At 44.5% G+C, this 66268-nt stretch overlaps 3 protein-coding genes, 1 long non-coding RNA gene and 2 pseudogenes across 8 annotated transcripts in view; 5 read left to right on the forward strand and 1 right to left on the reverse strand.

Annotated features, from left to right (window-relative positions):
- LOC128779304 (uncharacterized) overlaps nt 1-3330 on the forward strand; it is a 19979-nt gene extending 16649 nt beyond the window's left edge. For both annotated transcript variants that reach the window (XR_008425205.1, XR_008425204.1), the window contains exon 3: nt 1160-3330. This is a non-coding gene — a long non-coding RNA (uncharacterized lncRNA). The remainder of the gene's footprint in view (nt 1-1159) is intronic.
- Nucleotides 3331-12984: 9654 nt separating this feature from the next.
- Nucleotides 12985-28196, forward strand: LOC112308636 (asialoglycoprotein receptor 2). Of its 2 annotated transcripts, none has more exons than XM_045199356.2 (9): nt 12985-13139; nt 13385-13610; nt 17939-18058; nt 18299-18394; nt 19052-19123; nt 19411-19497; nt 19584-19729; nt 27452-27558; nt 27795-28196. In XM_045199356.2, exons 2-9 carry the CDS (start codon nt 13487-13489, stop codon nt 27949-27951), a joined length of 909 nt encoding a protein of 302 aa, XP_045055291.2. In that variant the 5' UTR covers nt 12985-13139; nt 13385-13486; the 3' UTR covers nt 27952-28196. The 2 variants fall into 2 exon arrangements, with proteins under 2 accessions (XP_045055291.2, XP_045055292.2); XM_045199357.2 differs by having other exon boundaries at nt 13424-13610.
- Nucleotides 28197-28319: 123 nt separating this feature from the next.
- Nucleotides 28320-40235, forward strand: LOC112308741 (asialoglycoprotein receptor 1-like). Of its 3 annotated transcripts, none has more exons than XM_053912013.1 (10): nt 28320-28538; nt 35598-35757; nt 36499-36571; nt 37469-37647; nt 38675-38770; nt 38861-38932; nt 39192-39278; nt 39368-39519; nt 39599-39705; nt 39842-40235. In XM_053912013.1, exons 2-10 carry the CDS (start codon nt 35676-35678, stop codon nt 39996-39998), a joined length of 1005 nt encoding a protein of 334 aa, XP_053767988.1. In that variant the 5' UTR covers nt 28320-28538; nt 35598-35675; the 3' UTR covers nt 39999-40235. The 3 variants fall into 3 exon arrangements, with proteins under 3 accessions (XP_053767988.1, XP_053767989.1, XP_053767990.1); XM_053912014.1 differs by having other exon boundaries at nt 37553-37647; XM_053912015.1 differs by having other exon boundaries at nt 39599-39711; nt 39842-39974.
- A 3296-nt stretch (nt 40236-43531) lies between these two features.
- Nucleotides 43532-43643, forward strand: LOC112309009 (U2 spliceosomal RNA; annotated as a pseudogene).
- A 1548-nt stretch (nt 43644-45191) lies between these two features.
- LOC112308740 (small ribosomal subunit protein mS35 pseudogene) lies at nt 45192-49990 on the forward strand (annotated as a pseudogene).
- Nucleotides 49991-63423: 13433 nt separating this feature from the next.
- LOC112308635 (asialoglycoprotein receptor 1-like) overlaps nt 63424-66268 on the reverse strand; it is a 3578-nt gene continuing 733 nt past the window's right edge. The window contains exons 2-9 of the mRNA XM_045199126.2: nt 65977-66071; nt 65282-65398; nt 64903-64998; nt 64741-64812; nt 64395-64481; nt 64154-64305; nt 63968-64074; nt 63424-63831 (exon numbers count right to left, since the gene is read on the reverse strand). Coding sequence (XP_045055061.2) covers nt 63675-63831; nt 63968-64074; nt 64154-64305; nt 64395-64481; nt 64741-64812; nt 64903-64998; nt 65282-65398; nt 65977-66043 — 855 coding nt within the window. The 5' untranslated portion in view covers nt 66044-66071 and the 3' untranslated portion in view covers nt 63424-63674. The remainder of the gene's footprint in view (nt 63832-63967; nt 64075-64153; nt 64306-64394; nt 64482-64740; nt 64813-64902; nt 64999-65281; nt 65399-65976; nt 66072-66268) is intronic.

Below are 66268 nucleotides of genomic sequence, written 5' to 3' on the forward strand. Positions count from 1 at the left end.
CTGAGTAGGATCCACTCTAGCAGGCATCCTGCATGATATCCCAGCGACTTCTAGTGAGGCGGGCTCCATGGGGGACAGCGGCTCCATTCTCCTCCTCCGCCTTGTGTGTGTGGAAGGAAATGCCATTTTGTTTTAAAAAGTATTTATTTTTAATTAAAAAATTTCCCATTACAGTTGACATCCAATATTACATTAGTTTCAGGTGCACAGCATAGTCACCAGGCATTTATCTAACTTATGGAGTGATCCCCCTGATAATCGAGTACCCACTTGGCACCACACATAGTTGTTACAGCATTATTCACTGCATTCCCTGTGCTCTACTTAACATCCTGGCGACTACTTTTGACCACCAGTTTGTACTTCTTAAGACCCTCACCTTTTCACCATACTGCACCTCTTCTTGGCCCCCACAGTAGTCCACATTGTGTCCCCTCCTGGGAGGTTTCTTTTTACTAGGCCAGATGGCTTCTGCTCACTGACTCTCCCCCTGGGATCCTTTGCCTTCACACTGCGGGGTTATAGAAAATACTGAAGGTCTTGTTCAGTCTTCCAAGAGTTGTGGGGTTGCTGAGAGGGGACGCCTCTCAACCTAGCTAAGGATGGTTCTTTCAGACTTTGAGCAAAGTAATTCTGGGGTCCCTGGCCCTCAGAAGCAGTATTCCTACTATGCTATCTGTGAAACCATCCCCAAACTTCTGAGGGAGTTCTTCTACGTGGTGGGGAGCCATGTGAGCTCCTCCTTCCCACAAAAGGGGTGGGGAGGAGGGAGGATAAGACACCTCTCACCTGCAGGAACTCTGTCCTCCAAATACCTCCCCCTCTCCCTTCCAGCCCACTCTTTGTATTTGTTTCAAAAGCTCATCCTCTGTTGTAGAGGACATCTGCTATGGCTCACAAAACTCACTTGTTTCCATTTCACCTGACCTTCACCGAACGTGGCATTTTGTCGTCTAGTCTTTTGTTGTGCATGTGTGTTTGGGGGTGGTAGGATGGATGGGAGGTAGGTGGCACAAAAGGAAAGTGAATAAAAGTATTTTTCCAGGCAGTACCCTCAGTGGTCCCCTGGATCTGTCGCTTGCTTCAACAGTGTTTGGATGGGACAGACCCAGGGTCGCCGCTTCTTCCATCGTCAGATGACTCCCAACCTCTTTTCCAGCCACTACTGGAACCACCGTGGCCATCCTCAGCCTGCGAGACCAGCCGACACTTGTTTTGATCTTAACTCCTCACTGCTGAGCAACCTTGAGCTCCCAGATTTGCCAGAATTATTCCACCCGGGAAGCTGCTGTCTACCACCTGGTCACCCTGCATCTGTGGGCCTCCCGCACCTACCTCTCTCTCGGCTTCTATTTAGATCACAGAGAAGTGGCTCTGGAGGACGTGGGCCACTTCTTCCGAGAGTTGGCTGAAATGAAACACGAGGGCACCCAGGATCTCTTAAAGCTGCAAACCAACACGGCCCCCACACCATCTTCCAGGACATGCAGACTCCTCCCAAGGTGAGTGGGGTGACCCACAGGACACCATGGAACCGGCTGTGGTCCTGGAGAAGAACCTGGACCAGGCCCTTTTGGATCTGCAGCTCTGTGACTTCCTAGACGAGGAGGTGAAACTCATCAAGAAGCTGGGGGACCACCTGACTCACCTCCACAGGTCCCCTGTGGCTGGTCCCCTGGCTGGGTTGGGTGAGTATCTCTTTGAAAGGCTCACCTTCAAGCATGATTTGGAGCCTTTGGAGCCCTGAAGCCTTTGAGGGGCCCCTTTGCATCCTCCTGGTGTCTACCTTTTGCCTGAGCCTCTCCCTGAAACCACTAAGCACCCTTTTAACCACCCTGGGGCCCTCTCCCATGCATTGGACCAAGTGGAAACAAAAAAAGTTTGCAGGAAAAAAATTATTTTTCCATGTTTCAAGTTATTGCTCAAAGTAAACACTACATCCCTTGTTCAAATAAAATTTCTGCTGTGAAGCAGAAAGAAGGCTTGAGAGGCTATTTAAATTCAGTTGTGGGAAAATAAAGTGACAGTTTTGGATCTTGAGCTGCCATTGCTGTAGGAGGCTATATGGGTGGGGTGTGCATTCACCCGTGTGGCAGGAGAGAAGGGTCAGGCTGGTCCAGGGGCTTTCCATGGACGGCGCAGCAGGAGCAGGTTGGCTGCTGGGGGTGCTGGGGGTACATACGTTCCAGAAGTATGTGAAGGATTTACAATAAAAACACATAATAGAGACAGGGTAAAATATATCTGAAAACAAAGAATATGGACCAGGGGAAGTGGAAATAAGAGTAGAAAGTCAAGATAGAGAGAAAAAGATAATAGAAGTAATGCAGGCTCTAAGGACCCACAAAGTAGTTAATGCTTAATCTCTCGGTTCGCGCTGAGATTCCTGGAAGTGAAAGTGAACAGGAGGCCCAGCTACGTGGTGCTCACGGTCAGAGAGCACGAAACCCATCGGCTTTGCCTGGGGCACTAACAGACTCTGAAGTGCAAGTGCTGGAGTTGTCGGTAATGCCGAAAGCATGCTACGCTCCGGATGTTTGGTGATCAAGTACATGCGCAAATGGATAAACAAACAGGGTTGCATTTGCTTCAGAAACTAGGGACCAGCTTCTTGATGAACCCATTGGAACAGGAGACAAAGGCTTTACACAGCTTGGGGAAATTTTTCTATTTTTTCTTAGGTGATTTCTTCTACCTTGTTTTCTACTCCTTTTCTATAATCCTTATATGTATTTTGGATGTAGTGGTTCTACCTTACATGCCTCTGATAATTTTTCTTACACTGCATTGTCATCATTTCTAGGACATCCAATTTTCTATGTTAACATTTCTGAAGTCAGGGCATCTTACAATCAATGGCGTCTCACAGCTGCTTCAATAAAGGCGGTTGTTGTGACATAAACGTCCTTGCCTGTGTTTCCCGAACTTGGCTGTCATTCCTGAAGGCTCGATGGATCACGGCGATGCCTTGCCATTTCAGACAACTGTTTAAGGGCTGTTTATGAAAGGACAGGAGTCCTGAGTCTGGTCTGAGAACCCTCCATTCACATCTTCTGGAAAGAGGGAGGAAGCTCGCAGATTGGGTGTCAGCTGCTGGGAAGAAAATCCTGAAGATAACAGCGGAGCATCCTTTTAGAAAAGGCTGCATCCACAGCACTGTGTGGGAAAGCATGGATTCTGAGTCCCAAATGATTCAGTAGAATGGGACTCTTCAGATAAAAAAAATTTGGGGAATATTTTAACCAATTAATTTTAGTTATTTTTATGTATACACATGAATGATACTGGATAAAATGTGTGTCTAAGTAAGTGTAAAAAAGCTCTTTTAGTAAGTGTACAATAGAAATTCTAAGTGACAAATAACTTTTATTTCTTCTTTTTAAAATATATTTATTGATTATGCTATTACAGTTGTCCCATTTCCCCCCCTCACTCCACTCCATCCTGCCCACCCCCTCCCTCCCACATTCCCCCCCCTATAGTTCATGTCCATGGGTCATACTTATAAGTTCTTTGGCTTCTACATTTCCTACACTATTCTTACCCTCCCCCTGTCTATTTTCCACCTATCATCTATGCTACTTATTCTCTGTACCTTTCCCCCCCTCTCCCCCTCCCACTCCCCTATTGGCAACCCTCCATGTGATCTCCATCTCTATGGTTCTGTTTCTGTTCTAGTTGTTTGCCTAGTTTGCTCTTGTTTTTGTTTTAGTTGTGGTTGTTAATAACTGTGAGTTTGCTGTCATTTTTACTGTTCCTATTTTTGATCTTCTTTTTCTTAGGTAAGTCCCTTTAACATTTCATATAATAAGGGCTTGGTGATGATGAACTTCTTTAACTTGACCTTATCTGAGAAGCACTTTATCTTCCCTTCCATTCTAAATGATAGCTTTGCTGGATAGAGTCATCTTGGATGTAGGTCCTTGCCTTTCATGACTTGGAATACTTCTTGCCAGACCCTTCTTGCCTGTAAGGTCTCTTCGGAGAAATTAGCTGACAGTCTTATGGGAAGTCCTTTGTAGGTAACTGTCTCCTTTTCTCTTGCTGCTTCTAAGATTCTCTCCTTCTCTTTAATCTTGCCTAATGTAATTATGATGTGCATTGGTGTGTTCCTCCTTGGGTCCAGCTTCTTTGGGACTCTCTGAGCTTCCTGGGCTTCCTGGAAGTCTATTTCCTTTGCCAGACTGGGGAAGTTCTCCTTCATTATTTGTTCAAATAAGTTTTCAATTTTTTGTTCTTCTCCTTCTGTCACCCCTATAATTAGGATGTTGGAACGTTTCAAGATGTCCTGGAGGTTCCTAAGCCTCTCCTCATTTTTCCGAATTCTTGTTTCTTCATTCTTTTCTGGTTGGATGTTTCTTTCTTCCTTCTGGTCCTCACTGTTGATTTGAGTCCCAGTTTCCTTCGCATCACTATTGGTTCCCTGTACATTTTCCTTTGTTTCTCTTAGCATAGGCTTCATTTTTTCATCTAGTTTTTGAACAAATTCAACCAATTCTGTGAGCGTCTTAATAACCAGTGTTTTGAACTGTGCATTTGATAGGTTGGCTATCTCTTCCTCACTTAGTTGTATTTTTTCTGGAGCTTTGAAGTGTTCTGTCATTTGGGCCTTTTTTTTTTTTTTTTTTTTTTTTTTGGTCTTGGCGTGGCTGTTACTTAAAGGGGCGGAGCCTTAGGTGTTCACCTGGGCGGGGTAACGCTGGTGGCTGCGCTGTGACGCTGTACCTGGGGGAGGGGCCGAGAGGGAGCAATGGCACCTGCTCCCCTCTCCACCGGATTTCAGTCTTTCACTCTGCTACCCACAATGAAACTGGGCCTCTCTGGTGCTGGTTCCTGAGTGGGTGGGCTTGTGCACACTCTAGGCCCCTGTGGGTCTCTCCAACGACCTCTCCTGTGAGGCTGGGAGTCTCTCTCGCTGCCGCCCCAACCCCCACGGGCGTTTTCAATCAGAGGTTTGAGGCTTTATTTCCCCACGCTGGAGCCCTGGGTTACGAGGTTTGCTTTGCTCCCTGCCGTTTGTCCGGTTTATCTGTGCGCGAATGTGGGGCCGCGGGGTGCTACCCGCTGCTCTGCCTGCCCAGTTCTCCACCACTCTGAGTCCAGCCCTCTGGGTTTATCTGTGCGCTAATGTGGGTCTGCAGGGTCTGCTAGTGGTCAGACTGCCTGCCCCATTCGTCCCACACTCCGCCAGTCTCGGTCCCGCCACGGCAACTTGAGTCCTCTCCGCCCTGGCTGCCCGTCTCCACCCCTCCTACCGGTCTGGATGAATGTTTATTTTTTATTTCCTTGGTGCCGGACTTCCTTGCCGTTCGATTTTCTGTCAGTTCTGGTTGTGCGAGGAGGCGCAGTGTGTCTACCTACGCCGCCATCTTGGTTCTCCTCAGTGACAAATAACTTTGTCATTGTTTTTTCTTCATGGAACATAAGTAATGACATATCTGAACAATTGATGGCATCTTATATTTGATGAGATAAAAGGACTTAGATGTTTTTCTCTCCACTTCCTCCCCTTTTTTGTTGTGGTAAAATATGCACAATGTTAAGTTCACCATTTTAATTATTTTTAAGTGTACAGTTTGATGCCATTAAAGACATATTGTGCAATCATCACCACCACCCATCTCCAGGACTTTTCTATCTTACTAACTTGAGACTTTACGCCCATTAAATGATAAGTCCCCATAGCCACCACCCTGTGACTCCTACTTTCTCTCTGTGAATGTGACTACTCGAGGTCCCTCACATAAGTAGGATCACACAGTATTTGTCTTTTGGCGGTTGGCTTGTTTCACTCAGCATAGTGTCCTCAAGGTTTATCTGTATTGTAGCATGTGTCCTCTTTACGGTTGAATAATACTCCATTACATATACAGTGCGTTTTGCTCATCCACTCGTCCATCACTGGACACCTGGATTGCTCCCACCCTTTGGCTACTGTGAATGATGCTGCTCAGAGCATGGCTGCACAAGTCTCTCTCCTGCCTTTTAAAAAACTATTTCATTTATTTATTTTTAGAGAGAGGGGAGGGGAGGGAGAAGGAGAGGGAGAGAAACATCAATGTGTGAGAGAAACATCAATCAGTTGGCTTTCATATGCCCCCAGCCAGGGACCTGGCCCACAGCCCAGGCACAGGCCCTGCCTGGGAATCAAACCAGGTGACCTTTCACCCTGTGGGACGATGCCCGACCACCTGAGCCACAGTGGTCTGGGCACAAATCTCTTTTCTTACGCTTTGAGTTTGGGAAAAATTTAAATTTACCATTTCTGTCTTGTAAATTACTGACTTGGTTTCCTGCTATTACCAATTGGCTCTTCACGTTCTCACTTATGTTTTAAAACCATCTATCATCATGTTACAACCCAAAACTGTTTTTCTGTTATCAATTGTTCCTTTTTTGTGATTTCCTGCTCTTGTTTTGTAGAAGCAAGATTAATTCACTTGGGAAATAAACTATTCAGCATATTAAAAAAACTTTGCCCTGCTTATTGCTGTTAAGTCTGTCTCAAGAGGATCATTTCTCTGATTTACTTCCACCTTTTGCTGAATCTTTTCATATGTCCAATTTTAAAATTCTGTCTTCTTGCCAAGAGCATCAGTTTGCTTGGGCTGGGAGGCTTAAACAGCAGACATTTATTTTCTCATAGCTCTGGAGGTTGGAAATCCAAGTGTAAGGCACTGGCCCGGTTGGTTTCTGGTGAGAACGCTCTCTGGCTTGCAAACAGCTGTGTCCTCTGTGTGTGCGCTCCTCGTGTCTGCTCCTCCTCTTACAAGGTTACAATCCTACTGGATCAGGGCCCCACCCTTACCACCTCATTCAACCTTAATTATCCCCAAAGGTCTTATCTCCAAATACAGACACACTGGCAGTCAGGGCTTCAACAAATGAAAGGGCACAGTTCCGTCCATAACTCCCGCCCTGTAGAGGAATATCTGTATTTATGTAGCACTGGTATTGAGATGGATTTTTATGAGGGGAAGTGGGTATTTCTTTAAAACATAAACCTTGATGGAAAGAGAAAGTAAAAGTTTATTTTTATTTCCTTGGGGTAGTATATCTTAAGAGAGCTCGTAAAGGGTGGGGTGGACCTCCTGACAGTGACAGATGTTTTGAGGCTTTATTCATGTTTCAAAGAACTTGTTCTCTGGATTTGTGTGACCATATAGAAGTAGCTGGGCGCTGGCTGCTTCTCTGGGAGGTGCCGCTGTCCTGGTTAGCGGCAAGCTTACCAGAACTGCCTCCTAGGGCCCACCTGCCCTGCCAAGCAAATGCCTCTGTATTGTGGAGGGACTGGACTCATGAGGAAGTCTGGTACCCAGGGCACTTCTTACAGACCTCAGCAGCATTGAACTCGGCACCCTTAACTGCCTCAGCTGCCACCACCTGAGCAGGGCAGGGGCACCTGTGGCAATCCCTGATGTCCTTCCCCTTACTCCTCAATGGGAATTCTCTCTGTCAGCTTTCCCACATGAGTCCTGGGCTGCTCCAGCCTTTGCTTACCTCTATCTATGCCACATCTCACTGTGGAATTGGGAAGTGGTGTAGAGTGACATGCAGGGGCTCAGGTATTCATCTTGGACTAGATGTCTCGTTTCTTGTGCATCTTTACTTGGCTTCCCTGTGCGTTTTTCTGTCTCTTCTCTGGCCGCACCTTCTCAGTCTCCTTTCTGGGACCTCTTTCTCTGCCCTAGTGTTTTTCAGGCCTCTGTCCCAGACCCTCTTCTCTGCCTCCATGTCTTCAGCTACCATTGGTGATTCCCTGTCTCTAGCCCAGACCTCTCCTCTGAGCTTCAGGTTTATCTGTATCCACTGCCTCCTAGTTGTCTCCATCTACATGGATCACCAGTATGATAAACCCATGTTAAAAATGAAACTCAGCCTCCTCACCCTGCTGCTAAACCAGATTCCCCCAGGATCCTTGGCTGATGAGTGGCACCACCAGCCATCTGCTTATCTCAGCAAGAAACCTGGCTATGCTGAGTCCTTCTCACCTGCTCCCCCAGTGCAGTGGTTACAATGGTGACAGCCGCCTCCATGGCCTCCTATGGTTGTGGATTCTGGAGTTCTAGCTAACATATGTTAGAATACAGGGGGTAGAGGCTTGGCTTCACAAAGCATTAGAACAGAGTGTTCTCCAAATGGTTTTCTACCCGCGCACAAGTCATGCCAAATCCCAGGACCAACCTTTTCATAAAGCGAAAGGACAATTACACGTCAGGTTTCTCCCACTAGTCCCCCCTCCCTCCCACTGCAATGTGGCTGCTGGACAAAGTGGAGGAGGGGATTTATAAATGTTAGACCATTTATTTCTGGTTATGAGAGATGAGGTTTAGCTTTCTTATGCCACTGCATCTTCCAAATGTAGTTACAGCAGCACCTTTAGCTAAAAGAGTGAAGCATTGATGTCACATGCCTACATAAGTATCATGACCTATGGACCTATTACTGTAATGTGGTAACATTTTCTTTCTCGTATAGTTTCTTTTGCTTTTACTGGAGATGTACTGTTTCTTCTTTTTCATCTTGCAATGTTTTCTTCATAACAATTTTCTATTTCTTCAAATTAAAACTCCATACTCAGATTTGCTTTTCTCAGGAAGACTTCCTTTACGGTATTATTAGCCACTGTCTGAGTGTTTTCAGTGGTAACTTAGTTCAAATTATTTGCTAAGCATTAATTCAGCAGAACCATGGCTTTTGGTTATTCTGTCATGCCCACGAGAAGAGGAAAGGTCCAGTGAGTCACTTCTGATTGGAACAAGAATCAGAGCCTTGCTTGAAGACTCCAAGCACAGCACATTATCAAGAAAGACAACTGATCTGAATGAATCACAGGCATTTGGGGGAAATTATGTTTACCAGTGCTGACAACAATTCCTTATAATGTCTTGGGAGTCTTGAGCCTTCCAAAGAGACAGTTAATATTGTGAGAGCAGAATATGCCCTCAAGAATATGTTCTCCTAAGTCTCTGTGGTTCATAGGAGAACAAAGTAGGTAAGCTTGTGAACATTCTCACTGGAAGAGCCTATCGAATGAGAGTATCCATGTCTTCTTAGATTTCTTATGTTCATCATGATGATTTTCAATTTTTAAAAGATTTTATGTATTTATTTTTAGACAGAGGGGAAGGGAGGGAGAAAGAGAGGGAGAGAAACATCAGTATGTGGTTGCCTCCCGTGCACCCCCTACTGGAGACCTGGCCTGCAACCCAGGCATGTGCCCTGACTGGGAATCCAACCGGCGACCCTTTGGTTAGCAGGCCGGCGCTCAGTCCACTGACCCCCACCAGCCAGGGCTGATTTTCATTTTTAAGGCCAGGCTCTCAAATTTCACTAATTAACATTATAGGGAAAGAAAAGCTGACCTGCAGGCAGAAATACAGAAAGAGTTGAACAAGATTTTTACTTAATACTAGTGAAAAGGGCTCATATTGAGATATTCTACATACCTTGTTTTGGGATTATTTCCTCACTTTCCATGGTACTTACTAAAACAGTAGAAATGCGAGATAAATATTCTGAGCTCGGGCATGTCTGAAAGCTCTGTATTCTACTCTCTCATGCTGATGATTACTTGACTACAATTCTAGTTCAAAAACAATTCCCTTGGGTTTGAAGGCTTCATCCTGTTGTCCTAGCGTTGAGTTACCAGCTGGGAAGTGGAACCCATTCTCGTTTCTATTTCTTTGTAGGTGATTTTTTCCCTCTCCAGGAGTTTTAGAATATTCTCTTGATCTCTGGTGTTCTAAAATTTCACAATGATGTGCTTTGGATCATTTTTCAGTGAAAAGCTGTGTAATTAGTATCTTATTTAAATTTGGAGCTCTGTCCTTTTAAATCTAAGTAACATTCTTCTATTATTTCTTTGATAACGTCTTCCCTTTTACTTTCTGCTTTATCTTCCAGAACTCCTATTAGATGATGGTTCTCCAAGTTGATCTTTTATGTTACTTGTGGAGGTTTTACAGGGATATAAAAGAGAGCCCTTTTTCTACTCTGAAATTTGAAACCAGTTGAGAATTAAAATGCAATAGACAGATAAATGGATGCCAAGGTGTTAGCTTTATTGCTGATAATCAGTGAAGGAGGATTTAGTTTAACATCTTAAATCAAAAGCACTTGTTAATGTTTTATTCTAAAATTAGGCAGCATACCTACGGAGTCACAGGCAGAGCTGGCAAAGCCAGGTTCAGTCCACCTGGCAGAAAGTGGACAAGGTGGGCAGGGAGACAGCGAACAGAGCCCGTGGGGCTGAGCCAGGCCAACTAAGTAGTAAGCCATCTTCCTCCTCTGGGAAGGAGTGAGCGGGCTGGGGGAGAGTCTGGAGAGAGAGCTAGAAAGCTTCCCTTGTGGGAACTTGAGGCAGGGGAAAAAAACCCAAATTTAGTTATCGACTTTCCTATTAAATTTTTTTTGTTTTTATCTCTTTGTCCTTCTTATTTTCCTGGAAGATTTCCTAAATTTTATCTTCCAAAGCTTCTATTTTTTGGCTTTAACAATACTATTTTTATTTTCAAAAGACTGTTCTTGTTTTCTAAAAAAGCATCTAGAACATAAAAGAAATTCTGGCTAATCGACAGAGTGAATTCAGAAAACCCAGTAGAAACATGGACAAAGCATATGAAAAGGCGCTTCATACAAGGGGAAGCCAAATAGCTATTCAGTACATGAAGAAACATTCAGCCCCACTATTACCAAGAAGTGAAAAATGAAAAAGGTGAGATGGAATCAGGTTGGCAGCAATTGGGGAGCTGAATAATATCGAGTACTTAGAAGGGGAGATGAAAAGAAGGAGCCCTCCTATGCTGGGGGTGGGTGTCACCCGGCACGGCCACTCTGGAGAGTGGACAGTCTGGCGACACTCGGTAGAGTTGAGCAGGAGAATGCGTGAGACCTCACAGTCTCACTCCTGGATGTATTGCACGGGGGAACCCTTGCTCAGGTTCACATGGGGACGTGATGAGAACACGGTGTCGGCGTAGTTCGTGATGAGGAGACGGCGTAAATAAACCAAGACAGATACACATCATTTAATATGGTTCATAGCAACAGACCAGACGTGCAAATAGCACCATGGCAGATCTTAAACATCTCTTATTGTTGGGTAAAAAAAGTCAGCAACAAATGAGATTTGTAAAAGTTCCATTTATGTGTATGAAAAACAGATGGACATAAACTATACTGCCACATATTTTATAAGGATACATATTTAAGAATATATATTGTTTTAGTTAACTATTGATACATAACATAACAACCTAAAATTTCAGAGGCTTCAAACAAATAAGCATGTATTATTTCTCAAGATTTTCTGGGTCAGAAATTTGGGCAGGGCTAGGCCAGGTGGACCATGTGGTATTGGCTAGGTTACATGCCTGGATTCATTCAGCTATTGGCTGGGCTGCTCTGGAAGCTCCCAGAAGGCTTTGTGCACATGTTGGGGGCCTTATGCTTCTCTCTGTGGTCTCTCTCCCTCTCTCTTTCTCTTCATATTGTAACTTAACCTCCCTACCCTGAGAACCACCCACATCGGGTCGCTCCACGAGGTCGCTCTCTAGCAGGATAGCGGGCCTCCGCACAGTGTGGTGGCTGGCTTCCTGGGAGTGTTTTCAGACTTTGGTTTGCGACCCACAAATGGATCAGGAAACTCAGTTTAGTTGGTCATGAAGTAGAATACAACTAGTAAGGTAAGCATTGTTTTGTGAAACTTTCATGTGAATGGTATGTCTACAAATTCATTCATTCCTTCTTTCAATCACTTGTTCATTCACTAACACCTGTTGAGCTCCGCCGATGTGCCAGGCACTGGGCATTCAGGAGAAATAACACACACAAACATGCGTGTGTGTGCAGGTGCTGGCGGGCGTGTTCTGGATCACATTGTAGTATGTCTCTCTCACTGCGATTACAGTCAAACAGCAAGGCAGCCACCACTGCCTTGGGTGCTTCACAGGAAGGTCATGGTGTCAAATTCTGTGGCTGCTTCCCGTATATGTCAGAAAGTTACCACACACTTTCTCCTCTGAAAAAGAAACCAGAAAATGAAAAGCACAGGCCTCTGTTTCAACCCCTTTTCAGCACAAGGGGCAACATGGGCTGCTTTATGAGCAGACAGTGTGGCGAGGGTCTGAAAACCAGGGGCGAAAACTCTGCTTTCTTCCCCCAGCTATTGTTAGTGTGAGTGTGGACGGTTCCTCAGCTCGTGGAACCCACCTTCCTCATAGGACTGCGAAGGGCCCTCTCTCATATGACTTTTTTCCTCTTTATCCTGTTTTACTTCCCATTTCCCTCCCCTCTGACTCCTCCACCCAGGGCAAGTTGCTGAATCTCCCCGAGGTTCCATTTCTTCCCCTGTAAAATAGGAACAAGAAAAGCAGCCCCTTACTGGGGTGTTGTGTTGTGAGAATTACAGGAGAACCTGGTCGGGAGGGAGGACAAAGGCTTGTGCTGCCCAGGCCTGTCAGGGGCTTAGTGAGGTTGAACATCTCCTGCCCCAGGAGGGTGGCTTCTGCCACTGTCCCCCTCCTCCCCCTGCACTTCTGCTTTTCCGGGCCCTTAACTCCCCAGTAGGGTGAAGCTGTCAGTCCTGAGCTGGGAATCCTGGGGCTGAGCCCACAGGAAGAGGGGCCTAGGCTCAGATGGTGCAAGATTGGGCAAGAGCAGAGAATCGGCGGCCCCTCTGATCCTGATCGGAGGTGTTTAGCGACACCAACAACTCTGAGAAATTCAGAGGCAGAAAGTGCAAGGGGGAAAAAGTGAGGGAAACCCTGAACCATATCTCTGCTTTCCTGGCCTGGCCCCCCTTCCAAACTGTGTGATGAAGAGTAAGGTGACTGGCTTATGGGGACGAAGGGGACAGACCAGGAGACCCTTTCTCTGGGAAGAACAGAGACAGTCCTGTCCCAGCCCCCACTATGCTTTGCCCGAGTTCCAACTCCATTTCCATTCTGTTTACTGTCCAAAGTCCTGGGGTCAGGAGATGCCAGGTTAGAACCCCTTGGATGTTCAGACACATGGGCTCAGGGCCCTCACCTGGATCAGCCCCCTCCCCTCCTCTTCTGTCCTGTCCAATACTACCTGCCCCACTTCTCCCAGGCTGCTTGAGGGACCTGGGAGTCAGCCCTCAACACCTTTAACAGGTAATCAAGGTTGGGGACACAAGTGGGACTGGGGATGTTTGGGACTAAGGAGACCATAGGTCAGGGACAGTGGGGGCCGGCCGGAAAGATGAGAGTGTGGAGGGAAGGCACATCCCCAGCTTTGTCACAGCCTAAGGAATCACCTGAGAAGGGAGAGGACCTGGCTGTATTTCAGGCCCAAACTCACCTCCAACCCCAGACTCAACCCAAGCTGTCTCCTCCACCTGCCCTGACCCTGCCTCCAGTCCCATCCTCAGCCTCCACCTGAACTAGCATTTGGGCAGGAGCACCAGCCCTGAGAGCAGCCTTGACGGCAGCCCAGGCCCAGCTCCTGCCCTGGGCCCAGCATGGCGAAGGACTTTCAGGACATCCAGCAGCTGGACTCTGAGGAGAGCGACCACCAGCTCGGTCGGGTCGAGGGGCCAGGCGCTTGTAGGCACAATCCCATGAGAGAAGATGCATTTTGGAAAGGCAAGTATTTGGTCTCTGGGGCTGCGCTTTACCTCTCTCTCTCTCTCTCTCTCTCTCTCTCTCTCTCTCGCTCTCGCTCTCGCTCTCGCTCTCACTCCTGATGACCCTGTCTCCCTGAGGTCTCTGTCACATGCACTCTGTGAGCAGAGACCAGCCCCTCTAGGAGTGTGGTGCCAGCTCCTTTACTTGCCCCCTGATTCCACCTTCCTCTCCACTCTCAGGACCCCAGAAAGGGCGTGTGTCCAGAGGTGAGGGAGTAAGTGGAAGCTGGAGATGACTTCTTCCCCTCTTCCTCCCATCCCTCCTTCCGACAATGTGTGCTGTGTCCATGCATGTTTGTGTGTGCAAAGGAAGCACATTCAGCTAGGAGAGTGTACACGTACGTGGGAGGGTGTGGGGATGGGTGGGTGAGGCAATGGACCCAGAGATACAGAGATATCCCAGAAAATTCCAGCTCTCTCCAAGCCCCTCACCTGGATCTTTCTCTAGCAGATCTTGATGGAAGGCCCCTTGTCTGGGAAAAGGTTTTAAGGCAAGAAAGACCTGAGACCAGGGGTCGGGAGGGGGTGTGTCAGGTGTGTGGGTGCTGGTGATGGCGTGAGGCTCTGTGGAGACAGGAGGAACTGGGGCTTGGAGCTCAGGGAGAGGAATTGGTTAGCCTGGGCTGGGAGGTGAAACCCCCATTTCTGAGGCTGGCAGACTGTGGAGGCTGGTGTTGTCGCAGGTGAGGGTGGGAACCGGGCAGGGCAGGAGGAGCAAGAGGGATGGGCGATCCCACCAAAGGCTTCTCCTTCCCTGCGTGGGGTCTGGCAGGTCTCCCCACTGGGCAGTAGGCTGCAGGGGGCATATACCGCATCTTCTCACTCCTCTCTGCACCCTCAGTGCCCATGTATGTGAAGCCTGGTATGTAGTGAAATGTTTTTGAACCATTTCACTCACGCTCAGTCAAAAATGATTTTGGATATTGTTGAATCTTCGGAGGGTGAGAGGGTTGAGAGTTTTAGCAGGACGCTTGGAGAGAGGCCAGAGGTTTTGGGTTTCATGGGAGAAGGAGCTTGCCCAGAAGGCCTGACGGGTGTCACTGCAGGGCAGCTCTGAGAGGGCCGGTCCTCAGCGGGTTCCTCCCCTGCAGCCTCTGCTGCCCTCCAGTGAGCTGACACCTAGCACCTGCCCACCCTCAGCCAAGATGGAATGTCCTACAGTTTTCAGCAAATTTGGAAATATTTTGGCCATTGTTGGCCTCACCCTTCTCTCCTTTCTTTCAAGGACCCCAATTCTGCATCTATTAGTGGTCCCACAGTTTACTGCTATTTGCACGTTAAAAAAGTTATTTATTCTCCTAGTATTTCTTTTTATATAGCTATTGTTGCTATGCTTTTAAGTTTATAATCTTTCCTTATGCATTTCTAATCTTCCATTAATTCCCCTTAGTGTAATTTTTATTTCAGACATTGTAGTTTTTGTGTCTAAAAGTTCAACTTGGGACTTTTATATATCCTCCTTGATATTCTACTTAATTTTCTGAGCATATGGAGTACAGTTACAGTATCTGTTCTAATGTCCTGTCTGCTAATTCTAACCTCTATGTCAGTTCTAGATTTGTTTTGATAGATTTATTAACCTACTTGTTATAAAATGTGTTTTCCTGCTTCTTTGTCTGTCTGGTAATCTTTGATTGGATGCCAGATATTGTGAATTTTACCTTGTTGTTTGCTGGATATATTTGTATTCCTCTAAATTTTCTTGAGCTTTATTCTGGGATGTAGTTAAATAACTTGGAGTCACGTTGGTCCTTTCGGGCGTTGCTTTTATGACTTGTTAGGTGGGTCTGGAGGACGGCCGGCGCAAGGCCTTCTTGGGTCCTCTACCCAAAGCCTGGAGGGTTATGTTTTCCAGCCTGGCTGGTGGGGGTAGGCACTGCTCCTGGCCCTATAGGAGTGCCAGGCACTGCTCCCTAGTCCATTCAGGTGGTTTTCTCCTGGTCTTGGGTGATTTTCTTTACATACATGCAGTGATCAGCACTTAGCTGATTGCTTGAAGGGAACCCTCCACAGATCTCTGGGTGTCTCTGGGCCCTCTCCTCTGGTACTTTGTCCTGTGAAGTCTAATGACCTTAGTCACCTTAAACTCTTGGCTCCATCTCCTTAAGTGGGGGAGTCTGCTGGGCTCTGATTGGGTTGCCCCTCCCTGCCCTGTGGCCTGAAAACTTTCTCCCACCACTAGGCTGGGACAATCATAGGGCTCATCTAGTCTGTGTCCTGTCCCTCGGGGGCCATTGCCCCGTGTTGCCTGAAGTCCGGGGTCTTGAAAATGGTGGGTTCTTGTTCTGGTTGTCCCTGGGAGGAGGGCACATCTAGTCCTTGTTATTCCATGTTGGGCAGACCCTTTCTTTTATTTTCAAACTTGCCTACTCAGTATTTTACATGTTTTAACTCATTTCATTCTCAGTACAGCCCAATCAGGTAGCTACTATTCTTACTCATATTTTTTTTTTCTATTGTGGTAAGAACACAGAACATGGGATCTACCCTTTAACAAACTGTAAAGTGGACAACACTGCTTTGTTAACCATAGCACACTGTTGTACAGCAGATCTCTCGAACTTGCATAATTGTAACTTTACACCCATTGAAGAGCAACTCCCAATTTCCCCACCCCCAGGCCCTGGCAACCACCACTCTTCTCTCTGTTTCTATGAGTTTGACTACTTTAGGTTGTATAAGTGGACACAAGAAAACTGAGGCACCAAGGGGGTGAATGACTTGCCTATGACCTCAGAGCTAGTTGGTGGCACAGCTGGACTCAGCCATGGGTGGTCTTGTTTCAGGACACAGGTGCAGAGACAGATTGTTGAGGTGACTCAGAGTGGAGGGTTTATAGGTCATAGGTCAGGCTGGGAAGCGGGACAAGGGCCCAGTGAGGACAGTATTGGAGAGGGCAGTCAGGGGCTCAGCCATGGAGTTCCAGCTGGGTGGGGAAGACTGACTTGGGAGAGCTCTCTAGCAGGACAGAAACCCAGGGGATGAGGGAAGACACGCGGGGAGAGGCAAAGGGAAGGCAGCGGGAAATGGGCAGTGGAGGTGTCGGAGACATGGCCTTTCTGGGTGCAGACGGGGTCCTGCGTGTGGCTGAAGTGGAAGAAGGTGACAGACATCGGTGTGAGGAGGTCGAGCGGTCTGGGTGATCACTCATGGGGACAACTCAGGATGGTGGCAGTTGATGGACTGGGGAGGAAGATTCTGGACCTCTGGTGATCCCCGGCATGTGAGGCTCCCTGGGTGTGATGGGAGTGAGAAGGGAGGGGAGGTCAGGGTCTGCGGCAAAGAGGGGGAGGCATTTTCTTAGAGGTGGATGCTGCCAAAGCGGAAGGCAGGCCTGGAGAGCCATCAGGAGGGATGAAGTCAGTTTGGTGCATATGAGGATGTGGGTGCATGTCTGTATGTGTGTGGGAACACATGTGTCAGTGGGTGTATGTGTGTGAGAAGGTACATGAATGTGTGTTATAGTATGAGAGAGTGTGTATGAGAATTCGTGTGGTAATGTGTATGAGTGTGAGAATGTGTGTTAATGAAAGTGTTTGCTTGTCCTGGGCCTCAATGGCCTGCTGCTGGTGGCCATCTGTGTGATTGGGTCCCAAGGCGAGGATCGCAGGGGCCAGTGGGGATGGGGCCACAGTGGGAGGACGGTGGGCAGCACGGAGGGTGGTGAGTGTGTGTGCGGTAATGAGTGTGAGAGTAAAATGAAAAATGTGTGTGTGTGTGTGTGTGTGGCTGTGTTCTCAGGATTCAGCTTGATGAAGGGGAGGGAGAGGGTCTGTGAGATGACTGAGGGCTAAGGGGAGGGCGTTTGTAGTGGGGCAAGGGTTTCTGGGGTGGAGGGGCAGAGAGGCCTGGGAGAGGAGGCTCTGAGGGCTGGGGATGAGAGAGCTGGGGCTTGGAGGGCAGCCTTCAGGGAGTGGCCTGTGGTGGGTGGAACGACCTTGGACTTAAGCATCCCAGTGGTAGCGGGAGTGGTGGTGGTGGTGCTTCTAGTTTTGGGTTTGTCTGAGGGGCCCAGCTCTAAGAGTGGGGCTTCACCCACAGCTGATGTGAGTATCAGTGCCACGTGCAGGTGTGTTGCATGCCCGTGTAGGTGTGTGCATGTGTGCAAATGAGTGTGTATGCAACACTTAAATGCCGGGGTCAAAGCCCATGGACTCCCCCAAACAACACTCCCCAACTACTTTCCTCCCACCCACCTGGGCTGCACTTCCACAGACTTCTGTTCCCCTGGTGCTTCCATTAGGCCGGCTCTCGGCAGCCCTGCTCCTGACACCCCTTCTCTTGCAGGGACGCCTCTGCCCCAGCCCCTTCTGCTGCAGAGTCTCCACCACAGGCTCTGGCTCAATCTGCTGGTCCTGGGCTTCAACCTCCTGCTGCTGGTGGCCATCTGTGTGATTGGGTCCCAAAGTGAGGATCGCAGGGGCCAGCGGGGATGGGGTCCTGACGGGAAGGGGGATGTGCGCAGTGCAGGGGTGGGGGGTGATGAGAGCTATTCAGGGGAAGAGAGGGAGGCAGTATGGGCAGAGCTGGGGCACGTATGGGGGCAGCGAGGGGGTAGTGAGGGGACAGTGCTGTAGACAGTGATGAGGCTGTCCCATGGGGCACAGCCCCCTCCACTTTGTCCTGTGCCCTCTCTCTCCTGACAAGGAGCACAGATGCAAGTGGAGTTTTGGACCCTAAAACAAGCTTTCAGCAACTTCTCCTCCAGCACCCTGACAGAGATCCAGGCTCTCAGCTTCCATGGTGAGTGGTGTGCCCCGGAGGGGAGGGCCAGGGGGTTGGGCTGTTGAGGCACCAGTTTACCAGCACAGGTTTGCCGGACTCCAAGGTGGTGCCCAGTGTGGGGTCTGCAAAGGGGCGTGTTTGGGGTGCTGTGGGCAGATAACCCAGCCTGAGATGCGGGGCACAGGTTCCAGGGATGCTGCTCCCCAGGCCAAGGTACCCTGAAGGATGAATAGGCAGGTGAAGAGGGTGGGGGTTAGTGCCAGGTAGAGAGAATGGATCTGCGGTAACCGGGAGGTGAGGAAGACCACTGCATGTTTTGGGGTAGTAAACACTTTCAGTGTGGCAGGAGCTAAGTGGCAAGGGGTGGGCCAAGGAGGTGGGTAGGGGCCAGGCCATGGAAGCAAGCTGTGTAAATAATGTGAGGTTGTATTTTGAGAAAATGGGGACCTATGGAAGGGGTTTGCCCAGGGGAATGACTTGAGCAGGTTTGTTCCTCAGAAAGCCAGAGCAGCGGGGCGCAGGGAGACTGGGTGGAGCTGGGGGGTCTCAGGGCAGGGCCTGGAACCTCCCAGGGGAAGGTGACAGGTGGCTCCAACTGCTACTCCAGTGGCTGAGGACGCAGGGATGTGAAGGAGGCAGAATGGAGGGAAACGGTTTAGCTTTCTTCTTTTTCAGGAGGCAGCACCGGTGACAGAGTGACAGCTTTGGAAGCCAAGCTGGAGAAACAGAAGCAGGACCTGAAAGCAGGTCCGAGACCCTCCCTTGAGTGTGCGGTGAGAGTGTGTTTGTGTGTGAGAGAGAGTGATGTCTGTGGTGTGTGCGGTGAGGTGTGTATATGTGTGAGTATGCGGTGTGTGGTGTGAGTGATGTGTTTGTTGTGTGTCTATGAGTGTGTGTGGTGTGTGCTGTGTGTGATTGATGTGTGTGATGTATGTGTTGAGTTTTCCCAGCCACAGGCTGGGTTCCTGCGCAGGGCCCTGGCAGATGGGGCACTCACACTGCCCGCATCATTGTCTATCACTCTGCCCCCCTAGATCATGACACCTTGCTCTTTCATCTGAAGCACTTCCCGTTTGATCTGCGCGTTCTGGCTTGCCAGATGGCGTTCCTGCGGAGCAACGGTAGGGAGAAGGGGAGTCTCCAGTCCCTGGTGTGCCTGTGGCCTCCAGCTGGATCTCATCTCCCCCTGCCACTGCCATCCCCTCAGGCACAGAATGCTGCCCCATTAACTGGCTGGAGCATGACGGCAGCTGCTACTGGTTCTCTCGCTCTGGGCTGACCTGGCCTGAGGCTCAGAAGTTCTGCCAGCTGGAGAATGCGCACCTGGTCGTCATCAACTCCAGAGAGGAGCAGGTGAACCGTACCCTTCCCAAAGGCAGGAGGCAACCTCTGGAGTGCAAACTCTGGGAGGCTGGATCAGGCTTGCTTTATTATTTTTTTAACTTAGAGAAGAATCCGGAAGCAGAAGTCTGGCAGAACTCTGGGAGGCTCAGAGCAGAGCAGCCATGGATTCTAAGAGGTGGGAGGTGACAGCCAGGAGCTCGGGTAGAGGGGCAGGAGCCAGGTGAGCAGAGGATGAGGAATAGGTCAGGAGACAGAATGCAAGACAGGATGAACTAACTAAAGCCAAAACTTGGGTGGAGGGCACAGAGAGTCCCTTCCTGTTGCGTGCTGGCCTTGGGGTGTGGTGGCCGATTGGGTGAAAGGAACAGAGGGGGCAGGGTTCCCAGTGATGTGCCTGCCACAGGCGCTCCAGGTCTCACTTGCCCACCACGGCCACCAGACCTCAACCCCAAACACCAAAGTTCACAGGGAAAAACCAACCTGTTAGAATAGGTGGGGCATTTCTTTTTTGAAAAGGAGGATATTAGTGGTAACACTCGCTGAGTCCTTACTATGAGGCACTTTCATATGTATTCACTCCTTTAACCCTCACAACCCCAAAAGCAGGCGCTCTTATTCCCATTTTGAGGGAGCGAGAGGTGAGGGAAGGAAGCAACAGGGAAGCTAAGGGACTTGCCCTGCAGGTGGTTAGTCAGGATGGAGCCAGAATTCAAAGCCACTCTGCCTCAGCCAGTGTTCTCAACTACTACATGTTGCTAGAATATATTTGGTGTACATCATGCAATAATTACAGACATATTTTGCTTTACCCATCAGGTTGAAATTGCCAATTTCAATCAATCTTGACCTATAAAAGTATCAGTTTCACGTGGGCCAATGTAAGATTCCAGCGCTCTGCGAGCTGGCCCACAAGTTCTCCATGACTGTGGCTTCGTGGTGGGAGGGACTTCACTTTCGTCACTGTGCAGTGAACCTCAGCACCAGCTTCAATGTTTTTGCCTCAAATTCATCTTTACGTGACACAAATAGAATGGATCTTGATTTCTTTTCACTTGCATTTGCTGCATGTAGCTCTGTCCATCTTTTCGTTTCCAACCTTTTGAGTCTTTGCTTTTGATTAATGCTTCTCAGCCTTGGCTCTATACAATTAATATAAGCCTTTACACTTGAGGAGTTTAAAAATTCTGATTTAATTAGCCTTGGATTCATCTGTGGCATTGAGATTTTTATTTTAGTTTTTAAATTTTATTCTTGTTTATTCTATTACAGTTGTCCCGATTTCCCCCCTTTGCCCTCCTCCATGCCACCACATCCCCTGCTCTCACATCCATCCCCACCCTGTTGTCCTTGTCTGTGAGTCACTCATACATCTTCTTTTACTACTCCCTTCCCCTTCTTCCCACCATCCCCCGCCCCACTTTCCTCTGGCCCCTGTCAGTCTGTTCCCTGTTTCCATGTCTCTGGTTCTATTTTTCTTATTAGTTTATTTTGTTCATTAGATTCCTCTTATAAGTGATATCACATAGTATTTGTCTTTCACCAGCTGGCTTATTTCACTTAGCATAATGTTTTTAAGTTGCTCTGACTAATGCTACTGTGTGCACAGCTCAAGGCATTTCTCCTGTCGGTTGTGCATAGGTTTTGTTTTTGGTTTTAAAAATTGTGTGAGTCTTTTAACAGATGTGTGCAAGGGGGGACCCCAAAATTCCCAGAATTACTTCTGGAGGGTGGGGCTCTTGTAGTATAGGCTTCCCCTGCTTGGTGAGTGTTCTAGGAACCCATCTGTATCAATGTACCAGCTGGCATTGTTGTGAGAGGCTGCATTCGGCTTAAGTGAATTCTTTTGAAGATTCTTTCAATGCACTTGCCCATTTCATGATGGGTGATCTACGAGTGCACCTGCCCACACAGCGCTGAGTGTTCAGAAGTTTTTGACCCAAAATGGCATGGCTCCTGTGTTCCACCCTCCATAATCACCCGATCTCGATCTCTTCCCCAGCGACCTTTTTTTTTTGTTTGTTTCCCTGGATGAAAAAAGTCCTCAAAGGGAAACGTTTTGCTGATGTGGAAGAGGTGAAACAAAAAATGGCAGAAGCACTAAAAGGCATCAAAATTGATGAGTTCAAAAACTGTTTTGAGCAGTGGGGAAAATGTCTCAGTAGGTGTATTGCATCAAATGGAGAGTACTTTGAAGGTGACTGAAGCTTAAATATGTGAGAATATACACAATTTTTTATAAATAAATTCTGTTTTTTGGGGTCCCCCTCTTGTCTAATTTATTTTTAATAGATATGTTTAATCTTTTTTAAAATTTTTCATTTATTTATTTTTAGAGAGAGGGAAAGGGAAAGCGAAGGAGAGGGAGAGAAACACTAATGTGTGGTTGCCTCTCGCACGCCCCTTGTATGTGCCCTGACTGGGAATTGAACCACTACCCTTTGGTTCTCAGGCCTGAGCTCAATCCACTGAGCTACACCAGCCAGGGTGATATGTTTAATCTTAATTTGTCTTTTTTTTTCTGTTTATATTCTTGTTTTCTTACATTTGTTGTGTAAGATGTGTTTTTATTTTCTTCCCCTACAGTATTTGGTACTATTTTAGTTATACTAGTGATTCCTTTTATAACTTTAAATTATGGGCTGAATAAAATCAAGGAATTGCCCTGGTCTGGTGACTCAGTTGGTTGGAGCACCATCTCATATACCAAACGATTGCAGGTTCCATCCGCAGTCAAGGCACATACTTAGGCTGCGGGTTTGATCTCTAGTAGACAAACAACCAATTGTTTCTCTCTCCCTTCCTTTCTTTTTAAAATCAATAAACATATCCTTGGATGAGGATTTTTAAAAATCGAGGAGTTTATATAGCTTTTCATAAAAAATATGAGGAAACCAGGACACTTCTTTACACACCTCATTCTTTCTTTTTAAAAAATATATTTTATTGATTATGCTATTACAGTTGTCCCATTTTCCTTCCTTTATTCCCCTCTGCCCTGCACCCCCCCTCCCACCCACATTCCCTCCCTGCTTAGTTCATGTCCGTGGGTCGTATATATAAGTTCTTTGGCTTCTCCATTTCCCATACTATTCTTAACCTCCCCTATCGATTTTGTACCTACCATTTATGCTGCTTATTCCATGTACCTTTTCCCCCATTCTCCCCTTCCCCCTCCCCACTGATAGCCCTCCATGTGATTTCCATTTCTGTGATTCTCATCCTGTTCTAGTTGTTTGCTTAGTTTGTTTTTGTTTTTAGGTTTGGTTGTTGATAGTTGTGAGTTTACTGTCACTTTACTGTTCATATTTTCTTTAACATTTCATATAATAAGGGCTTGGTGATGATGAACCCCTTTAACTTGACCGTATTTGGGAAGCAGTTTATCTGCCCTTCCATTCTAGTGATAGCTTTGCTGGATAGAGTCATCTTGGATGTAGGTCCTTGCTTTTCATGACTTGGGATACTTCTTGCCAGCCCCTTCTTGCCTGCAAGGTTTCTTTTGAGAAATCAGCTGACAGTCTTATCGGCATTCCTTCGTAGGTAACTGTTGCCTTTCCTCTTGCTGCTTTTAAGATTCTCTCCTTATCTTTAACCTTGGGTAATGTAAATATGATGTGCCTTGGTGTGTGCTTCCTTGGATCCAACTTCTTTGGGACTCTCTGAGCTTCCTGGACTTCCTGGAAGTCTATTTCCTTTGCTAGATTCGGGAAGTTCTATTTCATTATTTGTTCAAGTAAGTTTTCCATTTCTTGCACTTCCTCTTCTCCTTCTGGCACCCCTATGATTTGGATGTTGGAATGTTTAAAGTTCTCCTGGGGGTTCCTAAGCCTCTCCTCATTTTTTTGAATTCTTGTTCCTTTATTCTTTCTGGTTGAATGTTTATTTCTTCCTTCTGCTCCAGATCATTGATTTGAATCCTGTTTCCCTTCCCTTCACTATTGGTTCCCTGTACATTTTCCTTTATTTCATTTTTCATAACCTTCACTTTTTCCTCTATTTTGTGACCATACTCACTCAACCAATTCTGTGAGCATCCTGATTACCAGTGCTTTGAACTCTACATCTGATAGGTTGGTTATCTCTTCATCACTTAGTTGTATTTTTTCTGGAGCTTTGATCTGTTCTTTCATTTGGGTCCTTTTTTTTTTTTTTTTGTCTCAGCATACCAGTTATGTAGTGAGGGGTTGAGCCTTAGGTATTCAGCAGGGCGGGGCAACCCACTTCACTGCCTTGTAGTGCTTTATGTGGGGGAGGGGTCTAAGAGCCACTTGTGGGGCTCTCTGCCCACTTTCAGTTACTTCCTCTGCTACCCACAAGAAAATTGGGCCCTTCTGGTGCTGATTCCTGGGTGGGTGGATTTGTGTACATTCTAGGACCCTGTGGGTCTCTCCAATGAACTCTCCTGTGAGGCTGGGAGTTACTCCCACCTGCAGCAACCCCCACAGATTTTTTCAGTCAGAGGTTTTGAGGCTTCATTTCATGGCACTGGAGGCCTGGGTTGTGCAGTCTGTTTTGTTCCCCAGTTGTTCCTCCCGGTTTACCCACACATGAATGTAGGACTGCCTGCTCCTCTAGCTGCTGCCTTGCTGTGAGTCCTCTCCACCCAGCTTCCCCTCTCTGCCCCTCCTACCAACCTGGATGAATGTTTCTTCTTTAACTCCTTGGTTGTCAGCCTTCCATACAGTTTGATTTTCTGGCAACCTTGGGTTTTTTTGTTTTTAAATTTGTTGTTGTCCTTCTTTTGGTTGTATGAGGAGGCAAAGTGCCTCCATCTATGCCTCCATCTTGGCTGGACTCATTCTTTCTTTTTAAAATTGAGATATGACTGATACATAACAATTTGTAAGTTTGAGTTGTATATGTGCTGGCTTGATACATTTTATATTGCAATATGATTGCTACACTAGCATTAACTATCACCTCTTTCATGTCACACAATTGTCATTTCTTTTATGTGTTGAGAACAATGAAGATCTAGTTTCTTAGCAACTTGGAAGTTTATAATGCCTTGCTCTTTTCTCTCTTATATTCCTTAAGTGTTTTGTCTGAAGGGTTGGAGTCTCTTCTATCTTTTAAAATTTAATTTATCTCATCCAGATATATCTTGGTGTTGCTCATTCTATATTTTTTCTCTGAGGCCAGGAGAGTCCTTTTATTATGTAAACTTCAGTTTTCTAACATTTTACTTTATTATTACTGTTTTTAATCTTCACCTGAGGATATGTTTATTGATTTTGGAGAAAGAGGAAGGGGAAGAGAGAGAGAGAGAGAGAGACATTGATCGGTTGCCACTCATATGCTCCCCAACCAGAGAGTGAACCCTCAACCTAGATATATGCCCTGACTCGGAATTGAAACCAAAACCTTATAGGGCATGGGACCATGCTCCGGCCAACTGAGCCACATGGCTAGGGTGAGGTTTTCTAACATTTTAGATTTTCTTAAGTCACGTATATGAATTTTTTTCTTGTCCATTTGTTCTCTTTTTCTCTGGAACACATCATCCAAACGTATCTCCGTCATCTGCCCTCAACAGCCATCAACTTGTTGCCATTACTTCCATCTTTCTCTCTCTTTTTTTATACAGCTGAAATTGTTCTCTTGCATTTCTTCTCTTTAGTTATTATATTGTGTTATCTTTCTTTTTAAATATCTTTCTTGATATTTTATGTCATTCATCTCCTCTTTAATTTTTTTTATCTATTGATGTAAGACACAGAGAGAGAGAGAGAGAGAGATCAATTTGTCGTTACACTTATTTATGCATTCATTGGTTTCTTCTTGTATGTGCCCTCCCGGAGATCAAACATGTAACCTTGATGTATCAGGATGATGCTCTAACCAACTGAGCTACCTGGCATCTCCTCTTTAATTTTTTTGAGGCTGTGAAAAAGTTGTTCTCCAATATCCACTTCTGTTCTAAAACATGTCTTTTATTCAAAGTATATTTTTCACCTCTCTTTTTGATATCTCAGTTCTTTCATCCTCCTCCTCCTCTTATCCTTCATACTCTTTATTTTTGCATAAGTTCCTTGGTAATTCCCCTTTCTACCACTTTTGTTAATGGGCACAATTCCTTATTGCCTGTTATTTACCCATGAAACAGGGAGATGAATTCTCTTGGATTATTTTCTTGGCTTATTTGGCACTATTTGGTTCCTCTCGTGAGTCTGACACAGAGGTCTGGGTTTTTGATAATTTGTATTCTTCATTCAGTTATTCAGCTTCTTGTGGTGATGGGGAGAGGGGACTGGGCACCAGGCAGCAGCAAATAGAATATCTTATCTACAGCTCTATTGATTCCTCTGAATTTGGAGAACAGCCCCCCAGCCTCTGAGGGCTGCCTCTGCATGCACAGGACATTATCCTATTTGCACGATTCTAGAATCAAAGGATTGTTCCTGTATCTGCCCTCAGATGAGGTGACTAATGATAATCTTAGTTGTGTCTCTAGGATGTGAGTCGAATCAGGAATTATTTTTTCACCTGCAGTTGGAGACCCTTCACATGCTGTCAAAGGGAACTAACTGCTAAGCGTGGATATTGGCCAACCCATCCCAATGCTTTCTCCACATTCTCCCCATCTACCCAGGGCAGCTTCCTGTGTTTAGCACAGACTGCCAGACCCCTTGTAGACAAGTCGTAATGGGCTCTGGACAATGGGTCAACTGGAAGCCCCAGGACCTGGTGAACCTCTGGAAATGACAGCTACACATAGAAACTGAGGGCTCCATGGGGACCACCAGGACAAGAGCCAGAGTCGGGATCCTGAGTTTGAGGTTGTGGGCAGAAGACAAGGACAGGACTGGAGTTGCAGTAGCATCCATGAGTTGAGAATGAAGTGAGGGGCCAGATCAGGGGCAGCGGTCATACACTTGGGCACTGCATTGACTTTTTGGGCTCCACCACCTACTGCGAGTTCCTTAACCTCACACGTAAATTAGGGCAACCACTTTAAAGGATTTATGAGGATTTAATAAAATAATCCTTGTGGATCACTTATTATATGCTTTAGTGCAGTAAACGTTCTCTAAAGTGGGGGTCCCCAGTCCCTGGGACATGGACTGGGACTGGTACCAGGCCACAGAGCAGGACATGAGCAGTGGGTGAGCGAAGCTTCCTCTGTATGTACATATTTACAGCTGCTCCCCATCACTTCCATTACCACCTGAGCTCTGCCTCCTGTCAGATCACCCATGGAATTAGATTCTCAAAGGAGCGTGAACCCTGCTGTGAACTGTGAATGTGAGGGATCTAGGTTGCTCACTCCTTATGAGAATTTAGTGCCTGATGATCTGAGGTGGAGCTGTCTCCCATCACCTTCAGATGGGAACCGTCCAATTGTAGGAAAGCAAGCTCAGGGCTCCTACTGGTTCTGTATTATAGTGAGTTGTATAATCATTTCATTATATATTATAATGGAATAATAATAGAAATAAAGTGTACAATAAATGTAGTGTGCTTGAATCATCCCCAAACCATCCCCCTTCTCTGCTCCCCAGTCCGTGGAAAAATTGTCTTCCATGAAACCCATCCCTGTTCCAGAAAGGTTGGGGACCACTGCTCTAAATAATAGCTTAGGTTACAAAAGAAAAAGTGAGGACTTTTTTTCAGGGGGAGATGATGCTTCACCTTAGGGGAAGATCAGGCTGGGGAAGGCTGAGGGAATCACAGCTAATGCCTGCATGGAGGTACGAGAGACTAGAAACTTCCCTCCCACCTGTTTTCCAGAAATTCATTGTACAGCACACACACCCCTTTCATACCTGGATAGGTCTCACTGAGATCGATGGTTCCTGGAAATGGGTGGATGGCACAGACTACGGTAATAGCTACAAGTAAGTGCCCTCCCCTCCCCACCCCCAATTTGGCCTGGGGATGGCTACCTGGACTTTTGCCCCTAATACCCCTACCCATCCTTAGGGACCAAATTCCCCAACCCTCTCCCTTTTAGACTCCCAACCTCCAAGGCTGCAACTTCTTCTTCCTGAACTCTCCAGGGCTGTGCTTTTCTGATATGGGGGTGAGGATTGCTGGGATAGGGGAGAGCTTGATCTCTGTCCTGCCTTCCTAGGAACTGGAATGTCGCTTGGCTAGATAACTGGAGGGGGCACGAACAGGGTGGAAGCCAAGACTGTGCTGAAGTCCGAGTGGATGGCCGCTGGTCTGACAATTTCTGCCAGCAAGTGCAACGCTGGACATGTGAGATGAGACGGAACATTACTGGCTAGGAGTCCTGACCTCCAGCAGATCTCTATCTGTACCCCACCCCTATGCTGCCCCAAGCTTCTCTGCTGGGGATTTTGAAGATAGTCAGAGGCATGGGGAGGAATTGAGGGAAGATAGAGAGGAATGGTTTAAGAATCTCAGACCCCGGGGAGGCAGATCCTAGCCTCCTTCTGCTACTCACTGAGATTATTATAATTTTTGGCCTCCTCAATGGAGTAGGAGAAGAAGAAACAAATACTTGAAACTCTGTGTGGACTAGTTATTTGGAACTGGGAAATGTAGTGTGCAAAGAAGAGGGAGCAGAGAGCATCTGGAAGAAAGTTTAAGTTCCAGACAGCTTATCCTAGGTACCCAATCTCCTAGGCATGGCAGGGGTGGGGTGGGGGAGCTTGGAGCAGAAGCATTCAGTAGAAGGCACTGGGGTTTGGGGGTGGGAGAAGGAGCTGGCTGGGCTGGGCTGGAGGGTCTGCCTACACCCTGAGGGGTTCCTGGAGGAAGTGGCCTTCTCTGCAGTTGGGATCTCCTCCAGAAGAAGTTTCAGGAGTACCCCACTTTCCTCAGCCTGGGAACTGTGGAGTGCGCTGGCAAGGTCAGTGAAAAATGTTTGCTAAGAGAAGGATTGGTATCAGACTTTTCCACTGTTTTCAGTGTGGCTGCCTCTTTTTGACCCCAGACAAATCTAGAGATACGTCCAACACAGCGTGGCACCAACTGTTTCACAGTGGGTAACTGTCATCTTCCAAGATCATTCTAAAACCAATCTGAGAAGAGTCTTTAAGCAAATAGATTTTTTGTTTTATTTTTATCGCAAAATTAATATATACTATTAGTAAAAAATGTTTTAAACACACACACACACAGATTTATGATAAGGAATTGGCTCTTGTGATTATGGAGGCTCAGAAAACCCAAGTTCTGCAGGTGAGCAGGCAAGCTGGAGGCCCGAGGGAGCCAATGGTATGGTTCCATTCAAAGGCAGCAGGCTAAAGACCCAGAGAGATGATGTTTCCCTTTGAGTCAAAAGGCAGGAGAAAAGCCAATGCCCCAGTTTGAAGGGGGTCAGGCAGGAAGAACTCTCTTGTACTCATGTAGAGTCAGCCTTCTTGTTCTAGTCAGGGCTTCAGCTGGTTGGATAAGGCCCACCCACATTAGGGTGAGCAATCTGCTTTCCTGGGTCCACTGATTCAAAGCTTACTCTTATCTAAAAACACCCTCATAGACACACAGAATAATGTTTGACCAAATTTCTAGGCACCCTGTGGCCCAAATTGACACATGAAATTAACCACTATAGGTTTCCTGTCAGGATGTTTCCTGTGTACCTGCACATATACAAATACTGCATTTCACTAGTAGCTTGCCTTTTCACTCTCCATTGTCTTGTGGACATTGATCCAATCTATGCTATTCCCTGAGAAGTTTTACCTTGTGGAACTTAGCAGGGGTAGAAATTCCAACAGACAGATCTGCCGTATGTTATTTCATCATTTCCTGTGGTACATAGGAGTTGGCATTTTTGTGTGTTTTCACATATAATATTTCAAGTAATTTTTGCTTCTAACCTTGTGTCAGGTAAAGGCTTCCTAATTTTCAGTTGCATAATTTTCTAGGACTTCTCCTTCCAAATGTATATGACTGGTATAAAGTAAAAAATATTATGAAAGTTATAATACATGCATTTAAAGTCTTGTGGGACTAGAAAAAAACACTCCTGTTATCCAGAGAAACCAGTCTCAGGTTTTAGCTGTTTCTTCTTGTATTGACATCTGAATTTCTGAATAATGCACATAAAAAGATATATCTTTATCTACCAATTGTTGACAGACATTATTTAGTCACTATCATGTAGATGAGGTACAATTTTCCAATTGAGCCTACAATTTCTATTTAAATCATAATTCAGAATCCATATTAGTTATGGCTGCATCAGTATTGTTAAATGCTGAGCTAAGTAGTATAATTGATTACATTTCCCTTCTAGCCCAACTTTTATTTCTTCTGAAGTTCATAATTATTTCATTTAAAAATTTACTGCATACTCCGACCTCTGGTCAATATGGTGGCACAGGTAAACACACTTGCCTCCTCACACAACCACATCAAAATTACAACTAAATTATAGAACCACCATCACTCTGAACCATCAGAAGTTGAGCTTAATGGAAGTTTGATGACTATGGAATTAAAGAAGCCACATCTATCGAGATTGGTAAGAGGGGTGGAAACATGGAACAGGCTGGTCCCACATCCATGTGTGGTGTATAAAAATTTGGGAGGGATATCTTGGGAACAAGGAGTCCCAGCCCTACACCAGAGCCTAAATCCAGGGTTCCAGTGACAGGAAGACAACTCACTACAACTTCTGGCTGCAAAAACCAGTGGGGACTGACTCACTGGAAGAAACTTCTGTAGTCCCAAGAAGTTCCTCTTAAAGAATTGACACATGAACTCACCTACTCAGACTCACTCCCTCTGAGTTCCAGCACCAGGGTGGCAGCTTGAAAGTACCAGTGGCATACAGAGAGGAACTGAAGTGTCTGGCATCAAGATGAGAGCTAGGGGACAGCTTTCTCCCAGACAGAAAGGTAGACAGAATCATTGTCACTTTTCTGAAACCTCCCCTCAAAAAGACACAGAGCCAGCAGGTGGGTACCATATCTGAGACTCCATCAACCTGGCTAACACTGTTAGTCCTACCCTGGAGATCACCTGAGGCTCCATTCCACTAAAATTATGGACCCACCCAAGCTGTTAACAGAGACTTTTCTGTATGAATGGCTGGTTTGGCTCATGCTTTACAACTTCCTAAATCCTCTCAAACCAGCAACGGCCAGCTTCAGTGAGCCCCCAGCCCCTGTACCCCTTCCTAAGTGGCCCCAGGCCCAGCACTAGCAGCATCCAGCCTAGACTTACAGGTGGGTTCCACCGGGGACTCTCCAAGCCCAGCATAAGTAGTATCCATCTTAGATTGCTTTATAGCCCAGGTAGGATGGCCCTGGGCAGAACATAAGTTGGGGCTGACCCTGGCCTGCACCACCCAGGAAATCTCAGAGCCTGCACACCAGTGGACAGCTACAGACCACATTGGAGTACCACCACCCTGGCCCTGCACAGCTGATCCTCCATGGAGGGCAGAGGTTGGTGGCCGGTGGCCACAGTAAGTCCTTGCAGCTGACTGGGCTGGGTAAATCCCTCCCATTGATCTGCCAGCTGCAACCAAGGCTCAACTACAAGAGGAGGGTGTACTCAACCCACAGGAAGGGTGCACTTAGAGTACCCAGCTTGGGTGTTAGGGGGTGCCACTGGGCCCTACAGGACACCTACTACATTAGACCATACTACCAAAACACAGAGTCAAAGCAGCTCTACCTAATACTAGAAACAAACACAGGGAGGCTGCCAAAATTAGGAGACAAAGAAACGTGTCCAATGAAAGAACAGATCAAAACTCCAGAAAGAGAACCAAACAACAGGGAGATAAGCAAGCTACTAGATGCAGAGTTCAAAACACTGGTTATAAGGATGCTCAAGGAACTTAGTGAGGACTTCAACAGCACAAAAAAGATCCAGTCAGAAATGAAGGATTAACTAATTGAAATAAAGAACAATTTACGGGGAAACACCAGTAGATGAAGCCGAGAATCAAATCAATGATTTGGAACATAAGGAAGCAAAAAACAGGCAATCAGAACAACAAGAGAGAAAAAGAATAAAAAATAATGAGGATAATATAAGCAGTCTATGGGACAACTTCAAGTGTCCCAACATTCGCATCATAAGGGTGCCAGAAGGAGAAGAGAAAGAGCAAGAAATGGGAAATCTGTTTGAAAAAATAATGAAAGAAAACTTTCCTAATTTGGTGAAGGAAATAGACATGCAAGTCCAGGAAGCACAGAGAGTCCCAAACAAGATGGATGCAAAGAGGCCCATGCCAAGACACATTATGATTAAAATGCTGAAGGTCAAAGATAAGAACAGACTATGAAAAGCAGCAAGAGAAAAAAAGTTAGTCACCTCTGGTAGAATTCCCGTAAGACTGTCAGCTGATTTCTCAAGAGAAGCTTTGCAGGCTAGACGGGATTGGCAAGAAATATTCAAAGTCACAAAAAACAGGGATCTACAGCCAAGATTGCTCTACCCAGAAAAGATACCTTTTAGAATCAAAGGGCAGATAAAGAGCTTCCCAGACAAGAAAAAACTAAAGGAGTTCATCATCACCAAACCATTATTATATGAAATGTTAAAGGGAACAAAACTATGAACAGTAAAATGACAATAAATAAATACATATTTATAAACAATTGAATCTAAAAACAAAACTAAACAAACAAGAAGAACAGAGGCAGAATAATTGTTAGGAAGAGGGTTTTGATGGTTGTCAGATAGGAGGGCAGAGGAGGAGTATGGGTAAAGAGGTGAGGAGATTAAGAAGTACAAATGGGTAGGTACTGAATAGCCACCAGGATGTAAAGTACAGTATAGGAAATGGAGTAGCCAAAGACCTTTTCCACATGACTCATAGACATGAACAAAGGTGTAGGGGTTAACTGAGGAAGTGGAGGGTGTTGGGTGGAGGTGGGCAATGGGGGAAAAATCAGGACAACTCTAATAGAATAATCAATAAAATATAATTTTAAAAAGCAAAAAATAAAAAATATATTTACTGCATATTCCTTGAACTTATTGTGAAGTCTTCCTTAACTGTAAAAAGCCTGGCAATGTACAATAATTGTCCACAGGTCAATTAACATGCAAACAGGTCATATAACTGGGATTTCAGTTGCACTTTTTCCCTAGAGCCACAGGTGTGAATGGAAATTTTATGAAGTGTACACAATTTGGGGGAGCTGTCCTTAACAATAAGTCTGGGAAAATGTCAGGAAAAAAAGGCAAGAAAATAGGGCAGATCAAAAACTAATATTACATGGCAGAAATAAATCCAAACATATTAGCAATTACAATAAATGTGAATAGATTTAGGTCTACTAATAAATGACAGAAAATTTTATTGGGTAAAAAAATCCAGTTTTATGCTGTTTATAAGTCATGGTCATATATCTAAAACAAAACACCACCATATCTGAAATAGAGAGAGGAAGTATATTCTAGACAAATGCTAGTAAAATAGAGCAAGTGAAATGGTATGTCACACAAAAGAGACTTTCCAATGAAAAAATTAAAGGGGTAGAGATAGGTATCACATATTGATTGAAAAGGTAAAACGCACATGAAAAGAGTCATGGATTCTTAGGTATTCAAAAGAGCAGATCCAAATCACAGAGAGCAAAAGTTTATGGAAATATTGTAGGAGAAACTGACAAAGTCACAACTCACTGCAGAGGAAGTGACTTTTGGTTGCAAACACAGTAACTTTAGCTTCCACCCCACCTCCCCATCCCCGTCTTGGAGAAGGAGGATCTGAGATCAGAAATAGAAGCCTTCCTTTAGAAAGACTTGAATCTGCTTGAACAAAGGTGAACTAGAAAGCAATTCACTTGGGCTTCAAGTACTGATGCTGTGGTACAAATGCTTTTTTCTGAGAGCCTGGATATTTACAACCAGTGAGCTAAACACACAAATTATTTGTGAAAACTCAGGTCAGGATAAAAGTTATCCAATGAGATTAAATTCGACTCATCTTCACATTGTAAGAGACAGATTTTCTTTTTTGTTTTCTGAAGTCATTAGATGAAGAGATAAGGGTTCTTTAGCAAATCATGTCACTCAGGAGCCCACCTTTCCCTGTATGAAACGTAAATCTCTGTGTGTGGACATCAAGGTTGTGAGCAATATTTAGATAATGGTGGGAAGTCACAAAGCATTATGAATGTGGGAACAATTTCCTTGAGGGTACTTATTGTTAATCCCTGTAGATGTAACTGAATTTAAAATGAATTCACTTTTTACACATTTTCCTTTAAGCCCTTGAAATGTAATCCTTTGTTTCACATATTCTAAAAACTTAGAACAATGTAAACTGCAAGTCTGCTTTCTGAAGTAGCTTTTCTACACTTCTTCTTCCAGTTGTACTTGCTTGCAACAAACTTTATTAAGTAAGAGTGCTTCTGACAGTTTTTAAACCTGAAATGTAACACAAAGCTTTGTTCTTTCCAAACCAGTAATCAGTTAAGAGTTAATTGAAATAACATAGAAGACATTTCTTGAACACCCTGTCAGCAAGGATTTACAGCTTTGCTGGTGAAGGTGTGGATAAAAGAATAACCTTATGCAAGGTTGGGGAATAAGTACATTGGCAATGTCTTTTTAGAGCAACTTGGCAGTACGTATGCAATCCTTAATTTTAAGGTTGGTGTTTGTACTCAGCCATTCTACTTCTAGATTTCCAACCAAGAGAAATATTTGCTTTTTAGCAGCAGGCATATCTAAGCATGTTCACTTCAGCATTGCTTCTAAAAGCAAAAGATGCAGCATCTCAAAAATGCATCACTGAGGGAGTCAAAAACAGAGGCTTGGCGCGTCTACACTCTGGAAAACCATGCAGCTTTTAAACAGAAGGAGGTGGGCAGCGACATGGGAAAGTCCTCAAGAACCATTTTCAGGAAGAACCATTTTTCAGGAAGAAAAATGTGTGTAAAAACCCCACTACATCACTGGCCGGGCGGCTCAGTTGTTTGGAGCGTCATTCCATACTCTAAAAGGTTGCATTGTGGTGCAGTCTGGATGAATGTTTCTTCTTTAATTCTTTGGTTGTTCAACTTCCATACAGTTCTATTTACTGGCACTTAACGTTTGTTGTTGCTTTTTTTAAGTTGGTTGTTATCATTCTTTTGGTTGTGTGAGGAAATGAAGCATGTATACCTATGTCTCCATCTTGGCTGGAAGCTGCTTGTCTGTCCACATCTTAAGTCTGTGTTTTGTGAAGGAGACTGCCTGGCATACTGTAGATGTTCAATAAGTACTTGCTGAGTGGATGCTTAAATGCATGTGTGAGTGAAAGGCCAAACATACCCTGTTCTCTGTGGGCATGACTCAGCAACACAAAGTGGTTGATTATGCCCGAATTAACATGGGAGTACAAGGCAGTACTGTGGGAGGCACAGGGATGAGCTCCCCAGACGCCCTCCCCTCCAGGAAGGACGTGGTGCCCAGGGTGGGGAGTGTGGCCTGTGCCCACAGCCCTCCCGCATCAGGTTATACCCCTGCTGGGGTGACCCTCATCTGGTGACTGGGCAACGTGGGTATTAAAGGCCCAGGTTCCGCCCAGGGCAGGACAGCTCTGACAGGCACTGCTTTGGAATCCCAGAACCCCCTGCTGGATTGGCTGCAGTCTGTGGGGTCTTCACAGCTACTAAACTTTTCACTCTGCCTTTTCCCCCTTCCTTTCCCAGGTGCAGATCCCTAATAAATAGCTTGCACCCCAGTGTCAGACAAATACTAATCAGAATACCAAATAAAAGCAGCACAAGAAAGCAATGTCCATCAATAGTGAAATCTTAGTAAACAAGTTATGGTGCATGTAATGAAATGAAATGAAGATGAGACATGGATAAAGGATATTTTATAAACTGATGCCAAGAAATGGTCCTCATACATTGTTAATTGAATTAAAAAGCAGGTAGCACAACACAATCCCATTTACATAGAAAATATAATCTAAAATTGATCTGCTTCCTTCTCTACCTTTAAGACACTAAAGTTCCTTTGCGCTGGCAAGATGGTGTGTGTGAGAGAGCTACAGTTTCCAGGATGCAAGTGAACCCCTTTCATGAAGACAGCGTGTGTGCAGAGAGCCCAGACCAGGGTGTCGGGCAGAACGGGACAGGAAGTCTGGCTCTTTTTCTCACCAGGTGAGTGATCTAGAGCAGGTCACTCAATGGCTCTGAGCCTCAGTCCATCATCGAAAATGCCTCCCGTGGTTCTTGTGAGAACTGAATGGTTAATGTACAGCAAGTGCCTGGCAAAATCCTGATCACAAATGTGGTGTACAATACAAATTTGTTTCTGTTGCCAGCTCCTCCTGTCCCAATCTGGCTAGGCATCCTAATCTCCTTCACCTTTTTCCCTCCTTCTGGCTAGAGTGAGGTGAGGTAGGCCAGAGCTGGGGGTGCTTAGTGTCTGGGGCCCAAGAGGACACTCAGATGCCAGGGACTCAGGTCATGATCAAATAAGAGCAGAGAAAAAGGCTCCTCTGGACCTGCATGTGCAGTGGTGGAGACACCATTAGTTCTGGGAAATTCTGATGCAGGATGTGAAAGGGGGTTTGGGACAGAGAAGAAAGAACAGACTGTACCTGTGGACCTTTTTGGTAAAACTACCCTCTTGCAAATGATAACAATGAGGAAGTAAGGGGAGGTCAAAGGAAGCATTAAAGGACCAGACACACCCTGAAGGAGGAGAGCAAAGCTGGCCCCATATATAATGTCTTCACATATGCAGTCTCCACTTGATTCCAATTTTCATTTCCTATCCAAAGTATATGATACAGGAGATCCCAAATTATAGACTCCTGAGATTTCAGACTCAGGGACCAGCAGGACTCCAGGCCCTTATGTGACTCCTCCCTCGGTCTCCTCTACTCCACTCTCCAGGATTTCATTTTATCCAGCTCTACTCATTGCTGCCCAACAAAACCAAGCACCACAGCCTCCAGACTTTGCACAGGTAACTGGGCTGGGGATGCAGGTGAGACCAAGGGGACAGGGAGGAAGTTAGAGAAAGCAGGAGGAGGGACCTGTGAGTCTCAGGTGGGACAAATAAGAAGAGATGTAAAATGGCAGCTGGGAGATTTAATGACTGAGTACAGTCACTTAAATCTATTCACTTAACTCGGGGGGGCCAAACTCATTTTCATCAGGGGCCGCATCAGCCTCACAGTTGCCTTCAAAGGGGTGAATGTAATTTTAGGACTGTATAAATGTACTACTCCTTAACAGTTAAGTGAGAGCTTGGCGCTGCCACTGGGTAGAAACAAGGTGCTGGGCCAGATAAAACAAGGTGGAGGGGCAGATTCAGCTCGCAGGCCTTGTGTTTGCCACCTGTGACTTAATTGGATTCTGGAAAAGCATGGTAACAAAACCTCAGTCATAAACTGAGACTCACACTCAGCCCCATCTCCAACACAGTTCCAGCCCTATCTTCAGACCCCAGACTAGACACACCCCTAACTCTAATACTACCCCCACTTCATCTGTTACCCCCATCCAGAGCTCCAATCCCAGAGTCAACTTGATCTTAACACCAGCCCCAAAGAAACTTCTTTAGTTTCCAATTTCAGGGCCAAGCTTAGGCCCCACTCTATCCTGGCATCAACATGAGTATTGACTCCAGTCCTAGGAGGAAATGCAACCTCGACTGCAGCCCCAATGTTAGACACATCCTAGTAATACACTCAGCTCCCACTTCCCTCCACCTTCAATCTGCCACTCAGCCCCACCCCAGCCCAAACACAAGTCCTCACCCCACTTCCAACCTCAGCTGCAAACCCAGGTCTAATGCCATTGCTAATCCTAACCCGTGGTTCATCCTCAACCTGAACTTCATCTCTTACCTCAATTCCAGCCCTGACTTCAGCTCCACTCTAGTCCCGGGCTCCCCAGTCCCACAACTCCAGCAATATCCTGACTGGCCCTGCCTCCATTTCAGCTCTGACAGCCTCGTAGTTGGTCCAAGCATGTCAATGACATATGAAGACCTCCAGTCTTTGGGGAGTGAGAAGAAAAGCCAGAGGATTAGCAATGGTAAGAAGAAAGGAGAAAAGGTGTCCTCTAAGATACCCTCTTACATGTGTAGACAGATTTCTGTTATCACAGCATATTTGTACCCCTACCATGTGCACTGCTGGAGTCCTCAACTCTTACAGGTCAGGCTCCAGTGCCTGGGGCTTCCTGTATGCAGAGGATTCAAGGTCCTCAAAAGGACAGGATCAGGGAGGACCACAGCAGGCCTGGGGGCCCATTCTCTGGGGGAGGGCTGAACATTTGCACTGGGGGAGTGAATAGTCGTGTTTGGAAAGGAAACATTTGCTAACTGACAATATAGATAAGCATGAACCTGCTGGGGGCCTGGCTGACCCAACTCTCTGTTTCTGCTGGCCCCACACCAGCCCTGATGATGAGACCTTACATATCACCATCAGGTGCCAGGAGGCAGGTGAGGGCCCATGTGACTGAGGACTGTGCTGGTCCACGAGCAGTCAGAGACCTGGGCATCCCCTGAACCACAGCCTCCCCCCAGCTTTCCCTGCACCAGCCTTCCTCCCTGACAGGTCCCTGTGGCCTCTCCTCCTCTGCTGTCTCTCTCCTGTCCTGGTCCTCCTTGTCCTGAGGTCTTCTCCTCTTGCAGGGCTGCCTGCACCCCAGGTCCTCCTGCAGCATCTCTGCTCTGGACCCCGCCTCCTCCTGCTCTCCCTGGGCCTCAGCCTCCTCCTGCTGGTCAGCATCTGTGTGATTGGATCCAAAAGTGAGGGTCACAGGGTGGGCAGTCATGGGGGCAATGGGGGTTCGGTGATGTGGGCACTGATGATGAACATGGAGGATAAAGACGGCTGCGGGTTCAGTTCCTTATTCCTGTATAATGTAGTCAAATTACCTAACCTCTCTCAGCCTTACTTTCCTCATCTGCAAGCTTGGACAAAACAGTGCCTGTCCCTTTGGGATGAGTGGCAGTGAGGACCCAATGAGACAATGCATGTCAAGTGCCCCACTCGGTGCCAGCACAGGAAGCGCCTGATGACTTTAGCGCTCAGTGTGCTGTCTGTCTGATAAGGTTCCAAGATTCAGAGGGACCTGGAGACTCTGAGAGCAGCTTACAGCAACTTCACTTCAAACACTGAGGCGGAGGTCCAGGCACTGCGGGCCCAGGGTGAGCCTGGCTGGAAGGGGCTCTGGACTGGGATGAGGGGGTGCACAGGTGTGAGCTGAATCCTGAGCACTGAGTCCCCATGTCCTCCAGGTGGCCTCTTGAAAGATATGATAACATCTCTGAAAGTGGAAGTGGAAAACCAGACTCAGCAGCTGCAAGCAGGTGAGAGACTCTCCAGGGGTGGGGCGGGGTTCTCAGGACACAGGTGGGGTGGGAGCAGCCTGGGGTGCTGAGTGCCCTCCCCTCCAGCCTGAAGCTTGAATGACAAGGTGTTCTCTCTGGAAAGCAAGCTTGAGCAGCAGGAACTCAAAGCAGGTCAGGCCCGTTCTCCTCTCCACTGGACCTGATGTGGTAGAAGGGCATGGAGAGTCCTGGGCTGGGTCCCCTGGAGTGTCCCACTGTCCTTCTGTGTGTCCCCCAGGCTATTCTGACATGGTCGTGCGAGTCCAGGAGCTGGCCAAAAAACTGAACTCTCTGAATACCCAGATGGCTGAGCTTAAGAGCAATGGTGGGTGATGTCCAGGGAGTGCCTAGCCCCATCTCCTGCGATGGTCCCACTGGGCAGCATCTCAGACCCTCCCCACACCCACCCTTCAGGCTCCCAAACAACCTGCTGCCCTGTTAACTGGCTGGAGCATAAATGCAGCTGCTACTGGTTCTCCAGTATGGAGAAGCCCTGGCCAGAGGCTGAGGAGTACTGCCAGCTGGAGAACGCACACCTGGTGGTGGTCAGCTCCTTGGAGGAGCAGGTGAGGCCTGGGAGGGCTGGTTTGGGAGGGTGATTGATACACAGAAAGAGGAGCCACCACCCTCCTCTTTTCTCTCTAGAAATTTCTCGAGAAACACACATCCTCTGTGAACACCTGGATGGGCCTTAGTGACCTACATCTTGTCTGGTTTTGGGTGGACTGGACAGACATTGAGACGGGCTTCCAGTGAGTGTGTGTGCTCTGCACTCTGTCTTTGGCCTGGGCATGGTTGTCCCTGTTGGGTGGGTACCTGGGTGTTTGTTGCTTCTTGGGATCAGTTGAGGGTCTGGTCCCTGGGCCTACATCTGTCTGGTGTCCTCAGGTATTGGAGAGAAGAGCTTCAGGATGACTGGTACAGGAACTTGCCCGTGGGAAGTGGGAACTGTGTCTACTTCAGTAACAACGGCCGCTGGTTCTATGACATCTGCCAGAGGCCCTACCGCTGGGCCTGCGAGAAAGAACTAAACAAGGTTGGCTAGAAGCCTCTTCTCCGCTAAGTTATTCCTTCAATGCCTACACCTGTTGCAGGGTCCTTGTTTGGGGGTACTTTTCTCTGGGGGTCTCCAGCATGTTCTTGGGGGTTTTCATGTAGGATTTTAAATGAAGTGAGAGAATGGTGTCTGAGGAAGGAAAATGATGTTCAGAGGGGTGGGGACATTGAAACCATGCCACTTTCTGCAGTGTGCAGGTTGTTATTGTCCACTTTTTTTTAGAGTAAAAAGAAGAGAAATACATGAAACATTCTGATCTGTCTGGTTTATTGGGGATTACGAAGGGTAGGGCGCTTGTTGTCACTAGGAAGCCTCGGGCAGGTCATGGGTAACTGGGAGAACTGTACTGGCTTTGGGCCAGACAGTAGATTCATTATTTACAGATTTAGGGCAAGTTACTCTGCTCTCTGGGTCTCAGCTGGAAAATAGCATTGTTACAGGTACCATTCCCCTTCCAGCAACACCCCTATGTGCTGAGTGCTTTCAAAGCTTCAGATGAAACTCCTTGGTGTCTGCTGCGTGCATTACAGTGAAGAGAAGCAGCATCCACAGGCAACAAATATAAAGAATCAAAGCTGAAGTCAATCTTGGCTCATACTTTCCTTTGGGTTATGGACTTTCCTAAAATCTCTCAAAGGCTGACAAACCCAAACACATCACATCTGACCTTGGCATGCCCTGTACCTCTTGCTAAGTAGCCCCAGGCCTGACATTAGCAGCAGCAGTAGGCCTTGGTTGGCAGCTTGGGCTCTCCCAGGGACCCGCAAGCCTAGCACAAGTGGCACCCATTTGCAGATCAATTTGTACCTAGGCTAAATGGTCCTGGGCAGGGATTATGGGTGACTGACCTTTGTCTGCACCTCCAGGGAGGTCCCTGAGCCAGATCACCTTGTGTCCAACTTCAGACTACACTGCATCACCATCCAATCACCTCCGTGAGCAACACATTCAAGGGGAGTACTCAGCAGGCACCAGAGCCCCACTGGAGCAAGTCTTGCTTTGTGGGGTTTGCTCCCTGCACAAGTCCCCCTCGCATCTGTAGCCAGTACTGGCAGCTGGTAGGTCTGGGGGTAAATCTCTACCACAGATGTGCTAACAGCAATCAAAGCTGAAGTACAAATAAGGACACACACAGCTCACATGTTTGGGGGTGCCCCTGGACAACTTGGCTTGGGTGACCTGGGTGGTTGCACCACTGGGCCCCACAGGACATATGCTATATAAGGCCTCTCTACATTGACTGAGAGATGTAACAGCTCTACCTAATACATAGAAACAAACACAGGGAAGAAGCTGGAATGAGGAGACAAAAAAACCTGTGCCAAATTAAAGAAAAGGACAAAGCTTTAGAGAAAGGGCTAAACTAAATGAAGATAAGCAATCTTCCAGATGCAGAGTTCAAAACACTGGTTTAAGGATGCTCAGTGATCTCAGTGAGAACTTTGAACAAAGAAATAGGAAACATAAAAATAGAGATAAAAACATAAAAAAAGAACCAGTCATAAATGAAGAATATAATAACTGAAATGAAGAATACATGCAGGGGTGTCAAACTCATTTTCACCAGGGGTCACATCAGCCTAGTGGTTGCCTTCAAAGGGATGAATGTAATTTTAGGACTGTGTAAATGTAACTACTCCTTAACTAGGGGTAAGGAGCTCAGTGCTGCTACTGGGTAGAAACAAGGTGGAGGGCCGGGTTCAGCCCATGGGCCTTGTGTTTGACACCTGTGCATTAGAGGAAATCAACAGTAGATTAGATGAAGCAGGAGATTTGAAAGAAATTTGGAAGACAAGGTAGCAGAAAAGACCTAATCAGAACAGCAAAGAATAAAAAATAAAAAAGATTAAAAAAAACTGTAGAACACCATCAAGAATACCAACATTTGTATCATCATGGTGTTGAAAGGAGAAGAGAGAGAGCAAGGAATTGAAAACCTATTTGATAAAATAATAGAGGAAAACTGCCTTAACCTGGCATAGAACATAGACATACAAGTCCACTAAGCACAGAGTTCCAAGCAAGATGAACCCAAAGAGGCCCACACCAAGATGCATCATGATTAAAATGCCAAAGGTTAAAGACAAAGAGAGCATCCTAAAAGCAGCAAGAGGGAATCAGTTAATTACCCTGTAATCAGTTAATTACAAGGGAGCTCCCATGAGACAGTCAGCTAATTTCTCAATGGAAAATGCAGGCCAAAAGAGATTGGCACAAAACATTCAAAGCGATGAAAAACAAGGATTAACAATCAAGACTATCTACCTAGCAAAGCTAGCATTTAATATTAAAGGACAGATAAAGGAGTTTCCAGACGCCCCTCCCCTCAAAAAAACAAAACAAAAAACTAAAGGAATTCATCCCCACCAAAACAGCATTACAAGAAATGTTTAAAGAACTTCTTTAAATGGTGATGGAAGGAGACTTGACTTGTACACCTGAAACCTATATAATTTTATTAACCAATGTCACCCCAATAAATTCAATTAAATGTTAAAAAGAAGAAAAAAGGTAAAAATGTGAATAATATAATGGCTACAACTACATAATTAGAGGCTTCAGGCCAAGATGGAGGCATAGGTAGATACATTTTCCCTCCTCACACAACCAAAGAAGGACAACAACAAACTTAAAAACAAAAAATAACCAGAACTGCCAGATTTGAACTATATGGAAGTCCAACAACCAAGGAGTTAAGGAAGAAACATTCATCCAGGCTGGTAGGAGGGATGGAGAGAGGCAGCTGGGATGGAGAGGACTCATGGCAAGGCAATGGCTGGAAGACTGGGTGGTCCCACATTAGTGTGAGGATAAACAAGGAGGAACAACTAGGGAGTGAGACAGATTGCACAACCCAGGGTTCCAGCATGGGGAAATAAAGCCTCAAAACCTCTGAATACAAAAACCAGTGCGGGTTATGGCAGTGGGAGAAACTCCCAGCCTCACAGGAGTATTCACTGGAGATACCCACAGAGTCCTAGAATGTACACAAACTCACCCACACAGGAATCACCTCCAGAAGGACCCAATTTGCTTGTGGGTAGCAAGGGAAGTGACTGAAAGCCAGCCAAGAGTGCAGCAAGTGACATTGTTCCCTCTCTGACCCCTTCTCCACATACAGTCTCACAACACAGTGAAGTGGGTTGCCCCACCCTGGAAAATACCTAAGGCTCTGCCCCTTACAACATAACAGGTGCCCCAAGACAAAAAATATTTATGGCCCAAATGAAAGAACAGATCAAAGCTCCAAAAATAGAACTAAGTGATGAAGGGATAGCCAACCTATCAGATACACAGTTCAAAACACTGGTAATCAGGATGCTCACAGAATTGGTTGAGTATGGTCACAAAATAGAGGAAGATGTGAAGGCTATGAAAAGTGAAATAAAGGAAAATATACAGGGAGCCAACAGTGACAGGAAGGAAACCGGGACTCAAATCAATGATTTGGAGCAGAAGGAGGAAAGAAACATTCAACAGGAACATAATGAAGAAACAAGAATTCAAAAAAATGGGGAGAGATCGCTTCTCGGCCTTTTGGCTAAAATCAAGTGTAGTATCTGTTCTTATCAGTTTAAAAAATGGGGGGAGACTTCGGAACCTCCTGGACAACTTAAAACATTCCAACATCTTAATCATAGGGGTGCCAGAAGGAGAAGAGGAAGAGAAAGAAATGGAAAACTTATTTAACAGAATAGTGAAGGAGAATTTCCCTAAAATGGCAAAGGAAATAGACTTCCAGGAAGATCAGAGAGTTCCAAAGAAGTTGGACCCAAGGAAGTAGGCACCAAGGCACATCATAATTACATTACCCAAGATTAGAGATAAGGAGAGAATCTTAAAAGCAGCAAGAGAAAAGGAGACAGTTACCTACAAAGGAGTGCCCATAAGACTGTCAGCTGATCTCTCAAAAGAAACCTTGCAGGCAAGAAGGGGCTGGAAAGAAGTATTCCAAGTCAGGAAAGGCAAGGACCTACATCCAAGATGACTCTATCCAGCAAAGCTATCACTAGAATGGAAGGGCAGATAAAGTGCTTCCCAGATTAGGTAAAGTTAAAGGAGTTCTTCATCACCAAGCCCTTATTATATGAAATGTTAAAGGGACTTATCTAAGAAAAAGAAGATGATCAAAACTATGAACGGTAAAATGACAACAAACTCACAACTATCAACAACTGAACCTAAAACAAACAAACAAAAAATTAACTAAGCAAACAACTAGAACAGGAACAGATTCACAGAAATAGAGATCACATGGAGGGTTATCAGTGGGGAGAGTGAGTGAGGAGAATGGGGAAAAGGTAGAGGGAATAAGAAGGATAAATGGCAGGTACAAAATAGACAGAGAGAGGTTAAGAATAGTAAGGGAAATGGAGAAGCCAAAGAACTTCGATGTATAACCTATGACATGAAATAAGGTAGGGGAATTCTGGTGAGTGGGAGGTGCAGGATGAGGGGAATAGAGGGGAGAAAAATGGGACAACTGTAATAGCACAATCAATAAAATGTATTTTTTTAAAAACTACATAATTATTAACGATTACTTTAAATGTAAAAGTATTAAATGCTTCATTCAAAAGAAATAGAGTGGCTGAATGATTAAGAAAACGAGCCCCTTACATATGCAGTCTACACTCACTTCAGATCGAAAGACACACACAGATTGGAAGTAAAAGGAGGGAAGAAGATTTTTCATGAAATGAAAAAGAATAAAAGGCTGGGGTAGCAATATTTTTTATCACCCATTATAGACTTTAAAACAAAGGCTGTAACAAGAGCCAAAGAAGGACCCAGCAATTGCACCTTTGTGTATTTATCCATAGGAGCCCATAACACGAATTTGGAAAGATATATGTATGCATAGGTTCACTGCAGCGTTATTTGCAATAGCCAAGATATGGAAGCAGTCTAAGTGCTCATGGAAAGATGAATGGGTAAAGAAGAGATGGTTATATATACAATGAAATATTACTGAGCTGTAAGAAGGAATGAAATGTTGCCATCAGCAACAACACGGATGGACCTAGAGGGTATTGTGCTGAGAGAAGTAAGCCAGACAGAGAAAGACAAATGCATATGGTTTCAGTTATATGTGGAATCTAAAAAATTAAATAAACAAATGAAACAGAAGCAAACTCAAATACAGAGAACATTGTGATGGTTGTCAAATGTATTGGGGGAATGGATGAAAAAGGGAAAGGGATTAAGAAGTACAAACTGGTAGCTACAAAACAGTCACAGGGATGGAAAGTACAGCTTAGGGAATATAATCAATAATATTGCAATAACTATGTATGGTTTGAGATGGGTACTAAATTTATCAGGGTGACCACTTCATAGGTTACATAAATGTCTACTCACTAGGTTATACACCTAAAACTAAAATAATATTGTATGTCAACTCTAGTGGAAAAAAAATTAAAAACAAAAAAGCTAAGCCCACAACCAAGAGTAACCAAACATATGAGGAAAGTCAGTTTCGTGGAAGGAAAGACCCCAGATAAATAGAATCCACAATCCAAGACAGGAGTTAAAGGACAAACAGATGAAGAGTACAGACACTTAAGGGCTTGTGAAGAAAAATTGACAAAGTATTAGCCACAAATAATTCCCCAAATACTTCCAAAAAAAGCAATGCTCTGACCACAAAGAAACAGTTAGACGTGAACACAAATGTAGAGTCCAAAGGGAACCACAACATCTCTTTCTCACCATCTTTCTAGATAACATTAAGAGAAAATCAAAGTAAACTCAGTGAATTAGAAATGAACAAAGACAGCACCACATACTGAAGTTGTGGTGCTCAGGAGGAACTCAGGAGGAACTGTACATAGCCTTTGACACATTTAATTTAAAGAAAAAAAAAAAAGAAGCCCTGACTGGTGTAGCTCAGTTGGTGGGAACATCATCCCATACACCGAAATGTTGCCGGTTTGATTTCTGGTCAGGGCACATACCGAGGTTGTGGGTTTGATCCCCAGTCGTGACATGTATGGTAAGCAACCAATCAGTGTTTCTCTCACATCAATGTTTCCCTCTAACCATTCTATCACCATTGGTGATATTTTTCTCACCAATGAAAAATATCATCAAGCGAGGATTAACAAAATAAATTGAATTGAATTAAGCTAGGTTTTAACTTAGGAAACCTGAGAAAAATAACACAATACACCCCCAAAATAGAATGAAGGAATTTATTTTTAATAAAGCAAGAATTAATGGATTAAAATGTAAAAATGCAGAGATGATCAATAAAAGAAAAATCTAATTCTTGGGAAAGGTGAGCAAAATAATATGAAGGAGAGAAAAGGAAACATAGACACTGGATGTCAGAAAGGAGAAGGGCTAGAGAAGCGCAGAATAGAGTCTACAATCATATAACACGTCCAGCTCTGCAACAGCGGAGTAAAGACAGTGTTTCCCACCATTGATGTACTTTTTAGGCTAATCCCTTAGAAACAGAGCTGATAACTTACAAACTTAGTAAGGGAAAAAATGAAAAAAAAAGTTAATCTAAAGGAAGACAGGAAAGGAGAATAAAATAAATAAAACTAGTAGATAAAAATAAGCAGAAAATAAAAGGTTAGTTCTGAATCCAAATATGTTGCTGGTTACATTAAATGCAAAAGACTAAATTATCTTGTTAAAGGACAAGAATAATAAGAAGTAAAGTCCAACCATATGCCCAAGAGACACAACTAAAACAGAGTTTGAAAGCAAAATCATACAAAAGATATGTTAGGCAAACACTAACCAAAATAATTATCATATAAGGTACAGTTTATAACAAACAGTTTTATTAAAGATAAAAAGGGTCACTTCCTAATGTCAAAGGTTTAATTCAATAGGAAGATACACTGGTATTAAACATGTGCATGGAATAAGATGGCCATAAAATATATCAAACAAAAAATTTGGAAGAACATATCAACAAATCTATATTTATGGTAGGAGATTGTAATACAGCTCCCTAGTAATTGATAGATCAAGCGGACAAAATAATATCACTAAAGAAACATGTTTTGAACCCCATTGGAAGCCAGATGGCAAGAAGCAATTTGATGCAGCCGTACAGCTCTGCCTTCAAGGCCACAGGGTGTGGAGGGACAAGTGGAAGACACCCAGCACAGAAAGAGCCTAGAGACAAAGAAACACATAGGAAACCCATTAGAGAAGTAGCAAAGGATATAACCAGGCAGTTCACAGAAGAGTACTGGTCTAATGTTTACCCTGTTGTAATAGCACCTGAACACTCTGTAGTACCTCTTCCTGTCCGAATGGGTTATCCAGCGAAAAGGGGGGTGCACATGGCAAAATAGAGAAATCTAGATCTTTTTTAAAAATATATTTTATTGATATGCTATTACAGTTGTCCCAATTTCCCCCCTTTGCCTCCCTCCACCGGGTACCCCCATTCCCTCCAGCAATCCACCCAGTAGTTCATGTTCGTGGGTCGTGCATATAAGTTCTTTGGCTACTCCACTTCCTATACTGTTTGTTTTGTACCTAGCACTTTATACTTCTTAATCCCTGAAACTTTCCCCCCATTTTCCCTCTTCCTCTCCCAACTGATAACCTTCTAAATGATCTCCACATCTATGATTCTGTTTCTGTTCTTCATGTTTGCTTAGTTTGTTTTTTACATTCCATAGTTGATAGTTGTGAATTTATTGCCATTTTAATGTTCTTTTTTTTATCTTCTTTTTCTAGATAAGTCCCTTTAACATTTCATATAGTAAGGGCTGGGTGATGATGAACTCCTTTAACTTGACCTGATCTGGGAAGCACTTTATCTGCCCTTCCATTCTAAATGATAGCTTTGCTGGATAGAGTAATCTTGGATGTAGGTCCCATGACTTGGAATACTTCTTTCCAGCCCCTTCTTGCCTGCAAGGTTTCTTTTGAGAAATCAGCTGACAGTCTTACGGGAACACCTTTGTAGGTAACTGTCTGGTTTTAAGATTCTCTCTTTATCTTTAACCTTTAGCATTTTAATTATGATGTGTCTCGGTGTGGTCCTCTTTGGGTCCATCTTGTTTTTGCAGTTTGGACTTGTGTGTCTATTTCCTTCATCAAATTAGGGAAGTTTTCTTTCATTATTTTTTTTCAAATAAGTTTTCAATTTCTTGCTTTTCCTCTGCTCCTTCTGGCACCCTAGGATTTGGATGTTGGTATAATTGAAGATGTCCTAGAGGCTCTTTAGCCTAATTTTGTATTTTTGAATTCTTTTTTCTTCTTCTGTTCTAATTGAATATTTTTTTCTTTCTTATGTTCCAAAACATTAATTTGGTTCTTGGTTTCATCCCCTCCAGTGTTGGTTCCCTGTAGATTTTACTTTATTTCACTTAATGCAGCCTTAATTTCTTTCTGGGTCTTTTTTATGCTGTCGAAGTACCCAATGAGTTCCTGATAACCAGTGCTTTGAACTCTGCATCTGGTAAGTTGCTTATCTCCATTTCATTTAGTTCTTTTTCTGGTGTTTTTTCCATTCTTTCATTTGGGCCATATTTTCTTTGTCTCCTCATTTTGACAGCCTCTCTGTGTTTGTTTCTGTGTATTAGGTAGAGCTCCCTGGTCTTAGTAGTGTGGCCTATTGTAGAAAAACACACCTCTAAGTCGTATGTGGCAGAGCCTTAGGTAATCGTCATGGCAGGACAACTCATGTCACCACTTTGTGGCTCTGTGTGGGGGAGGGCTCAAAGAGGAGACAATGCTGCTTCCTGGCCTCTGGAGTTTTGCCCAGGCAGAAGGTACCTTCCAGCACTCACCCTGATGCCGGCCACTTCAGTTTCTCCCCATATGCCACTGGTGCCCTTCCAGCTGTTGCTCTGGTGCTGAATCCAAAAGGGAATGAGTCTGTGTAAATCCTAAGTCTGTTGCTGGTCCTTTAAGAGGAGACTCCTGAGATTCCAGCAGTTTCTTCTGCCACCCCAACCCCCACTGGTTTTTATAGCCAGAAGTTATGGAGATTTACCTTCCTTGTGCTGGAATCCTGGGCTCAGTGGTCTGGTCTGGGACAGAAATCCCTCACTCCCAAGGTATCCCTCCTGATTTTTATCCACCACGGGTGGGTGTGGGACTGCCTATTCTGTGTCTCCGCACCTCTCTGGGTCTACGCCCTTCCTACCTGTCTGGATGAATGTGGCTTCTTTAATTCCTTGGTTGTTAGATTTCCATACAGCCCAGCTTTCTGATGATTCTGGGTGTTACATGTTTTGTAGTCGTAATTTTTGCTGCAGTTGTGTGAGGAGGCAAGGCGTGTTTACCTAAGCCTCCATCTTAACCAGAATTGAAATCTAGAACTTTTATAGAGCCCCAATTAGAAAGCACTGTAAAGCTCTTAAAGATTTCTGCACTGAGGGGCCATCTGCACCAGACAGTGATGAAAAATGCAAGAAGCATTTTCTTTCTTTTTTTAATTCTTTTTAGTGCTTTTAAAAAATTATTTATTTATTTTATTGTTGTTCAAGAAGCATTTTCTAATTAAAATCGACACAGCTGATCATGCTTCTCATCGAGCATCTATTCGAAGCCCCAGGGCATGAGTAGTCACCTCAAGGGTGACTTTCCAGTTTGAATTTACATGACCATGCAAAGAAGAAACTCATTAAACTTGCAGGAAAGTGATACTGTAAGACCACAGATGTGCTTACCATTATAACAGGTACTTGCCCTTTAAAGAGACAGAATTATGATTATGCAATGTGTCTGCGAACAATTTTATACCAAGTCTTGGAAAACTGAAGAATGGGAGAAAAATAAGACTGAAGCAGACATTAAAGATATACATGGAAAAACAGCTCCTCAGAACAAAATAGCCTGGAAACACTGCTCCAAATTAAAGCTGCAGAGCAAAACCTGGAAGTAAATTAAGAAGATATCCTAGGTATGAAAGAAGTTGAGGGTTACACTAAGTCTGTTGTTAGTCTTAAGAATAAGGGAACAATAAAAATACCCTTTCTCAGTATAAGAATCAGTGAAGAATCTATTAAATCAGGCAAGAATAATGGAGAAAAAATGAACAACATATGTGAAGCGTTTCAAGAAAATGCAGGTGGATTTTAAACATACAGAGAGTGAAAGTGGATAAGAGGGGATTACTGTAATGAGAATTCATTAATGTGTCTGGATACAAGATAATAATATAAAAGAATTATATTTCACCAAGGGTTCTCAATATGCAGCTCATGGAATACTGAACTTCCTGAGACCTTTCTAAGAAAGCGATTTTCATCATGATACAAAAATGTTATTTGCTTTTTTATTGTGTTAAAATTGACACAGGTGGTGCAAAAGGAATGCTGGGTAAAATAGCTCACATATTAGCAGGAATCCAGACAGAGGCACTAAACTGTAACGGTAGTCATTGTATTCTTTCATGCCATGTACCCACAGGAAGAATTATACCAGTTTCAATTAAGAATGTTCTTGCTAAGGACAACTTTATATTAGAGTCACTCACAGCTGGAGGGAGCCTTGTTTCCACAGGACATTGCAGAAGGCCACTGGAGGAAGCACACTAAACAAAACACACTGCGTGGAACTGTAGAATACAAGGAATGTTAATGTGCGTATCCATATAGAGTATGTTAGGAGGGTTAGACACCATTTCACTCCACAAAACAAATTTAGGGGAAAATATTGCTACATTAGCTTTTTAAATAATAATTCACTTATCATATGCAACAAAATATATCTATGGCCATAAGTCAACGATCCCTTCCTTGATGTCGTTAGTTACAGGGGGTGAGTAACAAGAAGGGTAAAATAAACATTATGAGTGCAGAGGCATAAAACTCCATTGTCCTTCTTGTTCTAAGATACTGTGATACTATTATATACGATTATATCCAAAAACCCAAAACATTCCCAGTTAATGCTATGACACTGCAAGCAACTGAAAAATTATGAAAACAGTGCTCACAAAGGGTGTATTTTCTAACCTAGAATCAGACTTTTAAGATTTTTTTATGCCTTGCCTTTGTTATTAATACTTTAAAATTTCAATGTGACTTTGTGACCGTCCGATAATAAACTGAAAACAGAATATTCTGAATTTCCTCATCAGAAAAGGCCATAAAAAAAGGTTTTAGGAAAGAAGTATTTGCTTATTACTGCAAACTTAACATATAATTTCATTGTAATTTGTCATTTATGCATGAGATTTAATTTGTAAAGATGATATTAAATTTGCCCCACCTCCACCCCAAGCTGTGGCAGGATTAGACTCTTTCTAATAGTTCAGTGAACTATTTCATAAAACCATTATCTTACATATATCTTGTAACCAGAATGGTACGTAATTTCATAGCAATTCATTTTTTTCTTGCTCAAATCTATCATGTGGTAACTTAATCCTTAATAGACTAAACAGACCTGCACTAAAATTATAAGAGCTATTCCCTGTGCTTTTTGTACTAGGTAATCATAAGAACCACAAACAATAAATATTGGAGATCCTTTAAAAAATTAAAAATTAAAAAAAGAATGTTCTTGTTAAGATAGCAAATATTGATAATTTTATTACATCTTCACCTCATATGTGTCTTTTTCTCTTCCTTGTGGTAAAATGGGAAGTACGTATAAAGCACGTCTGCTGCCTATGTACCATGGCTATCTTAAGAAAAGCATTTGTAATGTTTGTTCTAGTTCTGTGAAATACATCATTTTGGAATCTTGATAGGTATTGAGTTGACTCTATAGATTACTTTGGGTGGCATGGACATTTAAATGATGTTAATTTTTCCTATCCATGAACATAGTATGTGCTTCCACTTATTTGTATATTCTTTATTTTTTAAAGATTTTATTTATCTATTTTTAGAGAGAGGAGAAGGGAAGGAGAAAAAAAGGGAGAGAAACATCAATGTGTGGTTGCCTCTCATGCGCCCCCTACAGAGGACCTGGCTCGCAAACCAGGCATGTGCCCTGACTGGGAATCAAACCAGTGACACTTTGGTCAACAGGCCAGCACTCAATCCACAGAGCCACACCAGCCACGGCTATTTGTATCTTCTTCAATTACTTTCTTCAGTGCCTTGTAATTTTCTGAGTATAGGTCTTTTACATCCTTGGTTAGATTTATTCCTAGGTATTTTATTCTTTTTGAAGCAATTGTGATAGGGATTGCTTTCTTAATTTCCCTTTCTGTTAGTTCATTATTGGCATATAAAAATGCAACTGATTTCTAGATATTAATTTTTAAAATTATTTTATTGTTGTTCAATTACAGTTGTCTTCATTTTCCCACCACCGATCCCCCGACCCCAACCAAACCCCTCCCTTGCTTCCACCCTCTTCCTTGGTTTTGTCCATGTGTCCTTTATAGTAGTTCCTAAAAGCCCTTCTCCCCATTATTCCCTCCAACCTCCCCTCTGGTTATTGTCAGATTGTTCTTACTTTCAGTGTCTCTGGTTATATTTTGCTTGCTTTTTTCTTTTGTTGATTATGTTCCAGTTAAAGGTGAGATCATATGGTATTTTTCCCTCACCACCTGATTTATTTCACTTAGCATAATGCTCTCCAGTTCCATCCATGCTGTCACAAAGGGTAGGAGCTCCTTGTTTCTCTCTGCTGTGTAGTATTCCATTGTGTGCATGTACCACAGGTTTTTGATCCACTCACTTACTGATGGGCACTTAGGTTGTTTCCAGCACTTGGCTATTGTAAATTGTGCTGCTATGAACATTGGGGTACATAGGTTCTTTTGGATTGGTGTTTCAGGGTTCTTACGATATAATCCCAGCAGTGGAATTGCTGGGTCAAAAGGCAGTTCCATTTTTAATCTTCTGAGGAAATTCCACATTGTTTTCCACAGTGGCTGCACCAGTCTGCATTCCCACCAACAGTGCACTAGGGTTCCCTTTTCTCCGCATCCTCTTAACATTTGTTTGTGGATTTGTTTATGTTGGCCATTCTCATGGGTGTGAAGTGGTATTTCATTGTGGTTTTAATTTGCATCTCTCTGATAGCTAGTGATGCTGAGCATGTTTTCATATATCTCTGGGCCCTGTGTATGTCCTTGGATAAGTGTCTGTTCAAGTCCTTTGCCCATTTTTTAATTGGGTTTATTGTCTTCTGGGAGTGGAGTTGTGTGAGTTGTTTATGTATTTTGAAGATCAAACCCTTGTCTGAGGTATCATTGGCAAATATGTTTTCCCATATAGCTGGTTCTCTTTTCATTTTAATGCTGTTTTCTTTAGCCATGCAGAAGCTTTTTAATTTGATGAGGTCCCATTTGTTTATTCTTTCCTTTATGTCCCTTGCTTTAGGGGACATATAGGTGAAGATGTTGCTACATGGAATGTCTGAGATTTTCCTGCCAATATTTTCTTCTAGAACTTTTATGGTGTCACAACTTATATTTAAGTCTTTTATCCACCTTGAACTTATTTTTGTGTATGGTGTAAGTTGGTGATCAAGTTTCATTTTTTTTGCATGTAGCTGTCCAGATCTCCCAACACCATTTATCGAAGAGGCTATTTTTATTGTTGCCCCCTTTGTCAAATATTAATTGACCATAGAGACTTGGGTTTATTTCTGGGCTCTCTGTTCTGTTCCATTGGTCTATGTGTCTGTTCTTATGCCAGTACCAGGCTGTTTAGATTAGAGTGACCTTGTAATACAGTTTGATATCAGGTATTGTGATCCCTCCTACTTTTTTCTTCTTTCTCAAAATTGCTGCAGCTATTCGGGGTCAGATATTAATTTTTGTATACTGCTACTGTGCTGAATTCATTTATCAGTTCCAGTAGTTTCTTGGTGGAATCTTTGGGGTTCTCTATGTATAGTGTCATGTCATCTGCAAATAAAGACAGTTTCACTTCTTCCTTTCCAATTTGGATGGCTTTTACTTCTTCTTGTCTGATTGCTGTGACTAGGACTTCCAGTACTATGAATAACAGAGGTGAAAGTGGACATCCCTGTCTTGTTCTTGATCTTAATGGAAACAGTCTAGTTTTTGCCCATTGAGTATGATCCTGGCAGTGGGTTTGTCATATATGGACTTTATTATGTTTAGTTCTGTTCCCTCTATTCTCACTTGGCTGAGAGTTTTTACCTTAAGTGGGTGTTGGACTTCATCAAATGCTTTTTCTGCATCTATTGATATGATCATGTGGTTTTTTTTCTTCATTTTGTTTATGTGGTGAACCACATTTCTTGATTTGTGAATGTTGTACCAACATTCCATTCCTGGAATAAATTCCACTCAGTCATGGTGCATAATCTTTTTGATGTATTGTTGTATTTGGTTTGCTAATATTTTGTTGAGGATATTAGCTTCTATGTTCATCATGGATATTGGCCTGTAATTTTCCTTTTTTGTAGCATCTTTATTTGATTTTGGAATTAGGATAATGCTGGCCTTGTAAAATGAGCTTGCGAGCCTTCCCTCCTCTTGAGTTTTTTGAAGTAGTTTGAGAAGGAAAGGTGTTAATTCTTCTCAGAATGTTTGTTAAAATTCAACAGTGAAGTCATTTGGTCTAGGACTTTGGTTTCTTGGGAGATTTTTTATTATTGCTTCAATTTCTCTAGGTGAAATCTGTCTATTCAGATTCTCTGATTCTCCCTGATTTAGTTTTGGAGGATTATATGTCACTAGGAATTCATCCATTTTGTCCAGGTTGTCTGATTTGTTGGCATATAGTTGTTCATAATTTTCTTACAATTCTTTGTATTTCTTTGTTGTCTGTTGTTACTTCTCCTCTTTCATTTCCGATTCTATTTATTTGGGTCCTCTCTCTTTTTTTCTTGATGAGTCTGGTTACATGTTGTTGATCTTGTTTATATGGAAGGACAAAAGGCCCCACATAGCAACAGCAATCCTCAGAAAGAAGAACAAAGTTGGAGCAATCATGTTACCTAATATCAAACTATACTATAAGCACATCATAATCAAAGAAGCATAGTAATGGCATAAAAACAGACACATAAATCAATGGAACAGAACAGACAGCCAAGAAATGAACCCACACCTTTATAGTCAATTCATATTAGACAGAGGAAGCAAAGACGTACAATGGGCTTGAGATAGTTTGTTCAAAAAGTGGTGTTGGGCAAATTGGGCAGATACATGCAGAAAATGAAACTAGACCACCTTCTTATACCACATACAAGATAAATTCAAAATGGATTAAAGAATTAAATATTAGACCCCAAACCATAAAAAATCTTAGAAGAAAACATAGGCAGTAAAATCTCATACATTGCCTGTAGCAGTATTTTACCTGATATATGTCCCCACGCCAGGGAGATGAAAGAAAAAATAAACAAATGGGACTACATCAAACTAAAAAGTTTTTGCATAGCAGAGGAAATCATCAACAAAATAAAAAGACAACCCTCAGGATGGGAGAACATACTTGCCAATACATCTAATAAGGGGTTAATATCCAAAATTTATAAAGAATTCACAAAGCTCAACACCAAAGAAACAAACAATCCAATTAAAAATGGACAAAGGACCTGAATAGACATTTCTTCAAAGAGGACACACAGATGGCCAACAGATATGGGATGATATTCAATGTCACTAATCATCAGAGAAATACAAACTAAAACCACAATGAGGTATCACTTCACACTTATCAGAATGGCTAACATCAATAAGTCAACAAACAATAAGTGCTGGTGAGGTTGTGGAGAAAAGGGAACACTTTTGCACTGTTGGTGGGAATACAGATTGCAGAAGCCAAGTGGAAAACAGTATGGAGATAGCTCAAAACAGATCTGCCTTTTGACCCAGCAATCCCACTTCTGTGTCAAATATATCCAAAGAAAACCAAAACACTAATTCAAAAAAATGTAAGCACCCCTATGTTCATTGCTGTGTTATTTACAATCACCAAGATTTGCAAACAGCCCAAGTGCTCATCAGTAGATGAATGGATAAAACAACTATGGGACATTTATACAATGGAATACTACTCAGCTATAAAAAAAAAGATAAGAAAATTTTGCCCTGGCTGGTGTGGCTTAGTGGATTGGGCATGGGCCTGTGAACCAGAGGGTCACTGGTTCGGTTCCTGATCAAGGCACATCCCTGCATTTTGGGCCAGGTCCCCAGTGGGGAGGTATGTGAGAGGCAAATACACATTGATGTTTCTCTTCCTCTCTTCCTCTCTCCATTACCTTCTCTCTAAAACAAAAACAAACAAACAAAAAACCCCTGAATGGATAAAATCTTAAAAAGAAAGAAAGAAAGAAAGAAAATTTTATCCTTTGCTACAGTACACCATGGATTGACCTGGAGAACATTACACTAAGTGAAATAAGCCAGTCAGAGAAAGACAAATACCATATAATCTCACTCATGTGTGGAATCTAATGAACAAACTGAACTAACAGGCATAATAGAGAGAGACTCATGGATAGAGAGCAGGATGACAGCCTTGGTGGGGTTAGGAGGTAGAGGGATCAAGGAAAAAGGAAAAAGGACTCATGGGCACAGACAAGAGTGTGGTGATTGTGAGTAGGGGGGAGGGGGAAGTAGAGTACAAGGGGGTTATGAGATAATAGGAAATATACAAAAAAATTTTAAAAAGAAAAGCATTTGTGCAATTGAGTTGTAAGCTGACTTTTTAATTTTTATTTAATTTTTATTTTTTTACTTTTTTTCTTTTTAAAATTTTTATTGTTATTCAATTACAGTTGTCTGCATTTTCTCCCCATCCCTCTACCCCATCCCAGCCAAACCCACCTCCCTCCCCCACCTCCACCCTCCCCTTTGATTTTGTCCATGTGTCCTTTATAGTAGCTCCTGTAAACCCCTCTCCCCACTACTCCCTCCCCACTCCCCTCTGGCTATTGTTAGATTGTTCCTTTTTTTTTATACTTTTTTTTTTTTTTAAGAGAGAGGAGAAAGGAGGGAGAAAGAGAAGGAGAGAAACAGTGATGTGTGATACAAACATCGACCGGTTGCCTCCTGCACGCCCCAACTGGGGACACGGCCCACAACCCAGGCATGTGTTCTGATGGAGAATTAAACCAGGAACCTTCTGGTCTGCAGGCTGGCACTCAATCCATTGAGCCACCCCAGCCAGGGCTGTTAGACTGTTCTTAAATATTTGATTTATTTTTAGAGAGGGGAAGGGAGGGAGAAAGAGAGAGAGAGAAACATCAAGGTGTGGTTGCCTCTCACACACTCCCCACTGGGGACCTGGCCTGAAACCCAGGTATGTGCCCTGACTGCGAATTGAACCAGCAATCCTTTGATTTGCAGGCCGGTACTCAATCCACAGAGCCACACCAGCCAGGACTGAATTTCTTTAAGTTATGTTTTATTGATTTTGCTATTAGAGTTGTCCTGATTTTTCCCCCTTTGCGACCCTCCACCCAGCACCCCCCACTGCCTCAGGCATTCCCCTCACCACTGTACATGTCCATGGGTTTTGCATATAAGTTCTTTGGCTTCTCTGTTTCCTATACTGTACTTTACATCCCCATGGCTATTCTGTAACTACCTATTTGTACTTCTGAACCCCCTCACCTTTTCACTCAATCTTCCCCTCCCCCCTCCAATCTGGCAACCTTCTGGTAACTAATTTCTTTTCTTTTGCTTTTAAGAGTCTCTCTTTGTCTTTAACCTTTGGCATTTTACTAATGATAAAGTATCTTGGAGTGGGCTTCTTTGCATCTGTCATAATTGGGACTCTCTGTGCTCCCTCGACTTGCATGTCTATTTCCTTCACCAAATTAGGGAAGTTTTCTTTCACTCATTTTCAGATAGATTTACAATTTCTTGCTCTTTCTCTTCTGTCACCACTATGAGGTGAATGTTTGACCTCTTAAAGTTGTCCCAGAGGCTCTTTATACTATCCTCATTTTTTTTTTTTTTTGGATTTCTTTTTCTTCTTGATCTGATTGGTTGTTTTTTTCTGCTTCCTTATGTTCCAAATCATTTATTTGATTTTTGGCTTCATCCACTCTATTGTTGTTTCCCTGTAAATTCTTCTTTACTTCAATTAGTGTATCCTTCATTTCTGACTGGATCTTTTTTATGCTGCTGAGGTCCTCACTAAGTTCCTTGAGCATCCTTATAAACAGTGTTTTGAACTCTGCATCTGATAGATTGCTTATCTCCATTTTGTTTAGCTCTTTTTCTGCAGTTTTGATCTGTTCTTTCATTTGGGCCATGTGTCTTTGTCTCCTTGTTTTGGCAGCCTGCTTGTGTTTGTTTCTTGTATTAGGTAGAGCTGCTTTGACTCCATGTCTTGGTAGTGTGGCCTAATGTAGTATGTGTTCTGTAGTGTCCAGTGGCACAGCCTCCCCATCACCCAAACTGGGTACTCGAGGTGCACCCATTATGTGGGCTGAGTACACCCTCCTCCTGCAGTTGAGCCTTGGTTGCTGTTGGCAGATCAATGGGAGGGATTTACCCAGGCCCGTCAGCTGCAAGAACTGACTGTGACCACTGACCACTAACCTATGCCCTCTGTGAAGGATCAGCTGTGCAGGGGCAGGGTGGTGGTGCTCTGATATGGTCTGTAACTGCCCACTGGGTGCTCAGGCCCTGAGGTTTCCCCCGTGGTGCAAGCCAAGGTCAGCCTCCACTGCTGTTTTGCCCAGGGCACCCTCCCTGATCTATAAAGAAAGCTGAGATGGCTGCTACTTGTGCTGGACTTGGAGATTTCCAGGCAAAGTCAAGCTGTGACTCTAATCTGGCTACAGCCAGGACTCACCGAATCCAGCTCTTGCTTGTTTCATAGGATTCAGGAGACAAGATCTGAAATTCTTATGGAAACAGAACTTGGGTAGGCCTGTAAGTTGGTGGGGTAGAGCCTCTGTGGATCTCCAAGGTGGGTCACACAGTGTTAACTAGGTTAATGTAGTCTCAGATATGGCACCAGCCTACTGGCTCTGTGGTGGAAGGGTTCAGACAGCAAAGGGATAATAGCTTCTGCTCATCTCAATGCCAGACACTTCAGTCTCTCCCTGTGTACCACTGGTGCCCTTCAAGCTGCCACCCTAGTGTTGGAACTCAGAGGGAATGAGTCTGAATAGGTGAGTCTGTGTGTGGGTTCCCCAAGAGGAACTGCTTACATCCACAAGCCTCCTCCACCAACTGAATCCCTGCTGGTTTTTGGAGCAAGAAGTTATGGGGACTTATCTTCCTGGCACTGGAATCCTGGGCTGGGGAGCCTGCTGTGGGTCTGGGACTCCTTGCTCCTGAGATATCTCCCCTGAATTTTTATCCATGTGGGTAGGGGGCCAGCCTGTTTTGCATCCGTGACCCTCCTACCAGTCTGGATGGATGTGGTTTCTTCAATTCCCTAGTTCTCAGACTTCATTCAACTCAATTTTGTGGTTGTCAGACTTTCATTCAACTCGACTTCTGACATTCCTGAGTGATGGTTGCTCTATATTTTAGTTGTAATTTTGATGTGGTTGTGCAAAGAGGCGAGCCATGTCTGCTTACATTGCCATCTTGACCAGAAGCCTTGTAAGCTGAATTTTTATTTCACAGAACACTACCTCCACTTGAGAGAAACATAGTCAGATTAATTACTGTTATTCATAAGTCAACAGTTGGAATAATACAGTGAACCAGTATTTTCCAAATGCCAATGCATGAAATTTAAAAATTATCTGAAAGGATCCTTAAAAAATAATAAAAAATAATAATCATACATTGTATGATAGAATCATAGTGTGCTCCAGTGTCAGTTGGAGCATTGCCAGTGTCAGTTACAGAGAACTGAGTAAAATTTAATTTTATGTGTCTGGTCCTGTGACTGAAATATCATAACTGCTCCTTGAGGAACCTCCTTCCTCTACCCTCCACTCCATTACAGGAGCTGAGACTACCTTAGTGAAGGGGCAGGTATGGTCCCTCCCTCCTGGGGCTTTGTCCATGAGGCAGGACATGTTTTAACTAGTAATTGCAAAAAGCTGACAGCCCAAAAGGGGAAATCCAGAGTTATAGAGAGATTTGTAACTTGTGGGGGAGGGGAACCAAGGTTCAGAGAGGCCAAGTAACTTGCCAGAGGTCACACCACACTGCAGCCCAGGTCTTTCTGACTGTGGGGTCAAGGCTGTGTTACTGTTGCATACTGCTCAACTTTAAGAACTGACAGCACTTGGTAATAGCATCTCACGTCTCCAGGCTAAGAAAGTTTCCTCATGCAGTATTATTCCTTCTCTTTACAAATCCTCACCCAACACCAAACACAGATTATTGACAGTGATGGCAGAGAAAATTTGGCAGCAATTTCCTTTTATTTGGATCTGGTACCCTTGGCAGAACTGAGACCTTCTGAGGACTTGTGGGCCTTTTGTACCTGGCTGTTAGTTGGCTGAGCCAGGCAGTGCCCTGGCTACAGATACATCAATGAGTGAGCCCTGTCAGCCCCTTGATAAGCACCCTTAGCTCTGATCTGATTTCTGCAGCTGGAATGACACCCCTCAGATCTTACCGAAATGTCCCAACAACTAGTGATTCTCAGAGAGCTGCAAGAGTTACCAAGGTACATACTGCTGAGTGGGGTGAAGGTGGGGGCTGTGGTTGGGCTGATCAGAAGACTTAATCTGAGGCTGAGGTTTGGAGTTTAAGTTGCGAGTAGGGTGGTGGCTAAGATAGGGACTGAGATAAAAGTTTGAGGCAGGAGTTGAGGCTGAAGCTAATGCTGAATTTGGTGCTAATTTCATTCCTAGAGTTGGGGCTGCCCAACCTCATCTAGAAGTATGTGGAGAAATAGTCCATATAAGTCCATATAGTAATTCAGTTCTTGATCTTTACCCCAATATGTCTCACCCTTTAGATCACACCTAAAACTCAAAGTCCTTCCTCCTGACCCACCTGCTTTCTCTGACCTCCTTGCTTTCCCACCTGTATCCTCTATCCATTTCCTGCAGTAGAGGAAAAGGGGGTGGGGGACAGTAAGTAAAAATGACCAGAGTCCTTCATGCCTGAGTTTCTGAGACCCAGAATTCTCTCATCTAGATCTCCTGTTCCCAGACTTTACACAGTAAATTAAATGGAGAATTAAGCCTGACCAGTGTAGCTCGGTGGGCTGGGTGTTGCCCCACGATCATTGATTCTATACCCAATCAGGGCACATGCCCGGGTTGTGGATTTGGTCCTGGTTGGGGCAGGTGCAAGAGGGAACTGATTGATGTTTGTCTCGCACATCAATGTTTCTCTCTCACTCTTTCTCCCTCCCTTCCCCTCGCTCTAAAAATAAATAAATAAAATCTCTTAAAAATAAAATAAAAGGAGAATTAATGGGGTTGGACACAGGCAGAGAACTATGTAGGTGGCAGTGGTCTTGTGGTCAAACCTGTCTCTCCTCCATAGTGTGTCCCTGTCCTCGTTGCTGCTTTTGACCTCCCCTTACTTCCTCATTGTTACCACTTGGTAGAGGGGAGTTTGCCAGAAGGTCCATAGGTGCAGTCTGTTGTTTCTCCTCTGCCCCAACCCCCCTTTCACTTCCTCCATCAGAATTTCCCAGAATTGTTCCTGTCTCCATCATTGCACAGCCAGGTCCAGAGAAGCCTTCTTCTCTGCTCTTGCTCAGTAATGACCCAAGTCCCTGACATCTGAGCGTCCCCTGGGGCCTCAGTATTTGCTCAGTTTTTTAAAAAATGTCCCAGTGTACTTGAAAAGAATGCACACTCTGTAGTAATGAATGCAGTGTATTGAATACATCCATTGGATCATAATAGTACAACCTGGAGTTCAAAACATCTGTTTCCTTGGTGATTGTTTTGTCGGCTCGATCTACCAATTAGTAGACAGATGTATTGTAATCTCCTACTATAATTATAGAACTATTTGTTTTTGTACTTCCAAAATTTTTGTGTAATATATTTTGGGCCATATTATTCCATGCACATATATTTCATATTGGTATATCTTCCTGTTGAGTTAAACCTTTTGTCATTAGGAAGTGACATTCTTTATCTTTGATAACACTTTTTGTTATAAACTGTACTTTATATGATAATCATTTTGGCTGGAATTTGCCTAACATATTTATTCTTTTCCTGTTTTTGCTTTTAAATTCTCTGTTTTAGATGTGTCTCTTGGGCATAGACTGAACTTTATTTCTTATTCTGACTGGAGGTTCTTATCTTTTAACAAGATAATTTAGCCTTTTGCATTTAATATAATCAGCAACATATTTAGATTCAGCACTAACCTTTTACATTGTGCCTTTCCATATCTACCAATTTTATTTCCTTTTCTCTTTTTTCCTGCCTTCTTTTAGATTAACATAACATTTTTTTCTTCATCTTCCTCTTACTAAGTTTGGAAGTTATCAGCTCTGTTTCTAAGGGATTAGCCTAAAAAGTACATCAATGGTGGGAAACACTGTCTTTACTCTGCTGTTGCAGAGCTGGACGCATTATATGATTGCAGCCTCTATTCTGCGCTTCTCTAGCCCTTCTCCTTTCTGACGCCGAGTGTCTATGTTTCCTTTTCTCTCCTTCATCTTTGTTCCTTATATTCACCTTTTCAAAAAATAGACTTTTCTTTTATTGGTCATATTTACATTTTTATATTCATATTAATTTCTGCTTTATAAAAAATATTCTTCCTTCTATTGTGGGGATTTATTTTGTTATTCCTTTTCAAGTTTCCTGAGTTAAAACATAGCTTATTTCAATTCTGCCATTTTGTTTTTAGAAATGCCCGAACAGCTTGTACAGTTCCTCCCAGGAGCTGCTTTAGACCATCCCACAACCTCCCTATGTGGTGCTCTCCTTGTTCATGTCTGGTTCACTTGTGTTTACTTTCATTTTCCCTCAATGTTATCTAGAAAGATAGTGAGAAAAGTAGATGTTGCAGATCCTTTTTGGCTTTACTTCTGTGTTCATGTCTAACTATGTTTTATTGCGGTCAGAGCATTCCTCCTTTTCAGAACTAGTTGGGGACTTATTGGTGGCTAATTGTCTTTTTTTTTTTTTTTTTCTTTTTTTAACCGTAAGTGTCTGTAAGTCTTGATCTATTTATCCTGTTAACTCCTATCCTGGGTTGCAGATTCTGTTTAGCTGGGGTTTTTCCCTTCCATGAACTGCTTTTCCTCTTGTGTTTGGTGACTCTTGCTTGGGGCTCAGCTTTGATTCATTGTATTTGTTGCCTGTGGATGCTGCTTCTCTTCACTGTAATGCACGCAGCAGACACCAAGGAGTTTCATCTGAAGCTTTGGAAGCACTCAGCACATAGGGGCGGTTCTCACCCTGGGCTGTTGCTGGAAGGAGGATGGTCCCAGTAACAACACTGTTTTCCAGCTGAGACAGAGTAACTTGCCCTAAATCCCACACCTGTAAATAACGAATCTGCCATGTGGCCCAAAGCCCATACAGTTCTCCCGATGCCCCAATGCACGCCCACTACTTCATAGTGCCACAAGCACACTCCTCTTCCTAATCCCCAATAAACCAGACAACTCAGAATGTTTCGTATATTTCTCTTCTTTTTACTCTAAAATAAAATTGACACTCATAACCTCCAGACTGCAGAAAGTAGCATCGTTTCAATCTACCCACCCCATCAGACATCCTTCTACATTCCTCAGGCACCATCCTCTCGCCTTCCCTTAAAATCCTGGATCGAAATCCATGAGAGGATGCAGGACACCCAGAAAGGAGAATCGCCCATCCAGGTTTCCTTAGCAGGTAAAGGCATTCAGGAAATACTGTAAATTAGGGGAGAGGAGGCCTCTAGCTAGCCCTGCCCAGCTTTTTCTCGCAGACCCAGCGGAAGGGCGTCATGCAGACGTTATCGTTCCATTGGCCAGAATCCATGAAGTGGGCACAGTCCTCCCCTCCCCCAAGCATATGTCCATTCCAATTGTCTGGCTGTTGTGGACTCCAGAACCTAAGGACACCAAACAGATGTGAGCCCAGGATGCCAGACCCCCAGCCAATCCGAGGAGCCCATTTTGCCTTTGAACCTGCTGAGCAGACAGCAGGACCCGGGTTAGAAGCATAGAGGATAGGGCACACATACTCACTGGAACCCTGTCTCGTAGTCTGTCCCATCCACCCATGCCCAGGCACCATCTTGGTCAGTGAGGCCAATCCAGGTGTCCACAGAGGATGTGTGTTTCTCGAGAAATTTCTAGAGAGAAAAGAGGAGGGTGGTGGCTCCTCTTTCTGTGTATCAATCACCCTCCCAAACCAGCCCTCCCAGGCCTCACCTGCTCCTCCAAGGAGCTGACCACCACCAGGTGTGCGTTCTCCAGCTGGCAGTACTCCTCAGCCTCTGGCCAGGGCTTCTCCATACTGGAGAACCAGTAGCAGCTGCATTTATGCTCCAGCCAGTTAACAGGGCAGCAGGTTGTTTGGGAGCCTGAAGGGTGGGTGTGGGGAGGGTCTGAGATGCTGCCCAGTGGGACCATCGCAGGAGATGGGGCTAGGCACTCCCTGGACATCACCCACCATTGCTCTTAAGCTCAGCCATCTGGGTATTCAGAGAGTTCAGTTTTTTGGCCAGCTCCTGGACTCGCACGACCATGTCAGAATAGCCTGGGACACACACAGAAGGACAGTGGGACACTCCAGGGGACCCAGCCCAGGACTCTCCATGCCCTTCTACCACATCAGGCCCAGTGGAGGGGAGAAGGGGCCTGACCTGCTTTGAGTTCCTGCTGCTCAAGCTTGCTTTCCAGAAAGAACACCTTGTCATTCAAGCTTCAGGCTGGAGGGGAGGGCACTCAGCACCCCAGGCTGCTCACACCCAACCTGTGTCCTGAGAACCCCACCCCACCCCTGGAGGGTCTCTCACCTGCTTGCAGCTGCTGAGTCTGGTTTTCCACTTCCACTTTCAGAGATGTTATCATATCTTTCAAGAGGCCACCTGGAGGACATGGGGACTCAGTGCTCAGGATTCAGCTCACACCTGTGCACCCCCTCATCCCAGTCCAGAGCCCCTTCCAGCCAGGCTCACCCTGGGCCCGCAGTGCCTGGACCTCCGCCTCAGTGTTTGAAGTGAAGTTGCTGTAAGTTGCTCTCAGAGTCTCCAGGTCCCTCTGAATCTTGGAACCTGATCAGACAGACAGGACACTGAGCGCTAAAGTCACCAGGCGCTTCCTGTGCTGGCATCGAGTGGGGCACTTGACATGCATTGTCTCATTGGGTCCTCACTGCCACTCATCCCAAAGGGACAGGCACTGTTTTGTCCAAGCTTGCAGATGAGGAAAGTAAGGGTGAGAGAGGTTAGGTAATTTGACTACATTACCCATTGCCCACCATGTTCATGATCAGTGCCCACATCACTGAACCCCATCCACTATTGCCCCCATTACTACCCAGCCTGCGATCCTCACTTTTGGATCCAATCACACAGATGACGACCAGCAGGAGGAGGCTGAGGCCCAGGGAGAGCAGGAGGAGGCGGGGTCCAGAGCAGAGATGCTGCAGGAGGGCCTGGGGCGCAGGCAGCCCTGCAAGAGGAGAAGACCTCAGGACAAGGAGGACCAGGACAGGAGAGAGACAGCAGAGGAGGAGAGGCCACAGGGACCTGTCAGGGAGGAAGGCTGGTGCAGGGAAAGCTGGGGGGAGGCTGTGGTTCAGAGGATGCCCAGGTCTCTGACTGCTCTTGGACCAGCACAGTCCTCAGTCACATGGGCCCTCACCTGCCTCCTGGCACCTGATGGTGATATGTAAGGTCTCATCATCAGGGCTGGTGTGGGGCCGGCGGACACAGAGAGTTGCGTCAGCCAGGCCCTCAGCAGGCTCATGCTTATCTGTATTGTCAGTTAGTAAATGTTTCCTTTCCAAGCACAGCTATTCACTCCCCCAGTGCAAATGTTCAGCCCTCACCCAGAGAATGGGCCCCCAGGCCTGCTGTGGTCCTCCCTGATCCTGTCCTTTTGAGGACCTTGAATCTTCTTCTTATGGGAACCCTGACCCCTGCGAATGGGGACCCCAGCAGTGCACATGCTGTGCAGATATGCCGTGACAACAGGTCCTTCTAATCATGTTTTGAGGGTATTTTGGGAGACACCTTTCTCTTTCTTACCATTTCTAATCCCCTGGCTTTTCTTCTCACTCTCCAAGGACTGGAGGTTTTCATATGTCATTGACATGCTTGGACCCCCTGCAAGACTGTCAGAGCTGAAACGGAAGCAGGGCCAGAGACCAGGCTGGGACTAGATTAGAGCTGAGGTAAGGGCTGGAGTTGAGGTAAGAGAAGAAGTTCAGGTTGAGGATGAGTCAGGGGGTAGGACTAGGAATGGGATTGGGCCTGGGTTGCAGCTGAGATCAAAAGTGGGGTGAGGACTGGTGTTTGGGCCGGGGTATGGTTGAATGTT

This window comes from Desmodus rotundus, chromosome 9 (assembly GCF_022682495.2).
Source record: "Desmodus rotundus isolate HL8 chromosome 9, HLdesRot8A.1, whole genome shotgun sequence".
NCBI classification, from domain to species: Eukaryota; Metazoa; Chordata; class Mammalia; order Chiroptera; family Phyllostomidae; genus Desmodus; species Desmodus rotundus.

Coding starts and splice junctions, on each gene's coding strand:
- LOC112308636 (XM_045199356.2), top strand. CDS start 13,487: ATGGCGAAGGACTTTCAGGACATCCAGCAGCTGGACTCTGAGGAGAGC. Junction 13,611..17,938: donor AGAAGATGCATTTTGGAAAG/GCAAGTATTTGG, acceptor CTTCTCTTGCAG/GGACGCCTCTGCCCCAGCCC. Junction 19,498..19,583: donor GGCGTTCCTGCGGAGCAACG/GTAGGGAGAAGG, acceptor CCATCCCCTCAG/GCACAGAATGCTGCCCCATT.
- LOC112308741 (XM_053912013.1), top strand. CDS start 35,676: ATGAAGACAGCGTGTGTGCAGAGAGCCCAGACCAGGGTGTCGGGCAGA. Junction 35,758..36,498: donor CTGGCTCTTTTTCTCACCAG/GTGAGTGATCTA, acceptor TCCACTCTCCAG/GATTTCATTTTATCCAGCTC. Junction 39,706..39,841: donor GACATTGAGACGGGCTTCCA/GTGAGTGTGTGT, acceptor TGGTGTCCTCAG/GTATTGGAGAGAAGAGCTTC.